General features: G+C 43.2%; 1 pseudogene; it reads left to right on the top strand.

The window, feature by feature from the left end:
* The first annotated feature begins 8,993 nt into the window (after nt 1–8,993).
* On the top strand, nt 8,994–39,615 carry LOC135567435 (low-density lipoprotein receptor-like; annotated as a pseudogene).
* The last annotated feature ends 13,639 nt before the right edge of the window (nt 39,616–53,254 follow it).

A 53,254-nucleotide genomic window follows, 5' to 3' on the forward strand; every position in this document is an offset into this window, starting at 1 on the left:
TATGGATACCTTAACAGGAAGTGTCAGTCAGGAGTTGACCCACATCCACTTCCTGCTCACCTATGTTCCTTCCAGTAGAAGTCAGAATATAATGTAGCTTACAATGACAGGGAAGTCACAACTATTGTTAACCATGTTTAGTTTGATAACTTAAAGGAAGTCAAGGCCATAGAGTACATTGTATAGTGAACATTTCCACTTAATAAGTTACATATTTGACCACCCATATCTAAATTGGAATAGGATGGAAGATAGTTTATTGCCCATGAACAAAAGATGACAGGGATTTGCTCTGACAATGATTAACTCAGTACACAAGTATTTCTGTTACTACTATTTGTTCTTCTTCAGACATGCCATGCTGTATGTAGGTAGGTAATTAACGTGCCTTTTCTATGTCAGTCTGTCTACATTTATGTGTAGGTAAGGAATTAACATACACTAATTCATACACTTGTCTCTGTCATGTTAGTCTTGTGTATTTATGTATGTATTTACACTACATGATCAAAGTATGTGGACACCTGCTCATCGAACATCTCATTCCAAAATCATGGGCATTAATATGGAGTTTGTCCCCCCTTTGCTGCTATAACAGCCTCCACTCTTCTGGGAAAGCTTTCCACTAGATGTTGGAACATTGCTGCGGGGACTTGCTTCCATTCAGCCACAAGAGCATTAGTGAGGTCGGGTACTGATGTTGGGCGATTAGGCCTGGCTTGCAGTTGGCATCCCAATTCATCGAAAGCTGTAGGATGGGGTTGAAGACAGGGCTCTGTGCAGGCCAGTCAAGTTATTCCACACCAATCTCGACAAACCATTTCTGTATGGACCTCGCTTTGTGCACGGGGGCATTGTCATGCTGAAACAGGAAAGGGCCTTCCCAAAACTTTTGCCATAAAGAATTTTTATTTTACTAGGCAAGTCAGTTAAGAACAAATTCTTATTTTCAATGACGGCCTAGGAACAGTGGGTTAACTGCCTGTTCAGGGGCAGAACGACAGATTTGTACCTTGTCAGCTCGGGGATTTGAACTTGCAACCTTTCGGTTACTAGTCCAACGCTCTAACCACTAGGCTACTCTACTCTGTCATTGTATGCTGTAGCGTTAAGATTTTCCTTCACTGGAATTGAAGGGCCTAGCCCTAACCATGAGAAACAGCCCCAGACCATTATTCCTCCTCCACCAAACTTTACAGTTGGCACTATGCATTGGGGCAGGTAGCGTTCTCCTGGCATCCGCCAAACCCAAATTCGTCCAACAAACTGACTTGTTGGAAAGGTGGCATCCTATGATGGTGCCACGTTGAAAGTCACTGAGCTCTTCAGTAAGGCCATTCTACTGCCAATGTTTGTCTATGAGATTGCATGACTGTGTGCTTGATTTTATACACCTGTCAGCAACGGGGTGTGGCTGAAATAGCAGAATCCACTAATTTGGAGGGTGTCCACATACAATTATATATACAAAAGTATGTTTGTATGTACAGTATGTGTGTGTATGTGTATAAACAGATATTTATACACAGTTACACATACACTGCCTCTGTTGTTCAACAACAGACGGACCGCGATATATAGTAGTGTTTTAATAACTGTATATCATAGATATAGTAGTGGTTTAATAACTGTATATCACCATAGATATAGTAGTGGTTTAATAACTGTATATCACCATAGATATAGTAGTGTTTAATAACTGTATATCACCATAGATATAGTAGTGTTTTAATAACTGTATATCACCATAGATATAGTAGTGGTTTAATAACTGTATATCACCATAGATATAGTAGTGTTTTAATAACTGTATATCACCATAGATATAGTAGTGGTTTAATAACTGTATATCACCATAGATATAGTAGTGTTTTAATAACTGTATATCACCATAGATATAGTAGTGGTTTAATAACTGTATATCACCATAGATAAAGTAGTGTTTTAATTTCTGTATATCACCATATATATAGTAGTGGTTTAATAACTGTATATCACCATAGATATAGTAGTGTTTTAATAACTGTATATCACCATAGATATAGTAGTGGTTTAATAACTGTATATCACCATAGATATAGTAGTGGTTTAATAACTGTATATCACCATAGATATAGTAGTGTTTTAATAACTGTATATCACCATAGATATAGTAGTGTTTTAATAACTGTATATCACCATAGATATAGTAGTGGTTTAATAACTGTATATCACCATAGATATAGTAGTGGTTTAATACCTGTATATCACCATAGATATAGTAGTGGTTTAATAACTGTATATCACCATAGATATAGTAGTGTTTTAATAACTGTATCTATGGTGATATACAGTTATTAAACCACTACTATATCTATGGTTATATGTAGTTATTAGAACACTGCTAATGTAGGTCTGGATTGAAATCATTGCATGCTTCATCCATGGCCTGAAGGAGGGTGGGTACACTCATGGGGATGGCAATTGTACATCGTCCACCTGTATTGTAATCGTGTATTGTATTTTACTGTACTTATGTTTTGTAGTGGTCCTGTATGTGGCTCAGTTCATAAGAGCATGGCACTAGAGTTGTGGGTTCAATTCCCACTGGGGTCACATACCAAAATGTGTGGACTGTTGTCACTTTATATCAAAGTGTCTGCTACGTAAATGGTATATATTACAGTATTACAGTACTGTATTGGCCAATGCAATTTTAGTAAAGCAGTGTGACCCCACCCCACCAATCAAAAAGACCCAGAAACTTCCTTTTGGATACATGTTTACTGTATAAGGGATGCATTTCTTTCTTGTTTTGGACTTTCTGGATTATTTGGGTATTGTATTAATATTGTATTATTGCACTGCAGAAGCTAGAAACACAAGCATTTCACTGCACCTGCTGTAACATCTGTTAATGTGTGTGCACGACCAAAATGAAGTAGCTGGGGTCTTTTAGATCGGGGGGCTCACACTGCTTTACTAAAATCACAAACTCTTTATGTTGTGTTTTGGTGATTAAACCAATGTACTCATTATATCTCACAGTAAACGTATACCCTGAGTGTACAAAACATTATGAACACCTGTTCTTTCCATGACAAAGACTGACCAGGTGAATCCAGGTGAAAGCTATTATCTCTTATTGATGCCACTTATTAAATACACCTCAATCAGTGTAGATGAAGGGGAGGAGACAGGTTAAAGAAGGATTTGTAAGCCTTGAGACATGGATTGTGTGTGTGTACCATTCAGAGGGTGAAAATATTGAAGTGCCTTTTAATGGGGTATGGTAGTAGGTGCCAGGCACACCAGTCATCAACTAACACAGTTTCCTGTGTATCAAGAATGGTTCACCACCCAGATAACAGCCAACATCACACAACTTTGGGAAGCATTGCAGTCGACATGGGCCAGCATCCCTGTGGAACGCTTTCAACACCTTGTAGAGTCCATGCCCGACGATTTGAGGCTGTTTTCAGGGCTAAAGGGGGTGCAACTCAATATGAAGGTGTTTTTAATGTTTTGTACACTCAGTGTATTTTGGTTCCATTTTCCAGAGTATGTGGTGAATTAGTACAAAACTCCAAACTGGTAATACTTGTTACGCAGCCAGTCTTATATTTCAAAAACGTTAATTGTTCATTCATTTTGTTTGTAGACATATATATAAAAACTGTAACACTGTAACACACACTCGGCCCTTTGTTCCGGTCCCTGAAGGTGTGTGTGTGCATATGTTGAGTCATTGTGGGCTTTCTGAAATATGTAATCCAGCAACCATTTCAGCATTACAGGAATACCAGCATGCTACCTTAACTACCAGGAGTACCAGCCTGATACCTTCACTACCAGGAGTACCAGCCTGATACCTTCACTACCAGGAGTACCAGCCTGATACCTTCACTACCAGCCTTCTACCTTCACTACCAGGAGTACCACCCTGATACCAGGAGTACCAGCCTGAATCATTCACTACCAGGAGTACCAGCCTGATACCTTCACTACCAGGAATATCAGCCCTCTACCTTGAGTACCAGCCTTCTACCTTCACTACCAGGAGTACCAGCCTTCTACCTTCACTACCAGGAGTACCAGCCTTCTACCTTCACTAACAGGAGTACTAGCCTTCTACCTTCACTACCAGGAGTACCAGCCTTCTACCTTCACTACCAGGAGTACCAGCCTTCTACCGTCACTACCAGGAATACCATTCTGCTACCCTGCCTCAACTAGTAACTTACTAGCCCCTCCCCCCATCGAAAACACACACACATCACCCAATTGAAATACTTCCTCTGATTATTAACTAATCTACCCCATCCACACACACAGACAGGCAGATACACACCTCTCAAGCAGGAGCCAGCTAACAGGGGCCGACCAGAAGTGAACTGTATATTTCCCCTCTTGGAGGATGAATAAAGTAGCATAACTGATAACTAACTAGCCCCTCCTACTGAAACACAAACACACATATCACCCCATGGAAAGATTTCCTCTATTCTATAAATATTAACAAGGCTTCCCCCTCTTACACGCATGCACACACACACACACACACACACACACACACACACACACACACACACACACACACACACACACACACACACACACACACACACACACACACACACACACACACACACACACACACACACACACACACACACACACACACACACACACACACACACACACACACACACACACACACACACACACACACAATCACCTCATGGAAATATTTGCTCTGACACAAACATTCTATAAACATTAGATCCACCTCACATTCTTAGAATATCTCTCTCCATTCCAATGGGCTTGCTCACAGACGACCTCTCGATCTTTCCTTTATCCACTAGGGGTGTGTGGGACATGTCATCTTGACATGTCATGTTTTTTGTGTTTGAATTCCTGGTGATTTTACCATGGAGAGTTCCCAGAGTTCCATGTAATATATTCCAGGAAAATGTATGACTTTCCTCTAAACAACTAGAGGGGCTGGATAGAGGAGAGGAGGAGCGGAGAGACTAGGAGAGAGAAAAGGGGGGCAGGATTTCCATCATCCCTCCCTAGTCTTATTCCGGGAATCCCCAACCAGCATCCAACCGATGATTGTACACCAAACTTGTGCATCAATACAGGCTGAATGGAGGGGACAACATGATAGCAGGAAACACAACATAAACATAATAACATAAAACGATTGTGTCAACAATGATTTTCATTTATTTTGTCCTTCCAGTTACTGAATCTGTGTAATACCAGATCTATATATAAATACTCACTAAATAGAAGAGTGACAACAATGTGGAGAATAGATATTGAATATACAGTGTGTATACATAGATAGATATGATGGCTAATGTGATTTAAAGGTATCTTCTAAGTGTGACATCCCTCCCACTCTGTCTGCTGGGTCTCCTGTTTGGCAGTCTGCGTGTTGCAGGAGGCCAGTGGGCAGAGCTGGGAAGATCGTCAGCTGATGTGACACACCTGGGCAGGCTTGGCCTGCAGGCTATAAAGGGTTGTCACATCAGCCACCTCTCGGTCTTCTCTGACTGGCAGGCCAAGCCTGCCTTTAGTTTATATTGGTCTGTTTCACTGATCCTACAGACGTCCACAGTATGTTACATTTTTGTATTTCTTATTATTTCGTTGAATAAATGTCTTCCTTTTGCATTTAAGTCAGGTGTGGTCTCCCTTTGTTGTTACGAACTACGGGTCAGGTTGTAATGCAAGTTACTAAATCTGTTTTGAACTGTCTGTCACACCCTTGGGAGTCAAGGCATCTTGCTCAACAACCCAAATACCTCAGTTACATCAGCCAATAGGACTCCTATAAGGAGTAGCCTGTTCACTCTAGTCAAACTTCACATACAGCCAATCATTTATGATCCACAAGACTTTATGTTTTGCAATATTTATTAAGCCTTACATTTGTTTTGCAAATCTGCCCACGTTGCTTTCTTAGAGAAACTAGGCTACATACAGGATGTGGTAGAAATGATGAACATTTGAATACAGATAGCATGCTGCCATTGGCTCAGGATAGACTTGACAGTATGTAAAAGTAGTGTCTAGTTGATTTCGATATTTTAAAATGTTCCATTCATTTAATACATTTTCCAAAACAAAAATCTGTCTAGGTGAAGTTGAACTTTCTGCTGTGAGAAAGAGCCTTCGATTCAAGGAGGAGCTGCTATTATTTCTATTCAAATTGATTCCAGTGCAAGAGAATGGTTATTGGATTCTCAGACCGGTTTTGATATGGAATAGAATGTGACCGCTTACATCATAACTGTTATCTTGTGTAAATGGCACTTTGTTCATGGGAGTAACATTGAAACTGTACAATTGTATTGTGTAACCGTTTTGAAATACTTTTCAATGGCCAAGAACATACCATTGAAGCTTAGATTGACACAGCTGCCGAAGGCTTCTAGTGAGTTTCCTAATATTGGACTTCTTGAAACTATCTTGCAAATTCTCTGCAAATCATTTGGCAATGATTTCACTACTGAATAGGGCATTTTCTTACAATAGGCTTCATGTAGTGATTCAACAAAGATACATTCCTACATGTACAGTAAAATAGCTTATTGTTGTTATTGTATAACACTTAAACAATTAAATGTGATTTTACCTCCACCAAACTTTACCCAGGTGGTAAATTCTATATCTTGAATTCATCCTGTTTAACTTTATTAAATGTTTAATTTCTTGTTTTTAATTATTCTTCTTCATGAACACAACAGAAAACACAAGCTTTTCTTTTGCACATGATTTGTGTACATGTGTACATGTGCCAGCCACAAGACCACAACAACAGTGCCCTGCCTCTCACTCCCTGAGTGCAAAACATCAATGGGAACGTCCTAGACTAGAGAGTGGTATCTTATAGGAAGGAATTCTGGAGGCCTCTGTCTCCTCATTTCTCTCAGGGGAGAGATCAGATGACACACACACACAGGAGAGGGATGGAGATGCACACTCACCCTGCCCTCGCCCCTCCACACACACCCACCCTCCCACACACCCCGCAGAGAGCGAGAGAGAGAGAGAGCTTTTGTGAGTGTAATGTTTACTGTTTCTTTTATAAACTCAGCAAAAAAGAAATGTCCTCTCATTGTCAACTGCGTTTATTTTCAGCAAACTTAATGTGTTAATATTTGTATGAACATAAGATTCAACAACTGAGACATAAAATGAACAAGTTCCACAGACATGTGACTAACAGAAATGGAATATGTGTCCCTGAACAAAGGGGGTCAAAATAAAAAGTAACAGTCAGTATCTGCTGCATTAAGTACTGCAGTGCAGCTCCTCCTCATGGACTGCACCAGATTTGTCAGTTCTTGCTGTGAGATGTTACCCCACTCTTCCACCAAGGCACCTGCCGGTTCCTGGACATTTCTGGGTGGAACTGCCCTAGCCCTCACACTCTGATCCAACAGGTCCCAGACATGCTCAATGGGATTGAGATCCGGGCTCTTCGCTGGTCATGGCAGAACACTGACATTCCTGTCTTGCAGGAAATCACGCACAGAACGAGCAGTATGGCTGGTGGCATTGCCATGCTGGAGGGTCATGTCAGGATGAGCCTGCAGGAAGGGTACCACATGAGGGAGGAGGATGTCTTCCCTGTAACGTACAGCGTTGAGATTGCCTGCAATGACAACAAGCTCAGTCCGATGATGCTGTGATACACCGCCCCAGACCATGACGGACCCTCTACCTCCAAATCGATCCTGCTCCAGAGTACAGGCATCGGTGTAACGCTCATTCCTTTGACGATCAACACGATTCCAACCATCACCCCTGGTGAGACATAACTGCGACTTGTCAGTGAAGAGCACTTTTTGCCAGTCCTGTCTGGTCCAGCAACGGTGTGTTTGTGCCCTTTGGCGACGTTGTTGCTGGTGATGTCTGGTGAGGACTTGCCTTAAAACAGGCCTACAAACCATCAGTCCTCTCTCAGCCTATTGCAGACAGTCTGGGCACTGATGGAGGGATTGTGCATTCCTGGTGTAACTCGGGCAGTTGTTGTTGCCATCCTGTTCCTGTCCCGCAGGTGTGATGTTCAGATGTACCGATCCTGTGCAGCTATCCGTCCTGTCTCCCTGTAGTGCTGTCTTAGGCGTCTCACAATACAGACATTGCAATTTATTGCAGTCCTCATGCCTCCTTGCAGCATGCCTAAGGCATGTTCACTGAGGTGAGCAGGGACCCTGGGCATCTTTCTTTTGGTGTTTTTCAGAGTCAGTAGAAAGGTCTCTTTAGTGTCCTAAGTTTTGCTAACTGTGACCTTAATTGCCTATCGTCTGTAAGCTGTTAGTGTCTTAACGACCGTTCCACAGGTGCATGTTCATTAATTGTTTATGGTTCATTGAACAAGCATGAGAAACAGCCTTTACAAATTTTTTTATTTTACCTTTATTTAACTAGGCAAGTCAGTTAAGAACAAATTATTATTTTCAATGACTGCCTAGGAACACTGGGTTAACTGCCTTGTTCAGGGGCAGAACAACAGATTTTTACCTTGTCAGCTCAGGGATTCGATCTTGCAACCTTTTGGTTACAAGATCTAGCCTAGGCTAGCCGCTAGGCTACCTGCCGCCCCGAGCTACAATAAAGATCTGTGAAGTTATTTGGATTTTTACAAATTATCTTTGAAAAACAGGGTCCTGAAAAAGGGACGTTTCTTTTTTTGTTGAGTTGAGTTTATTTCACTTTTATCTACTTCACTTGCTTTGGCAATGTTAACATACATTTCCCATGACAATAAAGCCCTTAAATTGAAGGTGGGCCAGGCTAGGCAAGACAGGGAAGCCAGCCCAGCCAGATAATGATAACAGTAACATTGTGGTTGGGGGTGACTCTTTCTTTCTCTTCCTCTCTGTCAGTGACTGCTGTAGCTCCACCCTGCGGTGCTGATGTCGAATTTCAAATATCACACCACTCTGCTGATCCCGCCCACATGTAGGACCACATAGAAATAGTCAGAAGTGGCTCAAAAATCTAATATTTCTCCCTGGCACTAGACCTAGACACAGGCGCACAGTAAATCTTCTCTATAAACACAAACCACAGTCATTTGCTTATCCCAGTTTGTTTTAGCTGTGACTGCAACATCCACAAATATATAGAAGCATCTCTCAGTTGAGTTGAACTAGTGCTGTTCAGTAGGCTAGCTGTCAAACATTTTGCGTGCCGGGTGGTCGATATTAGACCAAGAAGAAACACTTCGAATTGCGTGGAAGCCCAAAGGAGAAAAGATGCTACCGACTCGTGTGGGAATCACCGGGCTGACAGCATGTTGCCTGGTGTTGCTTTCCCACTGTTTTGCTCCTACAGGTAAGGATGTGAAGTCAATTGTATCATGCAAGATGCTTATGATGCGTATTTTTGGGGCTGACTCCGGCTGAGTGCAGAGCGGGTTTTGCCCTTGGGATTCTCTGGTCTAAACGATCTGACATGGAATTTGACATCTTTAAATTACTTATAACATATGACATAGTTGTCAATTGCCTATATTTCAGTGATATTTTTATTTTATGCCTGACATGGAATTGTAAATGCAACCGTGCTGCTCACATAGAATAAATGGCTAAATTGACATTTTCTGAATTAATTTCTGTTTTGGTGCTTAAAATACCAGTCGAATGTTCAATTAAACCAATGTTTATACCCTCGTGTCCTAGGCTGAACTTGTAATAGTGGGTTTAGTGCGCAGGAAGGGGGCATGTTCTTGACATTGAGAGTCAAGCGCTAACAGCTTTTCAAGACATTTTCCTTTTCAAAGCCGATTAAAGATTAACTTAACCTATAATTTTCGTTGACAATATGTTTATCTATAAAAGTTCAAATGTATCTATTTCGTCCATATGAACGGAAGCTACGCTCGGGAAGTCGATTGGCTGTTCTTCAAATAGTATGTAGCCGCGAGCCAATCCGAATGAGAAATAGGCTCGTCACATCCGGTAGGTCCATATGTCAAAGCTGTCTGGTTTTTACCTGTGGCCTTGACGTGTTGGAGGAAAAAGACGGTTGTCAACGAGAAAGGGCGCGGCAAAAGGGCGTCTAGCCCAGCTTCTATACCGTGTGGCAAGAGGTTATTTAGCCCTGCTTCTGTGCCATGTATGGAGGAAATAGAACTTGGTTTTATTTTACACCTGAAGGATAGACTATTTTGCTACAAAATTCTGATTGTTGCAGACCTTCTTGATCACTAATTTTATGCATTTGTAGGTTAGATGTAGCTTAATGTCAAAATACATTCTCAATTGGCATTTAAAATCATAGCTTTTGTCTTCAACAATGAAATGTAATAGGCGTATTAATAGATGCATGTTATGAGGATATGTTTATCACCTCAAGAAAAGTCTGCTTCCTTCTTTAGATGTCTTGATATGATAAAAATCCACCAACTTCCTTCACCTTTACTTCTGTGGCCCCCAACCAGCAACCCACAGTAGGAACTAAACACACTATCATACAACTCACATGTCCATTAACTTATTTGCTAACATTATTACAATTTATTACATTGTATTGTATTGCAATGCATTAACAGCAGTCGGGGCAAATTCCTTATTGGTTTCAGTAGGTAGGCTAAGGGTGAACTTACCGACCTCTAGGTTAATATTGTGTTGTGTATTAGTCTAGTTGTGGCTCCATTCTGCCACCCCGTTCTACTGTTATCCCTCAATCTTTAAGGTTGCATCCCAAATGGCAACATATTTCCTTTAAAGTGCACTACTTTTGACCAGAGCCCTATGGGACGATGCCATTTGCGATGCAGACTAACTCCTGCTCCCAGGGATTTGAAGATTAGAACTTCCATCCAATGTTTATAGTTCAAGGTATTCATTAATGTAGCAATTAAATCTGCTGCTGACATGTGCAGTGTGTGTGTGTGTGGCCCCCAACAGTAGGTCAGCTGTTACTGTATGTGTGGGGCCCCAATATTAGGTCTGCTGTTAATATATGTGGGGCCCCAGCAGTACTGTAGGTCTGCTGTTACTGTATGTGTGGGGCCCCAGCAGTACTGTAGGTCTGCTGTTACTGTATATGTGGGGCCCCAACAGTAGGTATGCCGTTACTGTATGTGTGGGGCCCCAGCAGTAGGTCTGCTGTTACTGTATATGTGGGGCCCCAACAGTAGATCTGCCGTTACTGTATGTGTGGGGCCCCAGCAGTAGGTCTGCTGTTACTGTATATGTGGGGCCCCAACAGTAGGTCTGCTGTTACTGTATATGTGGGGCCCCAACAGTAGGTCTGCTGTTGCTGTATGTGTGAAGCCCCAAGGGGCTGTATTAGTTGACACCATGGAGAATAATGGGAAAATCCCTGTAGAGTTGCATCAGTGGTTCTAGAATAGAATAGATTCTAGAATAATCCCCTTATGAATCATGCAGCCCCAAGAGCATCTGATAGGCATCGCATGATGTACATTCTCCTAACACACCAGATCTCTCAATCAGTCACCAGTGGCATGCAAAAACACCATTAATAACCTCACAATGAAGGTCCAAGTGGAATTGGATGAACTAGTATAAACCAAGTGCAGTCAGATGAACTAGTATAAACCAAGTGCAGTCAGATTAACTAGTATAAACCAAGTGCAGTCAGATGAACTAGTATAAACCAAGTGCAGTCAGATGAACTAGTATAAACCAAGTGCAGTCAGATTAACTAGTATAAACCAAGTGCAGTCAGATTAACTAGTATAAACCAAGTGCAGTCAGATGAACTAGTATAAACCAAGTGCAGTCAGATGAACTAGTATAAACCAAGTGCAGTCAGATTAACTAGTATAAACCAAGTGCAGTCAGATTAACTAGTATAAACCAAGTGCAGTCAGATTAACTAGTATAAACCAAGTGCAGTCAGATTAACTAGTATAAACCAAGTGCAGTCAGATTAACTAGTATAAACCAAGTGCAGTCAGATGAACTAGTATAAACCAAGTGCAGTCAGATTAACTAGTATAAACCAAGTGCAGTCAGATTAACTAGTATAAACCAAGTGCAGTCAGATTAACTAGTATAAACCAAGTGCAGTCAGATTAACTAGTATAAACCAAGTGCAGTCAGATGAACTAGTATAAACCAAGTGCAGTCAGATGAACTAGTATAAACTGAATGCAGTTGGATGAACGAGTTTAAACCAAAAATGCAGTTAGCTGAACTAGTACAGACTGAGTTCTGTTGGTTTAGCATCTTGACAGAAGACCATCAGTGCACATGTCACCTAGTTCTAAATTAATCTGTGGCTATGGAAAGACCAAGCCCTGACCTTTGGCAAGATTTGTGTTTACATACAAACACTTATCTCGCCGTGGGTGTGTGTTTGCCAAAACAAGCAGAAATGCATAGGCAAACTAACTTAAAGAAACAAGCCTGTCACACACAATGACAAGGGCGTTGATGAGGACTCCAATATTAGCCTCACCTTTGACCTATATGGACCTTCCTCCTGTTGTCATCCAGTGTAGCCTTTCATACACTTCAACTAAAGCTGCAGAGACGGTTGGTGTTGCTGCTAAACAACATAGTCTTTTCAGCTCTAGTTTTACATTGACATTCTAGTAATTTAGCAGACACTCTTGTCCAGAGTGACTTACAGTTGGATTCATTCATCTTAAGATAGCTAGATGGGACAACCACAAATCTCAGTCATAGTAAGTACGTTTTTCTTCAATAAAAGGAGCTATCAGCAAAGTCAGAGCTAGTAAGGCGGATGAGTTACGTGCTAGTCTTGGATTACTTAAGATACTCTTTGAAGAGGTAGGGTTTCAGATGGTTTCTGAAGATGGGCAGGGACTCTGATGTCCTAGCTTCAGGGGGAAGATGGTTCCACCATTGGGGTGCCAGGACAGAGAAGAGCTTTGACTGGGCTGAGCGGGAGCTGCCCTCCTGTAGGGGTGGGAGGGCCAAGAGACCAGAGGTGGCAGAACAGAGTACTCGGGTTGGGGTGTAGGGTTTGCTCCTAGCCTGAAGGTAGGGAGGGGCAGTTCCTCTTGCTGCTCCGTAGGAAAGTACCATGGTCTTGTAGTGGATGCGAGCATCGACTGGAAGCCAGTGTGGAGTGGACTGGAAGCCAGTGTGGAGTGGACTGGAAGCCAGTGTGGAGTGGACTGGAAGCCAGTGTGGAGTGGACTGGAAGCCAGTGTGGAGTGGACTCGAAGTCAGTGTGGAGTGGACTGGAAGTCAGTGTGGAGTGGACTGGAAGCCAGTGTGGAGTGGACTGGAAGCCAGTGTGGAGTGGACTGGAAGCCAGTGTGGAGTGGACTGGAAGCCAGTGTGGAGTGGACTGGAAGCCAGTGTGGAGTGGACTGGAAGCCAGTGTGGAGTGGACTGGAAGCCAGTGTGGAGTGTGCGGAGGAGAAGGGTGACATGGGAGAACTTGAGAAGGTTGAACACCAGGCAGGCTGCAGCTTTCCAGTTCAAATATATAACAGGTTACATGGAGGACATTTGGGGCTATTGGAAAGTCCATTGCAGACTAGGGGCTGGTGTTTAGTGAGCACGTTCTTTCTCTTCCATCCGCAGCAAAATCAGTGTTGAAGGACCTTACATGGTCAAGTTGTCATCAAGCAGGCAGGCAGTGTTTATTCATAGAACCTGATGGAGATTGGGAGGTGGGGACTCTCTCTATAAAATGTTTCTCACTCTCTCTTTTTCTCTCTCTTTTTTCTCCTGCTCTCTCTTTCTATCCCTCTAACTTCCTCTCTCTTTTTCTCTCTCCTTCACTGTCTCTTTCTATCTCTCTCGCTCCCGCCTCTCCTCACTCAGCAGCACGGCTAGATCAACGTGATTTCCATTGTATGTAGGCAGCCATATGAAGGTCTATTCAGGTCATGGTGTAACTTGGTCATGATGCTAACCTTTTGAAGACAGTAGGTGTACATTACAAGAAGTGAGCACTGTCTGTCTGCCAATAGGGCTTCCTGTATTTCACAGTGAGCCAGCAGCAGTGGATAGGTCCTTACAGGAAATGGGCCGCATCCAACAAGCACCTAACTACATTAAGGCCCTGTCCGGATGGCAGCTGTGGTCAGCTGTGTGTCTCTGCTAAAGGTGCAGCTGTTTATTCACCAACACCCGCCCGCAATTGCTAATAAGCCATCCACAACCGCCAGATCCACTGTAATTCTGAGGCCCACACCCAACTCTAACCCACACATATAGAACATGCCCTATAGGCTACGGTCAAAGACGGCAGAAGATTTTTTGACATCAGTTTGACCAGTTGTAAGGAAAAAGAAAGCTGTGAAAACGACCGGACCCCAACGTGTTTCTGATAAAATGTGCATCGAAGCCCAACTGAAATCTTATGTGGTTCAAATCAGATCAAAGTGTATTTGTCTCGTGCGCCGAATACAACAGGTGTAGTAGACCTTACAGTGGAATGCTGAATACAACAGGTGTAGTAGACCTTACAGTGGAATGCTGAATACAACAGGTGTAGTAGACCTTACAGTGGAATGCTGAATACAACAGGTGTAGTAGACCTTACAGTGGAATGCTGAATACAACAGGTGTAGTAGACCTTACAGTGGAATGCTGAATACAACAGGTGTAGTAGACCTTACAGTGGAATGCCGAATACAACAGGTGTAGTAGACCTTACAGTGGAATGCTGAATACAACAGGTGTAGTAGACCTTACAGTGGAATGCTGAATACAACAGGTGTAGTAGACCTTACAGTGGAATGCTGAATACAACAGGTGTAGTAGACCTTACAGTGGAATGCTGAATACAACAGGTGTAGTAGACCTTACAGTGGAATGCCGAATACAACAGGTGTAGTAGACCTTACAGTGGAATGCTGAATACAACAGGTGTAGTAGACCTTACAGTGGAATGCTGAATACAACAGGTGTAGTAGTACAGTGGAATGCTGAATACAACAGGTGTAGTAGACCTTACAGTGGAATGCTGAATACAACAGGTGTAGTAGACCTTACAGTGGAATGCTGAATACAACAGGTGTAGTAGACCTTACAGTGGAATGCTGAATACAACAGGTGTAGTAGACCTTACAGTGGAATGCTGAATACAACAGGTGTAGTAGACCTTACAGTGGAATGCCGAATACAACAGGTGTAGTAGACCTTACAGTGGAATGCTTACTTACAGGCTCTAACCAACAGTGCAAAAAAGGTATTAGGTGAACAATGGGTAGATAAAGAAATAAAACAACAGTAAAAAGAAAAAAAAATAACAGTAGTGAGGCTATATACAGTAGTGAGGCTATATACAGTAGTGAGGCTATATACAGTAGTGAGGCTATATACAGTAACGAGGCTATATACAGTAGTGAGGCTATATACAGTAGTGAGGCTATATACAGTAGTGAGGCTATATACAGTAACGAGGCTATATACAGTAGTGAGGCTATATACAGTAGTGAGGCTATATACAGTAGTGAGGCTATATACAGTAGTGAGGCTATATACAGTAACGAGGCTATATACAGTAGTGAGGCTATATACAGTAGTGAGGCTATATACAGTAGTGAGGCTATATACAGTAGCGAGGCTATATACAGTAGTGAGGCTATATACAGTAATAAGGCTACATACAGTAGTGAGGCTACATACAGTAGTGAGGCTATATACAGTAGCGAGGCTATATACAGTAGTGAGGCTATATACAGTAGTGAGGCTATATACAGTACAGGCTATATACAGTGCAAAAAGGTATATATACAGTAATAAGGCTACATACAGTAGTGAGGCTACATACAGTAGTGAGGCTATATACAGTAGTGAGGCTATATACAGTAGCGAGGCTATATACAGTAGTGAGGCTATATACAGTAGTGAGGCTATATACAGTAGTGAGGCTATATACAGTAGCGAGGCTATATACAGTAGTGAGGCTATATACAGTAATAAGGCTACATACAGTAGTGAGGCTACATACAGTAGTGAGGCTATATACAGTAGCGAGGCTATATACAGTAGCGAGGCTATATACAGTAGTGAGGCTATATACAGTAGCGAGGCTATATACAGTAGCGAGGCTATATACAGTAGCAAGGCTATAACAGTAGTGAGGCTATAACAGTAACGAGGCTACATACAGTAGTGAGGCTATAACAGTAGCGAGGCTATAACAGTAGCGAGGCTATATACAGTAACTAGGCTATAACAGTAGCGAGGCTATATACAGTAGTGAGGCTATAACAGTAGTGAGGCTATAACAGTAACGAGGCTATATACAGTAGTGAGGCCATAACAGTAACGAGGCTATAACAGTAGCAAGGCTATATACAGTAGCGAGGCTATAACAGTAATGAGGCTATATACAGTAGCGAGGCTATATACAGTAGCGAGGCTATAACAGTAATGAGGCTATAACAGTAATGAGGCTATAACAGTAATGAGGCTATAACAGTAACAAGGCTATAACAGTAATGAGGCTATAACAGTAATGAGGCTATAACAGTAATGAGGCTATATACAGTAGTGAGGCTATATACAGTAGTGAGGCTATATACAGCAATGAGGCTATAACAGTAATGAGGCTATATACAGTAGTGAGGCTACAACAGTAACAAGGCTATATACAGTAGTGAGGCTACAACAGTAACAAGGCTATATACAGTAGTGAGGCTATAACAGTAACGAGGCTATAACAGTAGCGAGGCTATATACAGTAGTGAGGCTATATACAGTAGTGAGGCTATATACAGTAGTGAGGCTATATACAGTAGTGAGGCTATATACAGTAGTGAGGCTATAACAGTAACGAGGCTATAACAGTAGCGAGGCTATATACAGTAGCGAGGCTATATACAGTAGTGAGGCTATATACAGTAGTGAGGCTATAACAGTAACGAGGCTATAACAGTAACGAGGCTACATACAGTAGTGAGGCTATAACAGTAGCGAGGCTATAACAGTAGCGAGGCTATATACAGTAGTGAGGCTATATACAGTAACTAGGCTATAACAGTAGCGAGGCTATATACAGTAGTGAGGCTATAACAGTAGTGAGGCTATAACAGTAACGAGGCTATATACAGTAGTGAGGCCATAACAGTAACGAGGCTATAACAGTAGCAAGGCTATATACAGTAGCGAGGCTATAACAGTAATGAGGCTATATACAGTAGCGAGGCTATATACAGTAGCGAGGCTATAACAGTAATGAGGCTATAACAGTAATGAGGCTATAACAGTAATGAGGCTATAACAGTAACAAGGCTATAACAGTAATGAGGCTATAACAGTAATGAGGCTATAACAGTAATGAGGCTATATACAGTAGTGAGGCTATATACAGTAGTGAGGCTATATACAGCAATGAGGCTATAACAGTAATGAGGCTATATACAGTAGTGAGGCTACAACAGTAACAAGGCTATATACAGTAGTGAGGCTACAACAGTAACGAGGCTATAACAGTAGCGAGGCTATATACAGTAGCGAGGCTATATACAGTAGCGAGGCTATATAGAGTAGTGAGGCTATATACAGTAGTGAGGCTATATACAGTAGTGAGGCTATATACAGTAGTGAGGCTATAACAGTAACGAGGCTATAACAGTAGCGAGGCTATATACAGTAGCGAGGCTATATACAGTAGTGAGGCTATATACAGTAGTGAGGCTATAACAGTAACGAGGCTATATACAGTAGTGAGGCTATATACAGTAGTGAGGCTATATACAGTAGTGAGGCTATATACAGTAACTAGGCTATAACAGTAGCGAGGCTATATACAGTAGTGAGGCTATAACAGTAGTGAGGCTATAACAGTAACGAGGCTATATACAGTAGTGAGGCCATAACAGTAACGAGGCTATAACAGTAGCAAGGCTATATACAGTAGCGAGGCTATAACAGTAATGAGGCTATATACAGTAGCGAGGCTATATACAGTAGCGAGGCTATAACAGTAATGAGGCTATAACAGTAATGAGGCTATAACAGTAATGAGGCTATAACAGTAACAAGGCTATAACAGTAATGAGGCTATAACAGTAATGAGGCTATAACAGTAATGAGGCTATATACAGTAGTGAGGCTATATACAGTAGTGAGGCTATATACAGCAATGAGGCTATAACAGTAATGAGGCTATATACAGTAGTGAGGCTACAACAGTAACAAGGCTATATACAGTAGTGAGGCTACAACAGTAACAAGGCTATATACAGTAGTGAGGCTATAACAGTAACGAGGCTATAACAGTAGCGAGGCTATATACAGTAGTGAGGCTATATACAGTAGTGAGGCTATATACAGTAGTGAGGCTATATACAGTAGTGAGGCTATATACAGTAGTGAGGCTATAACAGTAACGAGGCTATAACAGTAGCGAGGCTATATACAGTAGCGAGGCTATATACAGTAGTGAGGCTATATACAGTAGTGAGGCTATAACAGTAACGAGGCTATAACAGTAACGAGGCTACATACAGTAGTGAGGCTATAACAGTAGCGAGGCTATAACAGTAGCGAGGCTATATACAGTAGTGAGGCTATATACAGTAACTAGGCTATAACAGTAGCGAGGCTATATACAGTAGTGAGGCTATAACAGTAGTGAGGCTATAACAGTAACGAGGCTATATACAGTAGTGAGGCCATAACAGTAACGAGGCTATAACAGTAGCAAGGCTATATACAGTAGCGAGGCTATAACAGTAATGAGGCTATATACAGTAGCGAGGCTATATACAGTAGCGAGGCTATAACAGTAATGAGGCTATAACAGTAATGAGGCTATAACAGTAATGAGGCTATAACAGTAACAAGGCTATAACAGTAATGAGGCTATAACAGTAATGAGGCTATAACAGTAATGAGGCTATATACAGTAGTGAGGCTATATACAGTAGTGAGGCTATATACAGCAATGAGGCTATAACAGTAATGAGGCTATATACAGTAGTGAGGCTACAACAGTAACAAGGCTATATACAGTAGTGAGGCTACAACAGTAACGAGGCTATAACAGTAGCGAGGCTATATACAGTAGCGAGGCTATATACAGTAGCGAGGCTATATACAGTAGTGAGGCTATATACAGTAGTGAGGCTATATACAGTAGTGAGGCTATATACAGTAGTGAGGCTATATACAGTAGTGAGGCTATAACAGTAACGAGGCTATAACAGTAGCGAGGCTATATACAGTAGCGAGGCTATATACAGTAGTGAGGCTATATACAGTAGTGAGGCTATAACAGTAACGAGGCTATAACAGTAGTGAGGCTATATACAGTAGTGAGGCTATATACAGTAGTGAGGCTATATACAGTAGTGAGGCTATATACAGTAGTGAGGCTATAACAGTAACGAGGCTATAACAGTAACGAGGCTATAACAGTAGCGAGGCTATATACAGTAGTGAGGCTATAACAGTAGTGAGGCTATAACAGTAGTGAGGCTATAACAGTAACGAGGCTATATACAGTAGTGAGGCCATAACAGTAACGAGGCTATAACAGTAGCAAGGCTATATACAGTAGCGAGGCTATAACAGTAATGAGGCTATATACAGTAGCGAGGCTATATACAGTAGCGAGGCTATAACAGTAATGAGGCTATAACAGTAATGAGGCTATAACAGTAATGAGGCTATAACAGTAACGAGGCTATAACAGTAACGAGGCTATAACAGTAATGAGGCTATAACAGTAATGAGGCTATATACAGTAGTGAGGCTATATACAGTAGTGAGGCTATATACAGCAATGAGGCTATATACAGTAGTGAGGCTACAACAGTAACAAGGCTATATACAGTAGTGAGGCTACAACAGTAACAAGGCTATATACAGTAGTGAGGCTATAACAGTAACTAGGCTATAACAGTAGCGAGGCTATATACAGTAGCGAGGCTATATACAGTAGCGAGGCTATATACAGTAGTGAGGCTATATACAGTAGTGAGGCTATATACAGTAGTGAGGCTATAACAGTAACGAGGCTATAACAGTAGCGAGGCTATATACAGTAGCGAGGCTATAACAGTAATGAGGCTATATACAGTAGTGAGGCTATAACAGTAATGAGGCTATATACAGTAGTGAGGCTATAACATTAATGAGGCTATATACAGTAGTGAGGCTATAACAGTAATGAGGCTATATACAGTAGCGAGGCTATAACAGTAGCGAGGCTATATACAGTAGTGAGGCTATAACAGTAATGAGGCTATATACAGTAGTGAGGCTATAACAGTAATGAGGCTATATACAGTAGTGAGGCTATAACAGTAATGAGGCTATATACAGTAGCGAGGCTATAACAGTAGCGAGGCTACATACAGGCACCGGTTAGTCGGGCTGATTGAGGTAGTATGTACATGTAGATATGGTTAAAGTGACTATGCATATATGATGAACAGAGAGTAGCAGTAGCGTAAAAGAGGGGGTGGTGGGTGGCGGGACACAATGCAGACAGCCCAGTTAGCCAATGTGCGGGACCACTGGTTAGTCGGGCCAATTGAGGTAGTATGTAGATATGTACATGATTGTATAGTTAAAGTGACTGTGCATATATGATAAACAGAGAGTAGCAGCAGTGTAAAAGAGGGGGGGCACACAATGTAAATAGTCTGGGTAGCCATTTGATTACCTGTTCAGGAGTAAAAAAAGATTGAAATGCTATCAGATTGTATGATGAAGACAGCACCTCTACAGACGGTATCTAACGGAGCAATGCATTCTCTCAAGAAATCATATGTCTCCACTCCTGTTCCCAAGTCCAAATTTAGCCTACATTTGGTTTATAATTTACCTGCAAGAAAGGCTACATTCTGCAGGAGTTATTATTAAGGCTGCGTGAGAGGTTATAGACCTACAGTCCGTGTCCAGATTTCACTTTCCATTTAACCCATCTGAACAGTAGGCTACAGTTCCCTTGACATTTTAAGTCCCGTCTTGTGACGGTCAAATGTGTATAGTGTCTCACAATCACACAGAACACTGCTATCCTCCTCTTTCACCACATCTGTCCCAAACATTTCTTTTCAGGCCCTCCCTTCTCTTTATTTTCAACTCTCCTTTTGCAGCTTTTGTCTTATTGAATGAAATTTCAACCATGTCCTTAACTTTTTCTGCCTGTTTCTCGAAAGCATTTGGCGATTGGCTGTGTAGGCTATTTGGAGTGCAGCTAGGCCCGAAAGCTTAGTCTTATGCACTAATGCCAGATAGCCTACAATAATAAAAATAAGAAGCCCAAGAAGCCTGTTGATAGAAATTGCACTAGAATTATACATTGATGGATATTTTGAAGGTATTGTTTCTTTATTTAACCTGCCTGCCACACACATCCGCCAATATTTAATGACCATGAACCCGTCCGCCCCGCGGATATAACTGTGGGACTGCGGGTTATGAGTCAACCCCCTCATCACTAGTCTCTGCCTCGCTCTGTCTATTTGTCTCTGCCTCACTCTGTCTATTTGTCTCTGCCTCACTCTGTCTATTTGTCTCTGCCTCACTCTGTCTATTTGTCTCTGCCTCGCTCTGTCTATTTGTCTCTGCCTCACTCTGTCTATTTGTCTCTGCCTCACTCTGTCTATTTGTCTCTGCCTCACTCTGTCTATTTGTCTCTGCCTCACTCTGTCTATTTGTCTCTGCCTCGCTCTGTCTATTTGTCTCTGCCTCGCTCTGTCTATTTGTCTCTGCCTCGCTCTGTCTATTTGTCTCTGCCTCGCTCTGTCTATTTGTCTCTGCCTCGCTCTGTCTATTTGTCTCTGCCTCACTCTGTCTATTTGTCTCTGCCTCACTCTGTCTATTTGTCTCTGCCTCACTCTGTCTATTTGTCTCTGCCTCACTCTGTCTATTTGTCTCTGCCTCACTCTGTCTATTTGTCTCTGCCTCACTCTGTCTATTTGTCTCTGCCTTTCCTCCCCCGTGGGTCAAATTGTGTGGGGATGGCATCAGGCATAGGAAGGAGAATGCAAATCAGGTGACTTGCCGGTAATTCCATTTGCAAGACAGACATGCGGGCGGGCAGACAGACATGCGGGCGGGCAGACAGGCATGCGGGCAGACAGGCAGGCAGGCGGACAGACATGTGGGTGGGCAGACAGGCAGGCAGGCAGGCGGGCGGACAGACATGCGGGCGGGCGGACAGACATGCGGGCGCGCGGGCAGGCAGGCAGAGACACCTAAGAATGTGCTGATTGGTGAATAAGGAAGGTTGCTTATAATGGCTTTTTGGTTCATAGAATCAGAGATTATTATGCAATAGTTTACAGGCTGCATGCAGAGCTAGTTTGAATGTGATCTGTTGGAACTAATGAAAAGTACCCTGCTGGTAGAACTGTGTAGATTTGTTAAAGTAACGTTCCACTCGAAATACAACAGGATTTTCCCACTCACTTTGTCTGAAGTCAATTCTTTTCTGGAGTAATTGTGAAGAAAACCAATGCAATACAATACAACTATTATCCCTCAAGGAAACACGTCAGAGAAATCACCCCATATTTGTTATCTTGATTTAGTTTAGTCACAACCTCAAAGACAAATGAAATGCCCCTAAATGGTGACTCACTGCACATACAGTAACCGTACAGACAGTAGGCGGACTGCATTAAGTGGGCCCATAAGGAAGTTAAGTAGACAGGAACCAAACTTCTATTTTATGATTATGTCTGTTTAATAATAATTAACTGTAACCTGAACAGTGTGCCACAAACAAACTTCCTCCGTCTTCTGTGCTTGGTTACTATGCCAAGTGCATGGCTTAGTTATCGACCAATGATACGCACGACACGCACACAAATACACTCTGACGTCACGACACGCCCACACTGGGAGAGAGGGCTATGTATAGCTATGGCGTGGTCCAACCTTTCCAGCCAGATGGTTTTGGGTTCAAACGTAAGCTAGACTTGGCCTCTGTCATTGATAACGTCTCACATTCAAAGCTAGTCAATGGAAAGAGGTTTCCATTCAGAACTGCTGGGCTTTTTTATTTTATTTTTTAAGATAAACGACTTACAACATCCTGGGAAAATAACTCTCTCCCACTGCATTTCAATTAGAGACTAAGTTGAATGCAGCACAAGTCCTCTATTACACAATGTATATCTAATCCTATAGGCTACAAAGAGAGAGTGCAGCACAAGTCCTCTATTACACAATGTATATCTAATCCTATAGGCTACAAAAGAGAGAGTGCAGCACAAGTCCTCTATTACACAATGTATATCTAATCCTATAGGCTACAAAGAGAGAGTGCAGCACAAGTCCTCTATTACACAATGTATATCTAATCCTATAGGCTACAAAGAGAGAGTGCAGTACAAGTCCTCTATTACACAATGTATATCTAATCCTATAGGCTACAAAGAGAGAGTGCAGCACAAGTCCTCTATTACACAATGTATATCTAATCCTATAGGCTACAAAGAGAGAGTGCAGTACAAGTCCTCTATTACACAATGTATATCTAATCCTATAGGCTACAAAGAGAGAGTGCAGTACAAGTCCTCTATTACACAATGTATATCTAATCCTATAGGCTACAAAGAGAGAGTGCAGTACAAGTCCTCTATTACACAATGTATATCTAATCCTATAGGGTACAAAGAGAGAGTGCAGCACAAGTCCTCTATTACACAATGTATATCTAATCCTATAGGCTACAAAGAGAGAGTGCAGTACAAGTCCTCTATTACACAATGTATATCTAATCCTATAGGCTACAAAGAGAGAGTGCAGCACAAGTCCTCTATTACACAATGTATATCTAATCCTATAGGCTACAAAGAGAGAGTGCAGTACAAGTCCTCTATTACACAATGTATATCTAATCCTATAGGCTACAAAAGAGAGTGCAGCACAAGTCCTCTATTACACAATGTATATCTAATCCTATAGGCTACAAAGAGAGAGTGCAGTACAAGTCCTCTATTACACAATGTATATCTAATCCTATAGGCTACAAAGAGAGAGTGCAGCACAAGTCCTCTATTACACAATGTATATCTAATCCTATAGGCTACAAAGAGAGAGTGCAGTACAAGTCCTCTATTACACAATGTATATCTAATCCTATAGGCTACAAAGAGAGAGTGCAGCACAAGTCCTCTATTACACAATGTATATCTAATCCTATAGGCTACAAAGAGAGAGTGCAGTACAAGTCCTCTATTACACAATGTATATCTAATCCTATAGGCTACAAAAGAGAGTGCAGTACAAGTCCTCTATTACACAATGTATATCTAATCCTATAGGCTACAAAGAGAGAGTGCAGTACAAGTCCTCTATTACACAATGTATATCTAATCCTATAGGGTACAAAGAGAGAGTGCAGCACAAGTCCTCTATTACACAATGTATATCTAATCCTATAGGCTACAAAGAGAGAGTGCAGTACAAGTCCTCTATTACACAATGTATATCTAATCCTATAGGCTACAAAGAGAGTGCAGCACAAGTCCTCTATTACACAATGTATATCTAATCCTATAGGCTACAAAGAGAGAGTGCAGTACAAGTCCTCTATTACACAATGTATATCTAATCCTATAGGCTACAAAGAGAGAGTGCAGCACAAGTCCTCTATTACACAATGTATATCTAATCCTATAGGCTACAAAGAGAGAGTGCAGTACAAGTCCTCTATTACACAATGTATATCTAATCCTATAGGCTACAAAGAGAGAGTGCAGTACAAGTCCTCTATTACACAATGTATATCTAATCCTATAGGCTACAAAGAGAGAGTGCAGTACAAGTCCTCTATTACACAATGTATATCTAATCTTATAGGCTACAAAGAGAGAGTGCAGTACAAGTCCTCTATTACACAATGTATATCTAATCCTATAGGCTACAAAGAGAGAGTGCAGTACAAGTCCTCTATTACACAATGTATATCTAATCCTATAGGCTACAAAGAGAGAGTGCAGTACAAGTCCTCTATTACACAATGTATATCTAATCCTATAGGCTACAAAGAGAGAGTGCAGTACAAGTCCTCTATTACACAATGTATATCTAATCCTATAGGCTACAAAGAGAGAGTGCAGTACAAGTCCTCTATTACACAATGTATATCTAATCCTATAGGCTACAAAGAGAGAGTGCAGTACAGTATGCTTGGGAAGGGAGATTTGTGACCCAGAGAGAGAATGGTAGACATAGTTGTGGCGTACAGTCTAACATACTATACACACAGATGCCTTTTGAGTGAGTACAGTGGGCTATGCTGCTGGAGGTTGAGCGTCTTGTGACCTAGAGAGAGAATGTTAGAGAGAACACAGTATGCAACTTGAGAGGCTTGTGACCCATTTGTAGATGATGGGACAGAAGATTAGCAGGAGAGAAAATTAAAACACAGACAGGCAGAGAGGAGAAGAGAGGAGAGGGGAGAGACAGAGAGAGAGAAAGGGGGAGGGGAGACAGAGAGGATCATGGAAAGAGAGAGAGAGGCAGAGTGCGTGTCGGGGCCAAGTAACGTCTCCGGGCGGGCTAACAGTCAGCCAGCCTCGTAAATGTATCACCACTCTCTCCAAGAACAGCTGGAATAGGATGGGGTGAAACTATTCCTGGAACCTCCACATCTGGTAGTGTGTGTGTGTGGGTGTGTGTGTGGGGGACTGTGTGTGTGTGAGGGACTGTGTGTGTGTGTGGGACTGTGTGTGTGTGTGGGACTGTGTGTGTGTGTGTGGGACTGTGTGTGGGTGTGGGACTGTGTGTGTGTGTGGGACTGTGTGTGTGTTGGGTTCACTGGAAACACAGCCACAGTCTTGGCGGATACAGTGCCTGTGTAATTAAGCATTTGAGGCGAGGGGTTCAGCAGTCGTTTTTTCCCATGAAAAGCCCTGATTGATCAAGTCAGGCCAACATTTCTCAATACAAGATCGTCTTATGATATTACAGTCCCACATCTCTACATGAAGGTGTGAGCATTGGTGACATCACATGCCAATAGACAGAGCAAGCAACCTCTATCTTCTGAATCTACTTCACTAACTCTCTGTGTAGCAACCGACTTTACGACTTGAGTCATGCTGGTGTAGCCGCGGTTACTACTACAAGTGTCAACAATTGACAGCTTGAGTTCAGAAAATTCCTGGTGTTGTGTCCGGTTGTGCCCCACCTCCCCTGTTGCTCTCACTAGTGCTCTTGTTATGAGTATTTTGAGGAATGTCCCTCAAGGGCCAATCAGCAGCGGGTGGTGTGATTATGACTCCTCCCCCCCTTCCATTGTCTTAAAGAGACAGCCTCAGGCTCTGACTCATACTCTGTTGCCTCAGGCACAGTGGAATTTGACAGTGGAGGGAGATAAACTGACTTAGTGACCGAGACCTTGCAGAATATTGAAGGCTCCATGCTAGCTTTACCTGATGGCTCTCACTTCCTTGTTGAAGACATCTTCACTTTGATTGGTCAGATGAGTTCAATGAGGTTGTGACCTCAGCAACCCAAAATAAACTGGGCCATTTTGGGGTTAAATCTCATTTCACTGTTGAATAGGCTAGTCAAACAGTAACGTGGTATTCATTCATAGGCCTACTGGCAGAAACTAAGTGAGGATTTTTCTTTATTTCCTTGCTCAAGTCTGTACAGTAGGTCTATAAGTTGTTTAACTTTCCCTTACCGGATGCTGTATATGTGGGCCAATGGTGTGTGCCTGTGAGTTGACACTTGTGTGTGTTCTGTTTCGGCAACATCTTGTCCTGCACTAATTTCCTTCATTTGAAGGTTTACATGAGAAACACACAAACAGTAGTTGCCAAGCAACAGTCTTGAGTGCATAACAAAATGGCCGTCAAGTTCTCACTGTCTGCTGAAAGACCATGAGATACAGTAGCTCCAGTGTGTGACCGATAAGAGATAAGTCTCTCCCATGGGAATCTCCTTCACTTCCTGTTTAGAAATGCTCCATATTGTAGTCTTTTTTTAACCTAAAATCCTGTTCCTTTATCTTTGGACTCTCACTACTGTAGCTCTTATCACACATAATTGCTGGTCCCAGAGGGGCACTACAAAACATTGTAGAGGATGTGTTCTTCTCACCAACAACTAGATATAATCCCAATCTTAATGGCCGTCAGATGACTGCCCTCTGTTGTCAGTGAGCGTTGTTGAACATGAACTAACCGAGGGAAGTTACTTAGTTAAATGTTAGTTAACATCCGTCACTACTACAGACCTATTCTATCCTCTGCGTGAGCCTAATGTTATGTGGTACTAGTGTCGCATGACAGAAAAGATGTATAATGAATTATTGCCCTATATTGTAAAAAGTTACTGAATCTGTATCAAATACACTCTGTTAAACTGTCGACCTTGTATATTATATTTGTACTACCTATATTTTAGGCCGTCATTGTAAATAAGAATTTGTTCTTGACTGACTTGCCTAGTTAAATAAAGGTTAAATAAATAAAACCATTTGTTTTTTAAAATTACACTAGTATAGATCTATAAAAGATTAAATTTTTTTCTTCCCCTAGATGCTGCGTATACATGTGGGACAAGTCAGTTCAGGTGTGGCAACGGGAAATGTATCACCAGCCGGTGGATGTGTGACGGAGGTGATGACTGTGGTGACGGAACTGACGAGCTGCCAGCCGCCTGTGGTGAGTAACTGACTCTTCCTCCTCTTTTACTCTTCTTCTCTCTCCTCTTTCTTTTCATACTCTTCTTCCTCATCCTTCGTCCTCTTCTTCCTCATCCTCCTACTCTTCAGATAAGATAGAACTGCTAAGATGTGTCACACAGACTCTAATGTCTCTATCTGTTCATGTCTCTCTGTGTCTCCAGAGGCTAAGACCTGCCTGCCCACTGAGTTCAGCTGCGGAGGCCCACTGAACAAGTGTATCTCCGGAACGTGGCACTGTGATGGCAAAGCTGACTGTGACAATGGAGCTGATGAGAAGGGCTGTGGTAAGATAACAGTACGGATGTAGGATCTTAATTTGATCACCCTGTTGCAGGAGAACTTTCCTGCAATGCAGAACATTTAACATTTGTAGTGTATTTGAAGTTTAAGAAGGCTTATGAAGTTCGTAAATTTCCACTTTGAAATTTGACTCGAAATGTCCATTAATTATAATCCACGTAATAATTCACATTTCCGGTTGCTGCAGGATTATTTTCCTTCTGAAGCAAACTGTCTCAAATTAAGATCCTACATGTTTACATTCACTAGTCTAGTCCAATAGTGTATATGCTGTAGCCAACTCTTCTATCGTTGTCATACCTGATTACACTGCAGTCATCACCATACCGAAGACAAACTGTTCTGTTCAACACTGATTACCTCTGTAGTTAGTGCATGATGATGTGATAAGACTCCAGTTTGTAATCACTAACTGGTACAATCACCACATGACTATGGTCCTTGTGTCTACTCTGCACCCATTGAACCCTTAGACAAAAACCTCTCATTCTTTCAGTGACAATAACATTATTTACAGATATAATAACATCTTAAAGGCACAATAGAGTACAAATACTGTCACCCAGTCCCAAACCTTCCATATCCCTAACCCTGCAGCCCTCGCTCTCCCTTCCTCCCTCCAGCCGCAAAGAACTGCACCGACAACGAGTTTCGCTGCTCCAACGGTCAGTGCATCGCCGTCTCCTTCGTGTGCGACAAGGACAACGACTGTTCCGATGGTTCTGACGAGACTTCCTGTCCCACCGCCACCTGCGGTCCCAACGCCTTCCAGTGTAACAACACTGTGTGTGTCCCGCGTCTCTGGGCCTGCGACGGCGACGCCGATTGTGCCGACGGTTCAGACGAGTGGCCCCAGAACTGTGGCGGGAGGGACACCAAACCGACAACAAAGCCCTGTGGGCCACATGAATTCCACTGTGGGAGTGGGGAGTGTATCCATAGGAGTTGGAGCTGTGATGGAGGCAAGGACTGTCTGGATAATTCAGATGAAACCAACTGCAGTGAGTGGAAGGGTTTTTGACAATATTCAACTCTGCTTCTGTCCTTTCTCTCTGAAACATTTGTGTTTTTTTCAAAAGCAGAAATATGCTTATTTAGTTAAGCGTTTACAAAAACAAATGTTCATCTTCCAAAGATATATATATATATACTGTATAAACAGATACTAAACTAAGGGACTCTTCAGAGAAAATCCCAATCGCTCTTTCTTTATGTGTCCATCTGTCTTGTTGTATTGTTTATCTAACCTCTCTCTCTCTGTCTCTCACTGTCTCTCTGTCTCTCTGTCTCTCTCTGTCTCTCTCTCTGTCTCTCTCTCTGTCTCTCTGTCTCTCTCTCTGTCTCTCTGTCTCTCTCTCTGTCTCTCTCTCTGTCTCTCTCTCTGTCTCTCTCTCTCTCTCTCTCTCTCTCTCTCTGTCTCTCTCTCTCTGTCTCTCTCTCTCTGTCTCTCTCTCTGTCTCTCTCTCTGTCTCTCTCTCTGTCTCTGTGTGTAGGTCGGCCCACTTGCCAGCCAGATGAGTTTCAGTGTAATGATGGCTCCTGTATCCATGGTAGCCGTCAGTGTGACCGCCAGTTTGACTGCAGGGATCTGAGTGATGAGATGGACTGCAAGAGCGGTGAGGCTCAGCCCTAATGGACACACACACACACACACACACACACACACACACACACACACACTCTCCCTATAGCTGTACTATATGTCTAATAATATTCTATTCTTTCTTATTCTCCCCCAGTGGATGCGTGTGAGGGCCCGAATAGCTTCAGGTGTAAGAGTGGGGAGTGCATCACCGTGGACAAGGTGTGCAACGGGAAGAAAGACTGCCGAGACATGTCCGACGAACCTATCAGGGAGTGTGGTGAGTTGGAACCGTAGAGATATCCTGCGTCCCAAATGGCACCCTAATCCCTGTTTCGCCCGCTACTTTTGACCCTGGGCCCATAGGGATCTCCCTTTACACCCACATACCATTCAGTGGAAAACAGAGGAGAGAGACCACATCCCAGCTAGGAGAATATGATAGAGACAGCTAGCCAAGTGGTTCAGGCCAGTCTGGTCTGGCCAAACTAGTTAGTGGTTGTAAAGAGTGAGGTGACTGGTTTAGTCTTGCCTAAGGGAAAAGGCTGTCATCATGGACATTGAGGATAGGATGATGGTTGTTTCTTATAGTTTTCTACATAGATATATTTCTTCTAACTGATTTCCGGTCTGATTCTGCAGGCAACAACGAGTGTTTGACCAATAACGGCGGTTGCTCTCACACCTGTACCGACCTGAAGATTGGCTTCAATTGCTCCTGTCCTGCTGGGTACAGTCTGGGGAAGGACAACAGGAAATGTGAAGGTGTGTGGAAATAAATGTTAATATGGCACTGAGACTCTGAACTCAGATCAGAAGATTGTAATGACTGAGCTCTAAGTCACTATAGTGACGAGTGCCGGATAAGATCGCAGGACATTGGATTTGGATCAAATCATACTATGAATTGCCACAACTGACCCCTGACCCTATCTTCTGACCTCTAACCCTGTTTTCCTCCTCCTGTAGACATTGATGAGTGTGCTGACCCAGACACCTGTACCCAGATCTGTGTGAACATCCTGGGAAGTTACAAGTGTGAGTGTGAGGAGGGCTATGAACTGGACCCCAAGACCAAGACCTGCAAGGCTGCCACAGGTACGTGTGAGATGGAGGGACACACTAGCTAAGCTACATTCTGACAGCCACCCCGGCATACCACTTAGAATGGATGCTTGATAGATTGCTTGCTAGTGTAGATATATGAACAGAGCCTTGGGAGCAATTCTGATATAGTCTGAACGAATTAAAGCAAAGAAGAGGTTTCGGTAGCTTCTCTGAGGCCTCATTATTAAACAACTTTCTAAATGAGATGTAAATATAGTTAAGTAAAGTGGCAGATTTGAGGCCCACTTTTTTTTACTGGAAATGACAACTTTTATGTTGTGATGTAAACAGTTGGGTAAAGTGGCAGACTTGAGGTCGAAATGTAAAACCTTCTAAATCTAGTTGTATGTCTTCCAGGTACTGTCCCCTACCTGTTGTTCACCAACCGCCACGAGGTGAGGAAGATGACTCTGGACCGTAGCGAGTACGTCCCTCTCATCCCCAGACTGAAGAACGTGGTGGCCCTGGACATGGACATGCCTGGACACAAGATCTTCTGGTCTGACCTGTACCACAGGAAGATCTACAGGTGAGGACCTGCTGGGGGAAGGTGTGTGTGTGTGTGTGTGTGTATGTGTATATATCTCTGCAAACAGACAATATACAGTATTTGTTAGTTAACAAACATCTATTTTGTCCTGCACCCTTCCCCAGCGCCGACATGAACTTGGCAGGGAACTCCTCCCACCACAACGTGGTGATTGACAGCCAGATGGAGGTGCCGGAGTGCCTGGCCGTCGACTGGATTCACGGTAACATCTATTGGACGGACAGTGTGCTCCAGACCATCTCCGTGGCAACCACGGACGGAACACGGCGAAAGACACTGATCGGCGAAGGACTGGAGAAACCAAGAAGCATCGTGGTGGACCCAGCCAATAAGTAAGAAACTTGGGATTTGATTGATTGATTTTATTAACCTTGTTTTCATCAGTATCATGCTCAATAGGGCGTTGACTGCCATGAAAAGCAAAAGATAAATCTTCGACAGGATTCTTTTGTTGTCGAACATATTGGAATAATTGAATGAGTGAGGATCTCTTTCGCAACAAGAAACATGGCAGAAGCTCAACGTGTCTGTGTGTGTGATTTTTCTAAAGACCTCCAGATGTTGTGCTGAAGTGTGTTTGAGGTCGGAGTTTTGACTGACGGTACTGTGTCTGTTTCCAGCTTCATGTACTGGACTGACTGGGGCAACGAGGCCAAGATCGAGAAGAGTGGGCTGAACGGAGCCGACCGCGTCGCCTTGGTAACGGACAACATCGTGTGGCCCAACGGCATCACTCTTGGTAAGAAGAGTCCACTGATTGGACACTGCAATATAGTGATGTGTGATTGGGCACATTGTAATTTGCTGTCTCACGTGATTATTATACTCGTATACAGAACAGTTGAGATTTTGTGTTGTGTTATTGTTGGAAGTTCTATCATACTGTAGGTGTACATTATTTACATTCAAATAATCTGCCTCGTTATCAGGCGTGGAAGCATTGTTTATAAGTGAATGATTATACAGTTGGATTTGTCTAACGCTCCCTGCCTCTGGAACAGACATGGTTAACCAGCGTCTGTACTGGGTGGACTCTAAGATGCACACCCTCTCCAGCATCGGCGTAAACGGAGGAGGACGACACACACTCATCTACAACGAGGACAAGCTGGCTCACCCCCTCTCTCTCGCCGTCTTCGAGGTAAATAGTGATGGAATGTGGACATTAAGGTCTCCCTAACCTGAGTTCCATCTGGAGTATAGTTATGGGCAGGTCCTAGAGGAATTGTAGGAAGGGAAAGGGAGACTTAACTGAACCAGTAGAGTCCAGTCCATGTGGGCAATGGTTACAATCCAACCTCAGAACCTCCTCTAGATCCCTGGGTCGAGCACCATGGTCTCCCCTCTCTACCCTGGCTGTGGCTCCAGAACCTCCTTTAGGTCCCTGGGTCGAGCACCATGGTCTCCCCCCTCTACCCTGGCTGTGGCCCCAGAACCTCCTTTAGGTCCCTGGGTCGAGCACCATGGTCTCCCCCCTCTACCCTGGCTGTGGCCCCAGAACCTCCTTTAGGTCCCTGGGTCGAGCACCATGGTCTCCCCCCTCTACCCTGGCTGTGGCCCCAGAACCTCCTTTAGGTCCCTGGGTCGAGCACCATGGTCTCCCCTCTACCCTGGCTGTGGCCCCAGAACCTCCTCTAGATCCCTGGGTCGAGCACCATGGTCTCCCCCCTCTACCCTGGCTGTGGCCCCAGAACCTCCTCTAGATCCCTGGGTCGAGCACCATGGTCTTCCCCCTCTACCCTGGCTGTGGCTCCAGAACCTCCTTTAGGTCCCTGGGTCGAGCACCATGGTCTCCCCCCTCCAGCCCACACCAACCTGGCTGTGGTAGCTTTAATTAAAGGGGATTTCCAGGTTGAGTCTTATACACCAGCTCGGTTTATGAGTTTAGCCATGCAGCTAGCCAGCTGCTGTATTACAGAAATCCATCCATGTAGCTGCTGAATGGAGACCAAACTGATCTTATAGTATCCAGGTCATAGGAGGTTAATAAGCCCCATATCTGAAACTGTTGGTTTTCCCCAGATACATTAAGTCTTTGTTTGTGGATGAATTTGTAAGTACGCTATGTACTGACTATGATATGCTATGTACTGACTATGTACAGTTGGTTAACATTAAGTACTGTATGTACTGACTATGTACAGTTGGTTAACTTTGTGTACTGTATGTACTGACTATGGTATGCTATGTACTGACTATGTACAGTTGGTTAACATTAAGTACTGTATGTACTGACTATATACAGTTGGTTAACTTTCTGTACGGTATGTACTGACTATGTACAGTTGGTTAACTTTGTGTACTGTATGTACTGACTATGATATGCTATGTACTGACTATGATATGCTATGTACTGACTATGTACAGTTGGTTAACATTAAGTACTGTATGTACTGACTATGTACAGTTGGTTAACATTAAGTACTGTATGTACTGACTATGTACAGTTGGTTAACATTAAGTACTGTATGTACTGACTATGTACTGACTATGTACAGTTGGTTAACATTAAGTACTGTATGTACTGACTATGATATGCTATGTACTGACTATGATATGCTATGTACTGACTATGATATGCTATGTACTGACTATGATATGCTATGTACTGACTATGTACAGTTGGTTAACATTAAGTACTGTATGTACTGACTATGTACAGTTGGTTAACATTAAGTACTGTATGTACTGACTATGTACAGTTGGTTAACCTAGTTTTTCTTCCTGTCTCTCTTTTTTCTGGTTTCTCTCATTTGTTTCACAGGAGAAAGTATTCTGGACCGACATGGGTGATAGAGCGGTCATGAGCGCCAACCGCCTGACAGGAAATGACATCACTGTACTGGCGGAGGACCTAATGCAGCCAGAGGACATCATTGTATACCACAACCTCAAGCAGCCCATCGGTATGGCAACGCACGCTTTTGAAAAACATAACAAATCTTACATGAATAACTGTAATTAACTTTAAAAGCTGAATCAGGTGGTCTAACACTCACTCTCTCTCTCCCTTTTCTCTCTCTCCTATAGGAAAGAACTGGTGCACAGAGAAAAACTTTGTGAATGGAGGTTGTGAGTTCCTATGTCTACCTGCTCCCCAGATCAACCAACACTCCCCAAATACACCTGTGCCTGTCCTGATCACATGACCCTCGGCCTGACATGAGGAAGTGTGTGGCAGGTATGTGTTTTCCTCTGTCGAACCCTATGGAACTTTAGAGGAGAAGGTGCAACTATTGCCCTTTATACCACCTTTCCTGCAGTCAAATGACCAGATCGCCCACCTCGTGGGTGGAATGTTATTCATATCTTCATTATTAATCATCATTAAAATCTGTTTAAGACCAAATATTTTGTAGTTAAAAGCTAGTTCAAAAGCCAATGGATGTCAGGGTTAGTGTTTATCCTCATACTCACTGTTCATGGTCATTGAACCTTTTCTCAAACTAACTGACACGTTCTTGTGTGTCTAACCTCTAACCTTTGGTGACCTTTAACCCTGTCTCTTATCTCAACAGCTCCAACAACTCCCGCTCCTTCCACCACTCCCAAAACTGCAGCTCCCAGCCCTACCAGGGCCCCAACCAAACAGCCAGCTGGTCCCACTTCCACCACAACTACAACTACCACAACTACCTCCTCAGCCCGCCGGGCCCAGCCTCAGGACCCTGATAGGTCCTCGACCACTCACAGTCCACAGGAAACTGCGGTCACAGGTCAAAGTGGCTATGTTGCCATGCCCAAAGTAGCTGAGGCATCACACCATACTGTGCTCTACATTGTCTTACCTATCAGTGAGTATTTTACCTTGTAGTATCAGCATAATGTCTAGTGCACTGATAAATACAGTAGTACTGTAGTAACCTACTCTCTGTTTATGTGTTGACTTATGTGTTGATATACACTGAGTGTACAAACCATTAGGAACACCTGCTCTTTCCATGAGACTGACCAGGTGAAAGCTATGATCCCTTATTTATGTTATGTGTTAAATCCACTTCAATCAGTGTAGATGAAGGGGAGGAGACAAGCCTTGAGAGATTTGAGACATGGATTGTCCACGTGTGCCATTCAGAGGGTGAATGGGCAAGACAAATGTTTAAGTGCTTTGAACGGGGTATAGTAGTAGGTGCCAGGTGCACCGGTTTGAGTGCGTCAAGAACTGCAACGCTGCTGGGTTTTTGACTCTCAACCGTTTTCCGTGTGTATCAAGAATGGGCCACCAACCAAAGGACACCCAGCCAACTTGACACAACTGTGGGAAGCATTAGAGTCAACATGGGCCAGCCTCCCTGTGGAATGCTTTCGACACCTTGTAGGGTCAATGCCCGACGAATTGAGGCTGTTCTGAGGGCAAAGGGGGGTGTAACTCAATATTAGGAAGGTGTTTCTAATGTTTTGTACACTCAGTAAAACACATATCATTGTAAAAGTTAACCTGGCTTTACCTACCATACTTTATCAACAGCAACAATTACAACAACAAGAACTGACCTTTGACCCCCTATCTCCTCTCTCCAGTGATGATGTGCCTGGTGCTGTTTGGTGCAGTGTTGCTATGGAGACACTGGAGGCTGAAGAACACCAACACCATCCACTTTGACAACCCTGTGTACCAGAAGACCACAGAGGACGAGTTGCACATCTGTAGAAACCACAGCCAGGATGGATACACCTACCCACAGGTACTGTCACCTAGCAACCCACCAATCAACCCAGTCACTGTCTTATTACTTATGTAGACTACACGTGTCACCAGGGTTAGAGTTCATTCCATTTAAATTCTCATACTGTGTTAAGATCAATTCCATTTCGATTAAGTGAAATAATGGGATGAATTGCCCATTGTTTTCCTATGTGCAGTTGCAATCCACTTGACCTCAATCCTGCAGGTGTTCTGCAGTGGCTAATAGAAAGCATGTGGTGGTTTTCAGTGTTGTGTGACTTTGTGTTTATGGTTATTTTCTGTCTCCCTCACAGAGACAGATGGTGAGCCTGGAAGAAGACCTGGCATGACTAGTAGAAGAAGAAGAACAAGTGGATATGAAGAATTGTATTTAAAGAGAGATTGTTGTTTGAAAAAGTGACAAACATAAACCGATGGAGGTCATTTTAACCCTAATGCTACTGACACGTCCTTTCCAATCCTATGATGATGACTTCATCTCGATGACCTAAGTTCCTGGCTTCCTGTTCCGAAGATTCCGTTCCGACCTCAACACTGTGCTGCCATCCAAGATGAAGAAGAAGGAAAAAAGAAACTCAGAAAGAATAACTTGGTTGCCATGGAAACCCACCCCCAAAAACAAGGAATGGAAGAAGAAGAAACATATACAAACGGAATCACACAAAAAATGACTTGGTAGCGTTGTGGTCTCGAACACAACCCTGAAGAGAAAAAAAACATCTGGAGGCCATTTTGTCAAACATCGGAAGGACTTGAAAATGAAAGACACAGTAAATGCACAGTTGGACTGTAGTCGTCCGTTCTTTCATAATGTAAGAGTTCTTACCTAGGTGGCCTGGTCCCAAATGTATGTATTTTAGGCTAACTCCTCGTCAGAGAGAAGAATAAATGTCTAAGCACATAATGTACAGATTTGGTACCAGGCTAGGTCCTGGACCTCGGCTATTTGACACAAGGAAGTTCAAAATGACAACCATCTAACACAGCTTCAACTTTGTTTGTTTTTGTTACATATCACTTAGCAGCTCTTTTGTAAATGAGTGTACATTTGGCTACTTACTGTAAAATAGGCAAACTTTTGTTCCAATGTTGCATAAGATTGTGCATAGCACTGTACAGAAGACGTCCTACACTTCCAACCCATTTGATTCTTGAGTTCAGTTGATCCCACTTCCTTTGTCAGCCTGACGAAAGCACTAGAAAACACAATTAGCACAACATGAAGGATGTGTTGAAGATTGTGGGTTTAAACAGGCTGCAGTCAAAAAGCTGTCTTGTCATATCTTTTGAAGGTCGAAAACGGTACCTAGTTTGTATGTTTATGGTGTACTTAACAATGGACATTGAGACCTCTGGATGGCCTTACCATCTGACATTGACACATGCACGTGCCTAGTCACTTAGCACCAAACATCACCACATCTTAAAGTGGAGACTTTCCCAGGGGGGACATTGAACTATGGTGTGACACTACTCTGAGGTGAAACGTGTGAGTTGTCGGCCCTAGTCTGAGTTGAAACGTGTGAGTCGTCGGCACTAATCAGAGCTGAAACTTTTGAGTTGTCATTGGTCTCTTTACATATTGGTGCCTTTGCCATCATCAATGCAAGCATTTCTATACTCACTCCAGCAATGTGTGTAATGTCTAGTGACGTACATGTTCTTACGGTATGTGGTATACAGTGTCTAGAAGAGCCCAAATGCCTTATGACCTCCTTTCACTATAGTCAACTATAGCTGACATGATAGTTATCTTGCCTTGGCACGTGCAGCAGAGATTGTCTCTTGGTAAATATGATCTTATAGCCCCTGTCAACTGTTGCCTTACACAAGTTAGTGAGTTGAGTTGTTGCCTTATTGCCTTCTATCTGGTTATGGCTTTACACGTCTTGTGCATTTTTGATATATTCCAATTTGTGCATCAACAAGTTACATCCAAATCAATAAATCGATGAGCATTGTTTTTGTGGCCAATTTTAAAGATGGCTGAATGCCTGTAGCTGAAGGCTAGTTGAAGGCCAGCAGCTGAAGGCTAGTTGAAGGCCAGCAGCTGAAGGCTAGTTGAAGGCCAGTAGCTGAAGGCTAGTTGAAGGCCAGTAGCTGAAGGCTAGTTGAAGACCAGCAGCTGAATGCTAGTTGAAGGCCAGCAGCTGAAGGCTAGTTGAAGACCAGTAGCTGAAGGCTAGTTGAAGGCCAGTAGCTGAAGACTAGTTGAAGGCCAGCAGCTGAAGGCTAGTTGAAGGCCAGCAGCTGAAGGCTAGTTGAAGGCCAGCAGTTGAAGGCTAGTTGAAGGCCAGCAGCTGAAGGCTAGTTGAAGGCCAGCAGCTGAAGGCTAGTTGAAGGCCAGCAGCTGAAGGCTAGTTGAAGACCAGTAGCTGAAGGCTAGTTGAAGGCCAGCAGTTGAAGGCTAGTTGAAGGCCAGCAGCTGAAGGCTAGTTGAAGGCCAGCAGCTGAAGGCTAGTTGAAGGCCAGCAGCTGAAGGCTAGCTGAAGGCTAGTTGAAGACCAGCAGCTGAATGCTAGCTGAAGGCCAGTAGCTGAAGGCCAGTAGTTGAAGGCCAGCAGCTGAAGGCTAGTTGAAGGCCAGTAGCTGAAGGCCAGTAATTGAAGGCCAGTAGTTGAAGGCCAGCAGCTGAAGGCTAGTTGAAGGCCAGTAGCTGAAGGCCAGTAATTGAAGGCCAGCAGCTGAAGGCTAGTTGAAGGCCAGCAGCTGAAGGCTAGTTGAAGACCAGCAGCTGAAGGCTAGTTGAAGGCTAGTTGAAGGCCAGTAGCTGAAGGCTAGTTGAAGACCCGCAGCTGAAGGCTAGTTGAAGGCCAGTAGCTGAAGGCTAGTTGAAGACCAGCAGCTGAATGCTAGCTGAAGGCTAGTTGAAGGCCAGTAGCTGAAGGCTAGTTGAAGGCCAGTAGCTGAAGGCCAGTAGCTGAAGGTTGAAGACCAGCAGCTGAATGCTAGTTGAAGGCCAACTAAAAGCCACTGGTTTATGTCTGTATGCTGCTCACTGTTCTAAAGAGTTAAGCCATGAAGAAAACACCTTCCGTTTGATTTTTTTATTGAGGTGGAAAGCTGACAAAATAAATGATGGTGAATGATGTTGAATGACATCCTGGTATGATATGAAGATACTAATTATTATTTTTGAGAATATGTATATAGTTTGTATGTTTCTGTAAATACTACATCCTCAGTTCACTGTGGTATCACCCTGTTCATTTTGTACATTTTAAAACGTGAAAAATGTTGTACATATTACAGATTTGTTTTATTTATTTATATATATACACATGTATAAATATCTTGATTGGATGTTTTATTTTCCTAAGCTCTCCTGTCTACTGTGAATGGTTACACAGTTGTTAATATTGTCCCATCATCATAACCAACCAACCAATGTTCATTATCCATTGAATCATTATCTTGGTTGTGTGAATGACACTGCTGGTTCTGAACAACAGTGTAAAGTTCAGATCCATATATAGACATACATCTATGGTTCTGGTGAAGTTGATGTTTGTTCTGTTATATGGTTATGTTTTCATTCACAGCTGATTGAGGATCTTACATTTTATAGACTAAATTGCGCAGTGTTTTATGACATCAGTTGTGGTGTGTAAAGCACAATGTTGTGTACATCTTAGGGTGATACGAGTCCACAGGACAGAGCACCAACTGCAGCTTGCCTGTTACATGCAAATTGCTCTTCTTGTTGAGTCTTAATCTTCCTGTTCAGAGAATCCAATCTCAAAGTGACCGTTGTATAGTTTGTGTTGTGATTATTTTGTTTAATAAAAGATAAATAATGATCAAGTCTTATCCGTCACGTCTCTTTCGTCCCACTGCACAGATACTGTCTTCCTTGTACGGCTGTGTCATCGTTAGAACAAAAAACCACAGAACCTGTACTTAACGTTCTAGCCACTGCACATACTGTATTACTCATCCCGTTCCTGATAACGGTGGGAAGCCAATCTAATAAGGCTTTTTGATGTAGGCTTTCAGTTTCACTGTTTTTTCGGGGCCGAAGGCCTAAGCTACAACTTATTTTTGTTCTCGGTCAGTTGTTGTTAATGCTTCATAAGGTTGTTTTTTGTGCTCAGTATTGTATTCAGTCTCTCTGACATCATCTCCTTCCTGCCAGTGTGTTTCACAAAGCCTTTTACCACCAGTGTAAGTCCAGCTTTTGTTATCACGTGTCAAGGTGAAGATGCAGCAAGCTATCAAATAAATGGAGCCGGCACACTCAGAAACTCCACCACGCATCTGTTCATAAACAATGTTTCATCAGGACCTGATGAAGATCCTTGCAGGAACTAAACGTTGTGGTTAGAACGTTGGGCCAGTAACCGAAAGGTTTCTGGATCGAATCCCCGAGCTAACGAGGTAAAAATCTGTCGTTCTGCCCCTGAACAAACAACTGAACCGTATTCCCCGGTTGGCTGTCATTGTAAATAAGAATGTGTTTTTAACTGACGTGCCGAGTTAAATAAAGGTTCATAAAGAAATAGGTGAAGCTTCAGAGTGCCGGTTCTTTATTGTATACCAACTGTTTTCAGCCCTGCACCCAACCTATTTATTAACCTTTACTTAACTAGGAAAGTCCGTTATGAACAAATTCTTACTGATGAAACATGTCAGTTTGATCACACTTGACTACTAATAAGGAATGCAATGTGCAGGCGGTGTGTTCTAAGCTAATTTAAACACATGTTTTTATTCTCACTGAGAGAATATTCCACTTGGATTACCATTGTGGGAGTAATGCAGTGTTGAGAACAGCCTAGAACTTTGGTCTAACATTTCCTGACCCAATATGTCAAGGTCACACAAATCTATTCTATGATAATCCAGTCATTCCCTGTGAACAATTAAGTTGCTGACTTGTGACAAGGACGTTTACGATGAAGTCCTTGCGACCCAAATTCTCCTTTACAATTATCCAGTCATTTTCATTATACAATAGAGTTCGGATGTATTTGTAACAAGGAAATTAGCACATTTTGGAAAGTCATAAGGCCCTCAGAAAGAACCCTCCAGTCAAGAATGACTCAACTGTACTGTACGTGTAATATCCTGCTCCTGAAAGCCTCAAACTGGATAGTTAGGGATAAACTAATATTATACTCACTGCAGTATTACAGGGTATTTCACTAACCTCACTGAAATGGGTTATTTAGGACAATTACAGTGTGGAGAGATTGATGAATGTGCACATTGTCGCGTTTCATGTTCTCTTTTGAAGTGGTTCATTGGGAACCACCCAAAGTGTACAGTTGGTCTTCACTTTCGAAGGGAAACACCATGACTTTGCAATGAGGGTTTGATTCAAGTTACAGGACATTGGTTTCCCTGAGTCATCACTTGTCTTTGCAATGGAAAATGTGATAGGTAAGTATATATTCCAGGGTGTATATAGGTGTTTCTTTTAACTCGGGTTTTGTGAGGAATTGCCAGTAGACCTACAAATCTAAGTGTATTTCCATCCAGACTTCAGATAATAAAAGGCATAATGAGATACAAAGTTGTGGAGATCAGACAACAACAAAAAACTTGGATTGATCTGTCTGTGAGACGACCCATACATTTCCCGAACATGGAATTACACACATGGGTGAGTTCTAGAGTCTAACTGTAGAACTGTCTGTAGTGCAGATGGTCTCAAATACAGACACACCCAAACAAACTACAGACAACATCCTGTCATCATTTAACATCATCCATAATTAATCCATAATGATGAGTGTTCCTCTATCCTCCCACTCTTCCCTCTATACACCAGAGACTCAATCAGCACTCTACTTGCATAATGGAACAGAGAGAGAGTTCCGGAACAGGGGGATTAAGATGTGGAATCAACCACCATAGTGAGTTGTGGGAAGAGAATCTACACTTATAGCCCTCTACTGAAATCAGAAGAGAACTCTGCAACATTACAGTCTTTGGTTCAAGATTGCATTAACAGCTGGAGACGTTCACTTGGAAACTAAACCAGAGAGGGAGCAGGGATTGGACAAACAAAGATCACACCACCAGTGGCGTGTATTCATGGATACCCAGGGGAGCCAGGCTTCCCAAAATGTACAGATTATTTATTTATTTATTTTCAAATAATTTATCTTTCGTCTCTCTGTGTTTCATAATTTTCCTGAATGTATCTCACCGGAGGCTGAATGTATCTCACCGGAGAAAGCATCTGAGCGGGCGAAACAGCGCCCCTCTGTCTCTGTATGTGTAGGCCATCTATCTGATTCTGTCTGGTCCAAAAGGGTATGACATTATTGCCGCCCGTAGCGTTGAATGCAAGGGAAGCCAGTGAGCATTTGGCATCACTCCTATCAAATTCATCGAGAGCATACGTCATTGACAGAAACAACTTGAATTGTTGCGTCTCGTTGTGTTGTTGTCCTCCGGTGGCTATAGCTAGCTAGAATAGTCTGTTTCCTAAATTAGCCATGGATGGAGATAGGGATACTTAATACTCTGTACTGGCAAATTATTATAATTGCGATTCTGATCCCACCATAAATTCATACATTGTGTCCCTGGCATGAGAGGATGGAAGTTCAGCATGTAGCTAGTAGGTTAATGTTAACCAGCTGGCCTGGCGCATCATTGCCCATGAAAGGAAGTCAGGATAACGAGCATTTTAGCCAGTCACAGACCATTTAGGAAACATGAAAGAGAGGAGGATGGCATTGGCATTTGTCTACAAGTAGGGTGAGTCAAAAAAATGTTTATACTTGCATGAACGCACACACACACACACACACACACACACACACACACACACACACACACACACGATCATATTTACTGTAGCTTACATTGATTGGACTAAATGTTTTTGGTATATTTTTGTTGTCACTGTATTAGATTAAGCATAGGTGGTTAGATGATGTTGACATGTTGAAGGTGAAATGGTGCTGAATAGTGGAGGCAGCACCTGTTTTCTTAGAGACTAGCGGTAAACTCATAGGTGGTTAGATGATGTTGACATGTTGAAGGTGAAATGGTGCTGAATAGTGGAGGCAGCACCTGTTTTCTTAGAGACTAGCGGTAAACTCATAGGTGGTTAGATGATGTTGACATGTTGAAGGTGAAATGGTGCTGAATAGTGGAGGCAGCACCTGTTTTCTTAGAGACTAGCGGTAAACTCATAGGTGGTTAGATGATGTTGACATGTTGAAGGTGAAATGGTGCTGAATAGTGGAGGCAGCACCTGTTTTCTTAGAGACTAGCGGTAAAACTCATAGGTGGTTAGATGATGTTGACATGTTGAAGGTGAAATGGTGCTGAATAGTGGAGGCAGCACCTGTTTTCTTAAAGACTAGCGGTAGACTCTTCCTGGTTCTAAATCAATAGTTCCCAAAATGGCGGAAACATGAACTTGCTTGAAAAAAAAAAAAAAAAGTCTTCACATTTTCAAACAGTACATTTATATTTTCCAACAGGGCTATACATTTGGGTGAGGTTTTTTCTTGCCTGAGTAGCCTCGTTTCACTGCCAAAAATACAATTAAACCATCTAGTGTTCAGCGAAATAACAACACAATGTCAAATACAGGTAGCCTAGTCAAATAATTAACATCCAATCACATTAACCGTTACTCTCTTGCAAGGAACCTTCATTCTTGCGCAGACATTTAGAAATGAAACATGACAATTTGAAAAATAAGCCACGGAAGTTTTTTGAGTGAGAATGAAGACGACTTTCAATTAGTAAGACATGTATAAAAGCAACAGATACCATTAATAAGAAGGGGCTAGAAGCATTTTATATGGTGAGCTACTGAGTGGCTAGGACAGGCAAGCCCCATACTATTGTGGAGGACGTAATTCTTCCTGCTGCTGCGGTTATGACTGGGGGAATGCTGGGGGAAAAGGCCAAAAAAACTATACAGACAATGTCTTCATCAAACAACACTGTTTCACGAATCATCAGTGACATGGCAAGAGATGTTTTGAAACAATTACTGCTTTGCATACAAGCCAGTGAATTCTATGCGTTACAGCTGGATGAGTCAACAGATGTGGCGGGCCTGGCACAGCTCCTGGTATATGTCCGTTTTGTTTATGGGGGGTCAATTAAGGAAGACATTCTCTTTCTGCAAACCACTGGAAACCAGGACAACAGGAGATAATATTTTTAAAGTGCTGGACAGCTTTGTGACATCAAATGGACGTTGGTGGTCAAGATGTGTTGGTATCTGTACTGATGGCACAAAAGCCATGACAGGGAGACATAGGGAAGTGGTAAAGTGTGTGCAAGCAGTTGCTCTCGACGCCACGTGGGTACACTGCAGCATCCATCGACATCGCAGAGTTATGTGCATCCTTTCAACCACACCCTTCTCATTAACCTGTGGTGAGTTATTCACCATTTTTGATGTACAAATAAGGTTTTATATGTAAGATGGCTAAATAAAAGAGCAAATATTATTATTTGTGCCCTGGTCCTATAAGAGCTCTTTGTCACTTCCCACGAGCCGGGTTGTGACAGAATCTAACACTTATGTTTAAGAAATGTATTGTATAGTGTGTGTGTGGCATGTTTTGTGGACTTCACAGGACAGAGGTTGCTCTTCGGTTTTGTGGTGAAACAAAGGTGTGGTTGAATTTATTCTGCCACTGTGTCTTCTTATTGTCTCAGCTTTAGGACTGTATATATATATATATATACATGGTGTCAAGGCATGTGAACTAACAAGTTATAGAGCAAACGACGCAATTATCACAACACATAGGGTGTAATATGGCTTTTGTTCTGGCTTCCCCAGTTATTTTGCCCACAAGCCGCTACTGTACAGTCCTCAGTGACAGTGTCATTGACAAGCAAAAAGTCACACCATTAAGAGTAATTGACAAGAATGTTCACTTTAGGGGCTGGTCATAGCTAGGCGATACTTAAAAGAGTCCAGTTATACCAGTCCTTCAAACAGACCAAGGCCTGTCCTTCATACAGACACCAGCGTCGATCAATCAACCCCCAACCTGGGGCCGAATGTGTCAAGCGTCTCAGAGTAGGAGTGGTGTTCTAGGATCAGGTCCCGTCTTGTCAATTTAATCCTACTAAATCTCTACAAGGCTAAACTGATCCTTGATCAGCTCTCCTGCTCTGGGACTCTTTGTGAATACTGCCGTCCATCTTATTCATTCACAGCACTCCTGCTCTGAGACATCTGATACATTGTACATACAGCCCCTTATCTCCTTCCTAGACACAAGAGAGAATGCTTCTGTGTACTGTAGATAAAGCCAAGGGCTTGGATCCCATTATGGGAGGCAAAATTATGGAGATTAGTTTCGTTTGACCCAATACTCTCTCTCACTCCCTAACACAATCTTGTCTGCATGGTACCTCCTAGTACTAACCCTGACTGATAGCAATGTTGCCTCTCACTATAGTCACAAGATACAACACATGTACGTCAATATGATCCATTTGAAGTCATCAACGTGTACTATTATATCACATATTACGACATACAGTGCCTTGCAAAAGTATTCAGACCCCTTGGACTTCTTCACACTTTATCAAGTAAAAAAGTGGGATAAAATGGATTTTTATTGTAATTTTTTTAAATGAACAATCTACACAAAATACTTTAATGCACAGGAGGTTGGTGGCATCTTAATTGGGGTTGATGGGCTCGTGGAAATGGCTGGAGTGGAATCGTATTAAATAGCACAAACACATGGTTCGATGCCATTCCATTCCATTCGCTCCATTCCAGCCATTATTATGAGTCATCCTCCCCTCAGCAGCCTCCACTGCTGGAATGTCAAAGTGAAAGAAAAATTAAATAACAAAATATAGTCGTTGCTTAAGTGTTCAGCTCACCAATACATGTTAGAAACACATTTGACATCTATTACAGCTGTGAGTCTTCTTGGGTAAGTCTATAAGCGCTTTGCACACCTGAATTGTGCAATATTTGTACATTATTATTTTCAACATTCTTAAATATGTAGGGGATCATGTCTAGACAACCATTTTCAGGACTTGCCATAGATTTTCAAGCAGATTTAAGTCAAAACTGTAACTCGGCCACTTTCACTGTCTTCTTGTTAAAAAACTCCAGTGTACATTTGGCCATGTGTTTTAGGTTATCGTTCTGCTGAAGGTGAATTCATTTCCCAGTGTCTGGTGGAAGGCAGACTGAACCAGGTTTCCCTCTAGGATTTTGCCTTTGATTAGCTCCATTCAGTTTCTTTTTTATCCTGAAGATCTTCCCAGTCCTTAACAATTACAAGAATACCCATAACCTGATGCAGCCACCACTATGCTTGAAAATATGGAGAGTGGTAATCAGTAATGTGTTGTATTGGATTTGCCCCAAACATAACACTTTGTATTCAGGACAAAAAGAAAATTGCTATGCCACATTTTTAAGCAGTATTACTTTAGTGCCTTGTTGCAAACAGGATGCATGTTTTGGCATATTTTTATTATGTACAAGCTCCCTTCTTTTCACTCTGTCATTTAGGTTAGTGTTGTGGAGTAACTACAATGTTGTTGATCCTTGCTCAGTTTTCCCCTATCACAGCCATTAAACTCTGTAACCGTCTTAGTCACCATTGGCCTCATGGTGAAATCTCTGAGCAGTTTCCTTCCTCTCCGGCAACTGAGTTAGGAAGGACACCTGTATATTTGTAGTGACTGGGTGTATTGATACACCATCCAAAGTGTAATTAATAACTTCACCATGCTTAAAGGGATATTAAATGTTTTCTGTTTTTTTTGTTTTTTTTACCCATCTACCAATAGGAGCTTTTCATTTTTTATTAATTTGTCAAGATTTTGAAAGAAAAAAAACAATTCCACATTTACATTATGGGGTATTGTGTGTAGGCCAGTGACCAAAAACATCTCTATTTAATCCATTTTAAATTCAGGTTGTTACACAACAAAATGTGGAAAAAGTCAAGGGCTGTGAATACTTTTTGAAGGCACTCTATCTACCTAAATGACTTTGTACCCCTAGACATCGACTCTGTACTGGTACCTCGTCATTGTGTATTTATTCCTTGTGTTATTATTTGTCTATTGTTTTTCTCTCTGCATTTTTGGGAAGGGCTCGTAAGTACACATTTCACTGTTAGTCTACACCTGTTGTTTACAAAGTTTACATTTGATTTGAATGGTATCTAGCTTACTTATATAAAGTATATATAGGTGAGCTATGCAGGAAGTGAATGAATAGATTCGTCTATGAGCTGTGATGTCGTTATCCACTCCTCAAGGACAGACCTGTTCTCTATCAATGAATAACATCTGACAGGAACTAGCATCCACATTCCTTAGTAGGAGTGGTCTACACGTGGAGTCCACCTAGAAAGCCAGGAACATCCAATGGATAGAGAATTACATAGGATCGCCTTGTCATCCTCGTGATATTTCTGTCAGGTTTTTGTGCGGTACCTATGGATGGGCAAACAGTTTGCCAACATTTATAATAATGCATGCCATTTAGCAGACACCTTTACTTAAAGTGGCTTATAACAAGTGATTGCATACATTTTTGTACTGGTGGCCCCAGGAGGCCCCAGTGGGACATTCAGTACAGTTTTACTGTAGATCAACAGTCTTCTGATAAATCTTTGGATTCAACCTATAACTGCAATACAAAGCTGGAGGTGCAATTCTGGGGTTGTTTTCTTTGGCCTAACCTTCACTCCCCTTCGTTAGATGCAGTATGTTGTATGGAAGCTAAGCTATAATAGTGTTATGGGTAAAGGGACGCCTGCAGGTAAAACGTGTGAAAGTGCAGAGCAATGGAAATTATACAGGGTCTGTATCCACATACACTCCATCAGCATCACTGTTGACAGATGCACATAGCTATCGCCCTTTATAGCCATTCAAATGAGTCTAGATCCACAGTGTGCTAGACCCCTATGGCTTTAAGATACACACTGAAGCACAGGTGACAAACAATGTTTGTCCCCAGGGGATAGGCTCATAGACACTATCTCCTGTATCGTCACCTCACCTGACTATTTTCATATTGCCATTCCGCCATCTCCCATTGGCCAGCGATGTCACAAAGGGGCGGGGTCCGAACATCACACCATTGTGACAGTCTACGAGGGGGAGTGTCTTGTGACATGAGAACAGGAAGTCACTTCAGGAACAGGAACAACAGGTCACTAGCCAGTTTACCAAACAGAACAGAGTGGTACTGGCTGTACTGGTCTGGTGATAAGCAATAACAATAGTCTCTGTCTCAGAGACCCAAAGACACCAGCCACTACCCAGAGCAATGCTTCATCCCAGGCTGCAGGGGAGGATACACTTTGAAACACACTGCTGCACTCAAACACACCCAGACACATGTAGGCCAACTAGTCATAGGCCAACTAGTCATAGGCCAACTAGTCGTAGGCCAACTAGTCGTAGGCCAACTAGTCGTAGGCCAATTAGTCATAGGACAACTAGTCATAGGACAAATAGTCATAGGCCAACTAGTCACTAGTAATTTTACCATCGATATGTTCAGTGGTGGCTCTACACTGTTGAAAATTGGTAGGAGTGAGAGTAAGACTGGTCAAGAGCATCACCACAGCTGGTCCATTACATTTCTCCATATGCCCCGGTCAGGCCTGTACATACCATGGTGAAGTCTGAGGGTTAAATGAACTGAGCTTGTGATGGTTTGACCCATCATGTGAAGGGGAGATGATTTGACCGGCACAGGTGTTCTTAACTAGGTCATGACAATAGCAGCTGCGTCAATGTGTCGTCTGTTGTGTATGTCTACCTCTTTATGGCACTCAGCAGTGCACTGAAGGAACAATAGAATGTACAGTCATATCGACCCACTAGATGGCCAAGCTGCAAAGTCGTAAAAATGTATGGATTTGTTTTTGCTTTTTAAAATCTTAATTTAAAGTAAGGGTTAGGCATAGGTTTAGCAGTGTGGTTAAGGTTAGGTTTAAAATCAGATTTAAAATCAGTTGTTGGAGAGCAATTTGGGTCACGGTCAATTTCTTATTTGGGTCTTGAGCTGATAAAGTTTAAGAACCCCTGGGATAGATAGTAGCAAGAAGCCACTGTTGAACAGTTTAACTTGTTGACCTACTGTATAGTAAAACCTAGAGAGGTAGAGGAAAAGTCATTTGTCTGGAGGAGTCTGTCTGACCTACAAGTCATTTGTTTCGTTTGGAGTCTGTCTGACCTACAAGTCATTTGTTTCATTTGGAGTCTGTCAGACCTACAAGTCATTTGTTTCGTTTAGAGTCTGTCAGACCTACAAGTCATTTGTTTCCTTTGAAATCTGTCTGACCTACAAGTCATTTGTTTCCTTTGAAATCTGTCTGAACTACAAGTAATTTGTTTCCCTTGAAGTCTGTCTGACCTACAAGTCATTTGTTTCCTTTGAAGTCTGTCTGACCTACAAGTCATTTGTTTCCTTTGAAGTCTGTCTGACCTACAAGTCATTTGTTTCCTTTGAAGTCTGTCTGACCTACAAGTCATTTGTTTCCTTTGAAGTCTGTCTGACCTACAAGTCATTTGTTTCCTTTGGAGTCTGTCTGACCTACAAATCATTTGTTTCCTTTGAAGTCTGTCTGACCTACAAGTCATTTGTTTCCTTTGAAGTCTGTCTGACCTACAAGTCATTTGTTTCCTTCGAAGTCTGTCTGACCTACAAGTCATTTGTTTCCTTTGAAGTCTGTCTGACCTACAAGTCATTTGTTTCCTTTGAAGTCTGTCTGACCTACAAGTCATTTGTTTCCTTTGGAGTCTGTCTGACCTACAAATCATTTGTTTCCTTTGAAGTCTGTCTGACCTACAAGTCATTTGTTTCCTTTGAAGTCTGTCTGACCTACAAGTCATTTGTTTCCTTTGGAGTCTGTCTGACCTACAAGTCATTTGTTTCCTTTGAAGTCTGTCTGACCTACAAAGCGTGTCCATATGTTATTGTTGGACATCCAAGTACCCCATAAGGGGGATATGGGAAGGCTACTGCAGTCAGTCAATCCTGCATCTCAAATGGCACCCTATTCCCTATATAGTACACTACTTTTGACAAGTAGTGCACAATGTATGGAATAGGGTGCCATTTGAGACACATGCCAAGGCTGCAGCGGTGATGGCCTTTCCTTCTGGCTTCACATCCAGGCCACAACAACAGGGGAGGAAGAAGAGGTCCGATTCAGAATCGTGGGGTTTAATGTTGATGTTTACATTTGTCAACGGTACGACTTGATTAGGGTAGTGTCAACAACGCAGCTAGCCTACCCCAGCAGTACTCTATCATTTTAATCATTTTAGTCAATTAGATTCTTGCTACGTAAGCTTAACTTTCTGAACATTCGAGACGTGTAGTCCACTTGTCATTCCAATCTCCTCTGCATTAGCGTAGCCTCTTCTCTAGCCTGTCAACTATGTGTCTGTCTATCCCTGTTCTCTCCTCTCTGCACAGACCATACAAACGCTCCACACCGCATGGCCGCAGCCACCCTAATCTGGTGGTCCCAGCGCGCACGACCCACGTGGAGTTCCAGGTCTCCGGTAGCCTCTGGAACTGCCGATCTGCGGCCAACAAGGCAGAGTTCATCTCAGCCTATGTCTCCCTCCAGTCCTCGACTTCTTGGCTCTGACGGAAACATGGATCACCACAGACAACACCGCTACTCCTACTGCTCTCTCTTCGTCCGCCCACGTGCTCTCGCACACCCCGAGAGCTTCTGGTCAGCGGGGTGGTGGCACCGGGATCCTCATCTCTCCCAAGTGGTCATTCTCTTTCTCCCCTTACCCATCTGTCTATCGCCTCCTTTGAATTCCATGCTGTCACAGTTACCAGCCCTTTCAAGCTTAACATCCTTATCATTTATCGCCCTCCAGGTTCCCTCGGAGAGTTCATCAATGAGCTTGATGCCTTGATAAGCTCCTTTCCTGAGGACGGCTCACCTCTCACAGTTCTGGGCGACTTTAACCTCCCCACGTCTACCTTTGACTCATTCCTCTCTGCCTCCTTCTTTCCACTCCTCTCCTCTTTTGACCTCACCCTCTCACCTTCCCCCCTACTCACAAGGCAGGCAATACGCTCGACCTCATCTTTACTAGATGCTGTTCCTCCACTAACCTCATTGCAACTCCCCTCCAAGTCTCCGACCACTACCTTGTATCCTTTTCCCTCTCGCTCTCATCCAACACTTCCCACACTGCCCCTACTCGGATGGTATCGCGCCGTCCCAACCTTCGCTCTCTCTCCCCCGCTACTCTCTCCTCTTCCATCCTATCATCTCTTCCCTCTGCTCAAACCTTCTCCAACCTATCTCCTGATTCTGCCTCCTCAACCCTCCTCTCCTCCCTTTCTGCATCCTTTGACTCTCTATGTCCCCTATCCTCCAGGCCGGCTCGGTCCTCCCTCCCGCTCCGTGGCTCGACGACTCATTGCGAGCTCACAGAACAGGGCTCCGGGCAGCCGAGCGGAAATGGAGGAAAACTCGCCTCCCTGCAGACCTGGCATCCTTTCACTCCCTCCTCTCTACATTTTCCTCCCCTGTCTCTGCTGCTAAAGCCACTTTCTACCACTCTAAATTCCAAGCATCTGCCTCTAACCCTAGGAAGCTCTTTGCCACCTTCTCCTCCCTCTTGAATCCTCCTCCCCCTCCCCCTCCTCCCTCTCTGCAGATGACTTCGTCCCAACCATTTTGAAAAGAAGGTCGACGACATCCGATCCTCGTTTGCTAAGTCAAACGACACCGCTGGTTCTGCTCACACTGCCCTACCCTGTGCTCTGACCTCTTTCTCCCCTCTCTCTCCAGATGACATCTCGCGTCTTGTGACGGCCGGCCGCCCAACAACCTGCCCGCTTGACCCCTATCCCCTCACTCTCTTCTCCAGACCATCTCCGGTGACCTTCTCCCTTACCTCACCTCGCTCATCAACTCATCCCTGACCGCTGGCTACGTCCCTCCGTCTTCAAGAGAGCGAGAGTTGCACCCTTCTGAAAAAAACCTACACTCGATCCCTCCGATGTCAACAACTACAGACCAGTATCCCTTCTTTCTTTTCTCTCCAAAACTCTTGAAACGGCCGTCCTTGGCCAGCTCTCCCGCTATCTCTCTCAGAATGACCTTCTTGATCCAAATCAGTCAGGTTTCAAGACTAGTCATTCAACTGAGACTGCTCTTCTCTGCACGGAGGCGCTCCGCACTGCTAAAGCTAACTCTCTCTCCTCTGCTCTCATCCTTCTAGACCTATCGGCTGCCTTCGATACTGTGAACCATCAGATCCTCCTCTCCACCCTCTCCGAGTTGGGCATCTCCGGCGCGGCCCACGCTTGATTGCGTCCTACCTGACAGGTCGCTCCTACCAGGTGGCGGGCGAGTCTCCTCACCACGTGCTCTCACCACTGGTGTCCCCCAGGGCTCTGTTCTAGGCCCTCTCCTATTCTCGCTATACACCAAGTCACTTGGCTCTGTCATAACCTCACATGGTCTCTCCTATCATTGCTATGCAGACGACACACAATTAATCTTCTCCTTTCCCCCTTCTGACGACCAGGTGGCGAATCGCATCTCTGCATGTCTGGCAGACATATCAGTGTGGATGACGGATCATCACCTCAAGCTGAACCTCGGCAAGACGGAGCTGCTCTTCCTCCCGGGGAAGGACTGCCCGTTCCATGATCTCGCCATCACGGTTGACAACTCCATTGTGTCCTCGTCCCAGAGCGCTAAGAACCTTGGCGTGATCCTGGACAACACCCTGTCGTTCTCAAATAACATCAAGGCGGTGGCCCGTTCCTGTAGGTTCATGCTCTACAACATCCGCAGAGTACGACCCTGCCTCACACAGGAAGCGGCGCAGGTCCTAATCCAGGCACTTGTCATCTCCCGTCTGGATTACTGCAACTCGCTGTTGGCTGGGCTCCCTGCCTGTGCCATTAAACCCCTACAACTCATCCAGAACGCCGCAGCCCGTCTGGTGTTCAACCTTCCCAAGTTCTCTCACGTCACCCCGCTCCTCCGCTCTCTCCACTGGCTTCCAGTTGAAGCTCGCATCCGCTACAAGACCATGGTGCTTGCCTACGGAGCTGTGAGGGGAACGGCACCTCACTACCTCCAGGCTCTGATCAGGCCCTACACCCAAACAAGGGCACTGCGTTCATCCACCTCTGGCCTGCTCGCCTCCCTACCACTGAGGAAGTACAGTTCCCGCTCAGCCCAGTCAAAACTGTTCGCTGCTCTGGCCCCCAATGGTGGAACAAACTCCCTCACGACGCCAGGACAGCGGAGTCAATCACCACCTTCCGGAGACACCTGAAACCCCACCTCTTTAAGGAATACCTAGGATAGGATAAAGTAATCCTTCTCCCCCCTTAAAAGACCTAGATGCACTATTGTAAAGTGGCTGTTCCACTGGATGTCATAAGGTGAAAGCACCAATTTGTAAGTCGCTCTGGATAAGAGCGTCTGCTAAATGACTTAAATGTAAA

This window comes from Oncorhynchus nerka, unplaced genomic scaffold, assembly GCF_034236695.1.
Source record: "Oncorhynchus nerka isolate Pitt River unplaced genomic scaffold, Oner_Uvic_2.0 unplaced_scaffold_2057, whole genome shotgun sequence".
NCBI lineage: Eukaryota > Metazoa > Chordata > Actinopteri > Salmoniformes > Salmonidae > Oncorhynchus > Oncorhynchus nerka.